Source organism: Cinclus cinclus, chromosome 10, assembly GCF_963662255.1.
Source record: "Cinclus cinclus chromosome 10, bCinCin1.1, whole genome shotgun sequence".
Taxonomy (NCBI): Eukaryota; Metazoa; Chordata; class Aves; order Passeriformes; family Cinclidae; genus Cinclus; species Cinclus cinclus.
Genome location: NC_085055.1, coordinates 11157329 through 11229417, shown reverse-complemented (window position 1 = coordinate 11229417; position 72089 = coordinate 11157329). Strand labels below are relative to the sequence as shown.

The window sequence follows — 72089 nt, the reverse complement described above, 5'->3', positions numbered from 1 at the left end:
CAAAACCAAGGCAAGGCAAACAGAGTGGGCATGGGCACCTGTGGAGGCATGTGCATTAGTTGTGCTGATCATTTACACCAGCAGCCTTTGATTAGCTGCTTCCTTGTTGACACTAGGTCTGGTTGAGTTGTTAAAGAACAGCAGAGAACACTGGAGAGTCTTCATTGTAACTGCTGTATTGAGAACAAACAAGGAAGCTAAAATTAACCGCTTGTACTTAAATTGCCATCATGGTACACAACACACACCACAGATAAGCTCCCTTACCCTACAGGGAGACCCTCAAATGCTGTTCTGTCCCAAAAAAGAGATGCAGAATAGCAGGTCCAGGAGATAGTCAGTTTGTGTAGGTAAAACAGCCTCAGGGGGACTGTGAAATGGTGGGATATGAGCTCCTGTCTCAAGAGATCACCTGAGGGAATCAACATGGATCAGTCAATAAGGCAGGCTGTCAGCCTGGCTCTTTAACTTCTGACCTTGTCCCCTTGGTGGTTTTACTTCTCTTCTATTCTGATCTCTTCAGTATTCTGCTGTCCATTTTCCTCTTGGAAACACATCTCACTTTCTGGGGATCAGCAAAGGAGACTGCAAAGTTTGCAAGCACTTTACTATATTTGTTTCTGTTTGAGGGGGAAGTTTGAAATAACTGATTATTCAGTCAGGCAGAAGAACTGCTCAGTTCTTCCATTACCCAGTAGTAAAACCCATCTGCTTTTGGGTACTCAGTTTTGCAGTCACTCATGAAAATACTAAAGGAGGAGAGACATTTCCTCTTCTACCACTGTGAGTTTGCCTCTGCCATCTCCACTCTGCTACTTCTGATGGGTGTTAGGAGTCAGCGTGATAAAAACTATAGCAAGAGTTTAATGGGAAACATCATCTTTTGAAGGTGCTCACAAAGTTCCTATCTTGTATGAAAAACCAAGGTCTTTCTAGAGGTGAGAGTAAAACCAGAACTGCAGCACAAAGTGCTCTGGGGGATACAACTCATGATGGAGCCAGAGCTGCCACACCAGGAACAGCAGCCTCACATCTCTGAAACAGGTGAGTAATAATTCTCCTGTGCCTCCAGCTCCTGAAGGGCAGGTACACAGCTTCATTTTCACTGGTGCTGAGGAATCTCTGGCAATGAGCCTTGTGTTAAAACTAGATTCCTGCTTTAGAAATCAACACATTCTAAAAAATCTCCTCTACACTGTTAAAAACCTGCCAGCTGAAGCCCTGGGGAAGTAGCTACCCTGTGTTCCAGTGCTCAAGTGAATCTTCAGCCGTCTGGTCTTCCCAAAGTCCTTAAAACACAGCTGCTAAATGTTTTTGGGCTTTACAACCACTGTGAAGTCCATGGAAACCAGATAGGAAAGATCAATTAAGGGACAATTGATTTTAAACTGCCACCTACATTCCCTCCTGCTGGATGTGCTCAGACACAGCCCACTGGCGGCTTCATCTGCATAGAGGTGAAGCTGGGGTTTTTTTAATTATTAAAAAAAACCAACAAAAAAAACCCAAACAAACAAAAAAAACCCAAACAAACAAACAAAAAAACAAAAACACCCAACCAAACAAACTGCCTGGAAGGATTTGACATATAAACTGTGATTGGCTTGAAGCACCTCAGTACAATACTTGATTTAAAAAATAAAGTGTAAAAGATCATTTCTCATTGCCATCTTCTGGCCAGAGCAGTGTAGTGTGTTTTCTTGCTGAAACAAGCTGCAGTGGAGGGCACAGACATGCAAGATGCAATGCACAAGTCACACAAGTACAACCCTGGTTTGGCTGCAGTATGTGCTAAGGTACAGGCAGGGTATGAAAGCAGCTCTCTGGGATTCACCATCCAGCTGGAGCAGCTGCTCGAAAAGTGATAAAAGGGATTCTGTGAAAATTTATACATTTGAAAGTATTTGAAAGCAAAACTCACTGAAACCTTTCTCTTAAATGGCATTTATCCACCAACTTCATTCTCAGACTCTAGTTACATTAAAATGGTTGTCAATCATTTCAACACCCTCGTCATGCTTAAAGGAAAAATACTCTTTAAAAACCACTCTTTAGTTAACCTAACCTCTTCCAAACCTGTATCCTCCAGCAAACCATAATCTTTGGGGCTAGGCTAATACATCTATATTCAATGAACAATACTTGCAAGAACAGACCATTTATTTCTGATCCAGAGGCCAAATTAGGCTTGGCACACATGTGCCACCCATCTTGCAGTGGTCTGATTGTGCACCTGTTGCCTCACTATTCAGAGTTACAGTCCCAGTCAGCCTGGAAGTTTATGTTTAAACACGAAGTAGACACAGATAAGGGATGGTGTGGAAGAGATTGGTCACTATCAAACTGATCTGACAACTGGATGGGAAGTGACTCTCCCTGCCCTTAGCTCTTCCTGCTTTTGGAATCACCTGCACAAGTGAAACAGTCTTAGTCTTAGCTCAGAACAATTTTCTCTGCATCACTGGGGAAGAGCATTGCTCATAATCACCTTTCCCAGTATTTTCCCATCTTGAAAAAATCATCCCAAGCCATTTCATCTAAACACCATTTAAAATACACACAATAATTCCTCCAGATTTCCAGATATAGAGCTCATCCACAGAGCTTTTTTCCAGCTCTCCCTGCAGAGTGGAGGACAAAGGAGAAATCTGGATGCCCTCTGCTTGCCTTCACCCTTGTAGGGGAGCACCTGCCTTGTGGCCACACACAACACACCTCTTGAATCTAAGAATTTTGAAAACTTTTGACCAATCCTTAACCTCTGTTGTCTTTAGCCTTTAGATAAACAAGTTGGAGGGTTTAACTGGGAATTTAAAATAGAATAACAAGAAAAAAGCAAAGTACATAAAAAGTTTAATCAAAGGGAATAAAATATAGCAGGATAAAGGAATAAAACCACAAGCATCACAGCAGTAGGTATTTGCAATAACCAAGTTCCTTACTCCTCTTGCAGAAACACACTCCTGAGTCAAGGAGGAGTACAGGGCCAGAGCTGCTCCAGGTGCACTGGAAGGGTCTGGAATTCTTCCCCAGAGCAGCACAGCACCGGAATTCTGCTCATGCTTTCCCAGACATTTTTCACACTGTCCAACTGCTCTGTGCTCTCTGTAGATGTTTCAGGAGAGCCCGTCCTGTGGAGCATCAGCACATGCTGGTGGTGAGGGGGCTGCTCATGCATATTTTCATAATCCTGTGTTGTTCTTCATGTGCTACTGTGACAGTGCTGGCAGTCTTCAATAGTCTCAGCCTGGCTGCTCTTTTCCCAGTTGTGTTGCTAAAGTGAACTGCCAACAGTTTCTTTTTACCACTTGTTTGTAATGGCTTGGTTAACACTGATTTTTTCCTCATGGTCTTTTACCAGGACATATTTTCAAAGATCCATTTGTTCTCTGAGCCTTGGATTTGAGGACAATATGTTGTATATTCTTGCTTTACAGAAAAGCATCTTCATAAATCCATATTCCCTTTGGGTTCCCTTTAAACTGTTCAGCAGACAAAGATGAGGATTATCTAAATACATAGTCATATTTGTTTATAGAGTCTGTTTTACCCAGTAACTATTTTAGAATACTATTAAGATGTTGAAACACAGTCAGATTAGGCCTGTCTCTTGTACATGTTTATACAGACTTAACTTTTTAATTAAAATTTTACCCACTAGTGCCACTGCTTTTCTGGATAAGTAATTGTATCCAAGATCCATAAAATAAGTTCTTGTTATAAGCAAAACCTGCAGCAGATCCTTCATGAGTACCTCCAGGAAAGGTTGTATCTAGATTTGTTTGAAAGCAACTCCACCTTCCAAGTGGATGATTGATGTCGTTGTTACTTGTTAAAGCATTCAAATCACATCTTGGCCATCATTATAATATGCTTTTTCATATACGAAAAGCTGGGTTGCTTTGATTAAAAAATTTAGACCTTGATCCACTCGCACTAAAGGGAACAGATGATAACACCCTAATGCTCCTTTTTACAAGTTGTACAGCCCATGAGGCCCCAAAGGCAATAAACAGTGATAAAGAACACATCTGAGTGGAACAAGTAGCAGTGAGAGACCCAGCCAGGAATTATGGTTTTTTCTACTTATTCTCTGAGCAAATGTAATACTTTTTTTTTTTCCAACTCTGCCATACTAAGCTAGTTAATGGATCATTCACAGTGAAAACATAATTAGCAACAATTAATAAAGGAGAAATGGCTTGCATAACAGCCTACACGGGGCATCTTGCCAGGAGACCACTTTGAAACACCACTTATTAACACCATAATTATGACTATCTGCTGCTTGCATTGTATTTGCAGGTTTAAGCTCTATTTACTGCATAAATTGTGTACAAAACTGCTGTAAGACCAGACTCCAAGCACCTAATAAATAGATCTAAAATTTTTCGACCTGTCCCACTAAGTAACATTTTGCACCACTGGGTGCTACTACATGTGCTGTGTGAAGAACATATGGAAACAAATTGCTGTGCCCTACAGCTGTGCCTGCAGTGGGCGCTGGAAAAATTGCAGCACAAAGCAGTTGAGGTGGTTGAGGTTAATTCAGTGAACAGCTGCAGCTTTGAGGCAATCCAGGAGGCCTCTCTGAATTTATGCAAATAAACAACATTTACAGGACAGAAAGGAATCACAACAATTTAGAATTTCCACCATGTCTTGGCAGCAACCTGACTCATATCTGCTGTTTGGGGTTGCAGAACCTTTTACACTGAGGTTGTCAAGCAGACAATTCATGGACTGTGTAGAGTCCCTGGATGCACACAGGTGGCCTGCATTAAGTGCCCATATGCTCCACAGTTTCAGCTTTCAGACAGTAAAAGACTTTCAAGCAAAAAATAAAGATTAGGCAGGCTGGCCAGAGGGAAAAATAAGACAGAAATCAGAGAAAGATGAAACAGAAGAAAATGGGGAAAGGAAGAGAGAGATAAAGCAGCAGCTCATGAACAATGAGCTCCCTCACAAAGAATTCTGTCAAACATGACAGACTGAGATATTAGTCTGTTTGATGCTGAATTAAAGACTGGCATCACCTGGGACGGCCGTGCATGCCCTGCCTGAAGGAGCACAATGAGGAGTGCTACAACCCCCACATATTACCAGTCACCAAAGCCAGCAGGACACCCTGAAACCCAGGAGTCACCCCTCTCCCTGGAGGGCTGCAGCCCTCAGCCTTATTCTCAGATCTCAGACCACTTTAAGCAGCTTGTCCTGAACACTCAGACACGACAGTTTGGATTCCAGTCGAGCAGCATAAAGTGCATGGTCTGTTGCAGCTGAGGCAAGGGAGATGCTGGCAATGCAGTCCCTATTGTTTGCACAGCAAGGGTTCTGGTTTTTTTTCAAAATACAATAGGTTGATTTGAAGGAATTTCCCCCCTTGAAATAGCTCATTTAAATCACACGACAGAACAGATTTTGAAACAAAACTAGTTTTTCAAACCCTACAGCTCTTTCAAGAGATAGCAACTTGGACAACTTCCCCCTGTACTCAGCAGTGGTGAAGACACACCTGGAGGTCTGTGTCCAGTTCTGGGCCTTTCAATTTAGGAAGGACACCGAGGTGCTGGAACGAGTCCAGGGAAGGGCAACAGAGCTGGGGAAGGGTCTGGAGCACAAATCCTATGAGGAGTGGCTGAGGGAGCTGGGGGTGTTTAGCCTGGAGAAAAGGAGGCTCAGAGGGCACCTTCTCTCTCTCCAGCTCCCTGAAAGGAAGGTGTAACCAGGTGGGGTTGGGCTCTTCCAACAGGCAGCCAATGACAGGACAAGAGGACATAGTCTCAGTCTGCACCAGGGGAAGTTCAGGTTGGACATTAAGAGGAATTTCTTCACAAAAATGGTGATTAAACATCGGGATGGGCTGCCCAAAGAGGTGGTGGACTCACCGTCTCTGGAGGTGTTTAAGGAAAGACTGGAGTGGCACTCAGTGCCATGGTCCAGTTGACACGATGGTGTTTGATCAAAGGTTGGACTCAATGACCTCAGTGATCATTTCAACCTAATGGGTTATGTAAATTCAAGTATTTTCAACAAGCAGGACAGTTAAACATTTCTCAAGGCATTCACAGAAGCAATTCTAGTTATTTATTCCCAAGAGTTACCATGTCTATCTGCTAACATACCTCACCCACCTTTGCACACTGCCAGTGACAACAGCATCCCCTTTAGAGCAGGTTCCATTGTTGGTAAATCCTGAATTCCAGCCCTCTCTGGTATGTGAGCTTATGTAAAGCAAAACAAAAGCAGCCAAAGCTTGGATATTACTCCAGTAAGTATTTACATTTCAGCAGCACCTGGAATCATGACCAAAACCACACAAAGGTAGGTGCTCCATAGGCACTGAAAAGATAGCCCTCGACAAAAAGAGTTTGCAAACTTGGCATACTATGGGGTCTTGGTCATGTCTATTCATCTAGTATTGACATCTACAAGGGTCACAGGTCTGACCCTCCCTGTGCCAAGGCTGGCTTCAGTGAGTGCAGGGCCCTGTCAAGGACCAAATTCCTGCACTGCACCCAGCTAAGGAGTGTGCAGAGGAGGCAGTGGCTGGAAACAGGCTGCTGCAATATCTCCTTCTCCTTCTCATGCAGACCCAGCAAGGTCTGCATGGGGTGCAGGAACAATATATTTCTTAATCCCCTTTTGTCAGAATAGAGAGGAAACCCTCAAAGTAAAGGCATATCTCTGATGCACTTGCCTACATTGAAAACTACCTGGACAATTCCATAGCTAAATAAATTGATTTAGGAAAGTCAGCAACTGCATTGAAATATTCTGCATTCAAGGTGCCCAGCATATTTGCAAGGATTGACTGGCAGCACTGGGACTCACCAGCCAGGAGCCCATCCACAACACCCAGGCAAGGCAGCCAGGCTCAGATGATAATTCAGATTGCTGGAGAATCCACAGTGATGAGGTAGGTTTGAAGTCAAACCACAGGTCAGATTCAGGTGGATCCACAGCAGCAAGGCACATCCAGAACCAGTCACTCTATGCACTGGAGCCTGGATCAGTGAGATTCATGGCCACAAAAGTGCACGGCCAAACTACAGACCACCCCAGTCCTGCAGCATAGCTCAAAGCAGAGCTCAGTGGCCCAGTCTGAGCCTAAATAGGATCCCTGGGTTGATGAGCAAGGGCTGTGGGTGGAGGTGAGGCTGATCAGGACAGTGAAGAGCCCTTGGTGCAAGCAGGACCCCAGCACATGTGTAGAAGCAGCAGTTTATGGGCTGTGATGGCACGTCTGTCAGCAGTGCCACTGGCCACTGGATGGAATTACTCTGGGATCCTGGGGGTTTTCTGCAGCCTCCTGCTTGCTTGGTGCCCATACATTTTAATCCATCCTGGAAAGAGTTTTCTGCAGCTGTGGCTTGAACCATAAACAGTTGCCTCTGTAAGACAAGTGTAAAGCTCAAAGAAATTAATAAAAAGTGTTTTTCCTGTTATCAGAATGGACTTTGAATCATCATGCAACAGCACATCAGTACCTATTGTGCTGGGAGCCAGAGACACTATGTGCTGAAGAAATCATTCCCATACTCATCTGGCTGCTGAATTAGAGGTTTATTTTTGCCACTGCTCCCTCTTAAGAGTTCCCATTTCATTAGTTACACCCATGTTGTGCCTTAGCCCCATCACCAGCAGGGCCCCAGCTGTGTCTCAGTTGATGACATATGGGAAAACAGCTCTCAGTAATTTTTTTTCCAAATCATTTACCCAAAATGGTATATATTGTTCTGATTGACTGCAGCTGGAATTCATTTGTACTTTTCTATACAAAATGAGATTAGAGGTAAATATTCTGACTTGCTGAGGAAGTGTCAAATGGAGATACGCTGGGTACAAAGGCCTGTCTGTCTGCACACTGGTTAGATATTTTTTGAGCAGTAAAATCTGAGTTCAGGTAAAGGCAAGACAAATTTGGTTTGAAAGAAAATGTGCTCTTGATTTTTGAAATTAAAAGAAATGTTGCAACCTGAGGGAAGAATCTTCATGACAGCACTACCAGGCCAGAATAAAGGCAAACTGAGTCAACAAGACCAGAAGAAATATTCAGCAACACTCTCAGCTTTTGGGGTTCTGCTCCAAAAGTCTGCTTTCAAGTGTTATAGAACCTGTACCAGCTTGATGCATATAGAGACAGCAATGACACATTGCTGCTGTGCAGGCACAGATATCAGTGTGTGTGTGTGTGTGTATGTACACGATTCAGATTTCCATTATATTCTGACTGTACTCCCTTTTCCTCCCTTTCACCTTTCACCTGGGGTGAAACATCCCCAAAGAATTTGAAAGTGGAAAATGGAGAAAGAAATGCCTAATAAAGCAACCAGGCAAAGGCATTTCACCTCAAAGATGGAGGGCAAATTATGGACCTAAATTGCCAAAGATGATTTATATTGTTTAGTTTTTATTTTATTAAAAGAATCACTGAGTATTTTTGTTTTGATATTTCTTGTTTCCTCTTGATAGAAGTTTCTCTGCTCTTTCAGCATATTAGCATCACTAACTTTTTAATGCTATAAAGAGTGGAATGATGAATTTCACTTCACCTCCTTTTTTACCAGCCAAAATGTTCAAGTCAGAACCCTGTTTTATTTGATGCAATATAAGCAGTGAACACAACACAAGAACTGTAAAAGCTATAGGAAATTAAATACATGGAACTACAAGAAATTAATACACGAAGAAATGGCTGGTAGGAGAAGTCAAAGGGATGGTGATGTTCAGTGTATTTCTCCTGGTAGATTTGAGTGTGGTGTCCAGCAGCCTGAGAACTGGCAGCTGAACTGCTGGGAGCATTGGCTCTCAGGAGGATGGATCCTATTCAATTGTATTCCTTTAGCTTGTTGTTTTGTCTGTATTAATCTTCCCAGGGCTTCTTCATTTTGTTTTATTTACAGAGAGTTCTTAGCAGAGTGGGACTGAGTTTCTAAGAGAGGTTCCAGTCTGCTGTAACCACAGCACCCACTCACACCAGTAGTCTCCACTCTTGTGAATTAGCAAGAGAAAATGTGTGTGAGATCTGCCGTGGAGGGCCCAGGTCAGAGGAGGAAAGCAATAACAGAAGCATTTGGAGAATTAGGACATGGAAAATAGCCATGAACAATTTCCAGAAATGTCTCAGAAGATCATTGCCTTATTCAATGTCTCTGATTTCTGCCAGATTATTTTTATCTCAGCCCTGAATGTGTCCATCTCGGTATGTGCAGCTAACTTGGTAATTTTTAACTCATGGCACTAATTGAATTGTTATTGAATGTGATTAATTAGAACTGGAACAAGCCTCTAACAAAGAATTTATCAGATCCCTCCACTGACTCACTGCTTCCCAATGGCTTTGAAACTTGCAAATTGGACATGCTCCTACAATCCTTGGCAAGTCCCAGGTATCCTAACTCCATTGGAACCTGCTGCCTTATGGACATGATGCCTGTGTGGGCAGCCAGACCCTCCTCCATCCAAAAATGAGCCTCTGGGGGGCACAGGTTTTCTGCTTGCACATTTTCATCTCCAAAAGCATTAGGGCTGGTTCAGCAGACCTCTGCTCAGAGCTGCAGCACTCCAGCCACAGTAACTGAGCTGGAATAATGCACACTCCATGGCAGGACAGCAGGAGGGTCCTTCAGCCTGTCTGAGCTCCTAGGCTTCAATAGGAATTTAGATCTTTAGTACAGATTAGGGTTAAATATCTCTGTGGCACAAACAGGGCAGCAGAAGGCTTAATATTATGTGCAAATATCTTAGAATGACTTAGGATACCTCTGGAGATATGTGTGTTTGTGTCCAGGCAGAGACATCTCAAGTCCAAGACTTTTCATGTATCTTGTGGTGTTCTTGACCATAATGATGTCAAATAGCACTGATTTCCCAGCCTGATTGTTCCTGAAATGGAAAATGTATTTTAAATTAGATTTGACCTTGTCCTTTTTTTATTTCCTTGGCCATATCTTCCTCTATTTCCCATGGAAGCAAGGAAGGAATACTTCACTACAGAGGTCCCTGGGCAGGAAGGCTGCTGTTCTTGTGTTAACTGGAAATCCTTTGTAATGTGTGTCAAAGAAAGGAGCACTTGGATTCCAGGAGCTGCATCTTTCAGACCACGGACCCAGGATACAGGCTCTGCCTGGACATATCAAGATGATGTTTTTGATGTTGTTCCTGTGCCTTCTACTGACCATTGTATGGGGAGGAGCATGAAGACAGCCAGACAGCCAGAGGGGACGTTTTAACTGGGCTACTTGTCAACCAAAATATCATTTTCATCTAAATGGAAAAGCAGTGTAGAAAAGCCGAAATAGAAATAAGTTTTTCTAAACTATTGAAGAACTTTAACACTCAGCATTTTAATTTTTTATTTCCAAATTGTGTTTCAAAATAAAATAATAATTGGGTTTTTACTTCTTTCAAGGGAAGCCACATTTGTTTTTAGTCTGGAATTCAAAATATGCTGAAATAATGACTTGTCCTGGAATATTCAGTTCTGCTGTGGGACAGCTTCAGGCCAAAATCAGTCAGAACTGAGTAACTGTTTGATGATGAACGTGAAACAATCTGTGAGAAATTATCATTCCCTGGAAATTATTTCAAGAATCAAGGTACCTCTTCTGCATGCATAAAATTGAGCTTCTTCTAGGTGGTTGCATTATCTTGAGACTTCAAACAAACTTAGGAAAAAGTCTTCTACCTTCACTGAATGTAGATGAAAGAATTTAAGTCCTGGGTCAAGCAAACCCAAATTTATTAAGCTAACTCCAAAATATGCCAAGAGAATTGCTATCTCATGGAGAGTTATGAGAGTTTGGAAATAAAAAAAAAAAAAAAAGGAAAACAAAAGCATGGCAAAGCTTTTCTGTTGCTCTGTACAGTGCCCAAGCAAGACACAAAATCCTGATGTGTTTCACCCCATGAAGTGCTGGGTGGGTGGAGCATGGAAGCTTTGGACACCAAACCCATCCTGTGTGCCCATCCTGTTCTCCTTGGCTGAGTACGTGCTGCTTAGGAATCCTGAGAGAAAAAAAGATGCAGCCTGGCATCAGCTCAGCTCTAGTATTATTTTAAAACATGAGGTATAGCACACTTAGACAACTGGACTGAAAAGCAAACAGAATTATGTTGATAGCTATTTACACTAGATTTAAAGTTCCCTTTTCTATGTCTCAACTTACAAAAAATACACATATTTAATTCTAATTTTCCAAGGCCTTCATATATTCATGGTGGCAACGTGCTTTGGCACCTGAGTCCAAAGGAAAAGAAATGAGGACAGAACAAATATATGCTAAGAAAGTTCAGTCCTACCCACTTATTTGAGCTAATTGTCTCATCTGTACATGCTCAGCAAACAAAAGGTGATCCAAATCAGTTGTCCTCCCTGGTTTGCCTGGGGAATGTAGAGCAGGTAGACCATGTCACCTGGGGGGTGAATTGATCATTGTTTCTCCTGCCAGCTACCCAGAAGTCCCGTTTAGGAACTTTGGGATCATGTGTGCATCCAAGGCTAAAAAAGGAGGAGATTTACTATCAAATTGTCAGCTTTGGAATTAAAATACCCCTCTCATTCTTTCACTTGTGGTAACTTCACTGGGGTGTTATAGAGCAACTTGTAACACAAACTGGTAGCAGTATTTGAGCAGTCTTCCATTTTCCTGCTGGGTCCTGGGTCCCCACCTCTATACATTTTTCTAACATTTTTCTGGCTCAAAGAAGTTTGGAGACAAAAAAGAGGCTTGGCTTACACATCTTAAAGGGCAGGTCTTGGACTGATGATGAAGGCAGGCAGAAAAGTCTTGCTTTGGATTTTTCATCACTTCACCTGCTGCAAGCTGCCACCCCCACTCTATCTCCTTCAAAGGTAACTCATGTAAAATCCCCTTTGGGGGCCAGAGAAGGGACTTCCCCTGTGATATTGGACTTAAGGGAAGATGGAATAATTGTTCCCACTCATTCCCAATATAACTCTCCTGTATGGCCAGTAAAAAGTTGAATGGGAAATGGCATTACAGGAAATTAAATGCCAATACAGCGCCTTTGACAGAAGCAGTGCCTAACATGGCTGAATTGATTGCCATCAATTTTAGCCATCCTCATCCAATTTTAGCCATCATTGATGTTAAAGATGTGTTCTTTATGGCCCTACTTCAAGGAAATGACTGAGAATATTTTGCTTTTATCTGCAAGCAAAACAATTTGGAAGTTATCAGTGTCCCAGACTTCTCCATTATTGCTGCTCTAGTGCCATTATGCCAGACAAGATGAAATATTTTCAGTGCTGCTCCACTGTGGACATAGCACTCTTCAAACCAGCTCATGGCAGCCTTGCCAGCAGCACAGATGTGCCACAGGAGCTCAGGACCCTGCCCTGGACTGGAAACAGATGTTGAGGCAGGCAGTCCTCACTGTCATGTCCACATGGCCATTGCCACCCTAACAAGTGTGAAGCTGCCTCTCTCTGGATGTGTGCTGCACAGGTTTTGGGGGTGTTTAATTTTGCAACTCCCTGTCAAGAGCTCCAATTCTCTTCTAATGTCACAAGATGCCATTTCTGTCCAGCATGGCAGGACATGTCCTTAGGTTTAATGTATTTTGAGCAGGCATTGGGGGTACATTTGCTTACTACCAACTACTTATATTCCTTTTTTCCTTTCCACCCAACAAATATTTCTCCAAGCCAAACACAAAGAGTTATACTGTACACACTTTGAAATGTACACTTCATTTTCAAGGAGCTGGCTTCAAGGAGGGCAGCATACTTATAGGTATTTTGAAGTAGCAAAAGAAAAAAGATAATGCAACAGCAGAGAACTGAAGCATGACTTTTCTGATGTTTGGGGATTTTTTCTTTGCCCTCCTTTGCTTTCTTTCTATTTCACACCCGCCCCCTCAGCTCTAGTAATTCTTTACTCTCATGAGAGTTCATGAAATGCCTCATTTGCAAAATAAAATATGACCAGCACCTGTTAGGTAAAGGAAATCATGGCCAGCAAGGTGCTGTAACCTCTTCACAGGATAAAAATAGACCAGCAAGCTGCTCAGGTGGAAATCACCCAGGCTGCAGAAGCTGGTGGATGTTGCAAGATGTATTTCTCCTTTCAGTCAATTATAAACCACTGTGTTTGCAGAAGTGATACATAAGCTGCAAACATGGAGGCTGTGACTATTCACATTCACTGAATCGCTTATTTTTGCTAAGTTCAAATATGTCCTTAAATCCAAAAGCCCTACATTGAATTTCAAAATCTGTGTTTGTAAGAATTTTCCACATGCAGATCTCATGTCTGTAAGGACAGTTGGCTGATTAATTCTCTCTGTATCAGTTTTCTTTCCATGAAATCTCTGTTCACAAAGGCCTGGTAAAACAGTGGCCAAGAACAGGGGGAGGCTTTTACTGAAATGGTCTGGAAAAAGATAGATCCTCAAATTCAGACATGTACTCAAGGGCAACTGCAGTTACATGCATCGACCTCTGCAGATTACACCAGAGAGGGTGTAACACATAAAACAAAACCCCATAAATGAATGTGTTGTGTGCTGATGATACAGCATTTCAGTGTATGAGGCCTCACAGAGGTAACAATTAAATAGAACAAAGTAAATGCAGTAGGTTATAATTTTGTCAGAGTTGTTAATCCTTTATATTTTAATTGTTCACAATTTCCTTAAAAGTCCTGCAAAAAGAATGTGCAAACTCTTGGATTTTTGAAGAAGTAACACATTTTAATAGAGAGCAAACTTTTGCAGCCAACAGGGGTGTTTGGCAAAAGAGCGGGACCCTTTCCTTTTTTCCCAATTACAAAATATTTTTGAATAAAAAAATGTTTTGCAGATCTAGACATTACATCTGGTCCTGATTTACAGCACCATCATAAACTTCCTCCTAAATATTCATGGTAACCACATTGCTTATGGGTAAGAAAATTGCAAGTAAAGTGATTGTCTCTTATTGCTCCAATGTGGACAGCAGCAGATAGGGGTGTTAGTGGCTGTGAGAGAGAGAAAGATAAAGAAACTTGCTTTCAGTAGTTTTATGGAAAGTCCCATGGAACAAACAAATAAACCTTTCAAAATCTGCCACTGCAAGCTCAGAGACCTTGTCAATTCTTGAACAAAATTATCCAGCAGCTCACTTCTGGGTCATGTTTAATCCTTGGGAATAGCAAGGTGGCAGAGGTAGCCTTTGCTTTTTGCCCTCCACATCCTCTAACTCAGTTTGGAGTAGGACACCTTGCTTGACAATCACTGCCCATGCACCTGCCTACACATCAGCTTTGTGAGGATCAGGTGTGTGTGTGTGACTATCTCACTTGCTTTCCCTTTCCTCTAAAAAGAATCAGACTCAGTTGAGTTGATTTTATTTCTTTGTCACCAGAAAAAAACCAAAGTGTGAAAAGTGTGAGAGAGTGGGATGCACAGACATCCAAATGCAACAGTGAGGAACCCTTAATCCCATTCCCACCAGTGCAGCCTCCCCCATGCTGCACCTTCTGCCCCTGTAACTGCAGTTATTGCACCTTAGGAGGCAGTGATGAATGAGGGATTTAATTAGTTGCCTATTTAATGAGACATAAGTTGTCTGAAGGGGCAGCAGAGAGGAAGGTTGTGGATTTGCACATTAGTGATGATCAGTGGGTTTTTGTCCCCAGGGCTGAGGAACAAACCATTATCAGTGCTGGGATGCTGGTGCTGTGGGTGGGCAAAATGACACCCCAAATAATGGATACCTTGAAGATATATGGGTTTCTAGACATGTGGAAAATGTTCTGGCATGTAATTTTGTACAGTTCAGAGCTGCTCTTGAAGTCCCATAGCACATACAGGTCCATCAGAAGAATCACAGATTTGCGCCCTGTCCAATGAGGGTTTCCCTGCCCCAACAATTTACTATATTGTAGAAATAAAAATTTTATATCTGTGGAAATGAAAAAGAAAAATAGAACACTGATATTTTAAACAATTCCCATCCGTAACAACAGAAAAAGTTGCATTTCACAGAGCTTGCAGGCAGACTGGTAATACAAAACACAGCTGGGCTAATTTAATTGCGTACAATAACTTTATGGTTATGCTGGAAGTGCTTAGCCATGAAGCCTTCAAATTCACTGAGGATCACCTGTGGACTTTCTAAGACTACATTTGCATTAACAAAGAGGATGAACTAAGAGGAGCAGAGCCAAGGACCGGGAAGATTTTTTTTTTCTGAGGACTTGACATCCACAGTAAATGCATTTAATAGTTTTATTGCTTGAGGCTTTGCTCTTTGGTTTTTTGCCTCTTTTTTAATTCCTGCCATCCACAGTCTGGTTCCCAGTGGTGCCTGGAATGGATTAGAGAACTACATATTCCAGACAAGTTTCGTTCACAGGGACAGTAATTCAAGCATCCTTAAGATGGCACCACAACGCAAACCAAACTACTTTTACAGGGAGCTCCTGATCCGAACTGAAACACTAATGCAGACACTTCACAGTGGTCTAAACCAATGGATTTTTAATCTCAACTGATGTTTGGGAAGGAAAACACAGTTTGTAGTCCTCAAGTATTTATATTCTCTGGGATCACACCAGATGAGGCACTGTGGTTACTAAAGTTATTAGTTTTATGTGTTTTATCAACTCTCCAGTGACATATAAAACAAATGCTAAAAACTTCCCATCTTGAAGGGAGTGGGGGGGGAAAAAAGGGGGTGTGCAAGAGGACTGAGAAAATAAATAAATAAATAAACAAGAAATTAAGCATGAGATAAGATCAACACTACCATTCATTTGTCCTAAGTGTGCGAGATAAATTAAAGAATAGAGATCTCTATCTGGGCACAATGCGCATCCAGTAGCCCTCTTCCCCTCCACTGAAGTAGGAAACAAGTAGCTTATGACCAGCTGGGACAATCTCTACTGAATGGCTTTGAGGCAATAAATCACAGAAGCTGGTTTGTCCACATTTCTTTCTTTTCTTCAGACTGTTTGGCTAAATCTCCCACAGAGAAAGTTACGCCATGCAGGGGATTCAGCAAAATGCATGAAAAATGTACTCGTCACTTACAAATTCCTCAGTTCTGGCCAAAGTCCAGTTGTGGCTTTAATACAAGACAATGCCTTGCTGCTCTCCTTCCCTGAATCCTTCAAGGGCAGCTGTTTAAACATTTATCATTAAATGTTTCAAAAAAGAGAGCTCACTGTAGCACAATGATGCTATTTGAGCCTTCACATTTGTTTCCTGGACCTATGGAACACGTGCAGGTTTGGGTGGGGTCATCCCACAGCTCCACAGTTGGCTTATTTTGCTCACATTCGTGATAAATACCTCACTAATGATTTTCTTTTGTATGTTCCTGATTTTTCACAAATTTGGTTTAGCAAATCCAAAGCTGTGGCACAGACTCAGCATGTTAGGAAAAGGCCTCCTTACAGCTGCATCAAGGAGGAATTGAGCCAGAGGAAAGCTGGCTTGCTTTCTCCCTCTGCTTCCAACTGCTCTTCATGTCTATTCTCTCCAATTCAATTCTCAGATTGATTTGTTCCTGTCTAGGGATGGTGTGGATGGTGTGAGAAGGGGGAGGACAGAGAAACTTCCTGAAATAGAAATGTATAGAGCTCCTCAGGACAGAGAAACTCCTTCTGACTCTGACCCTTCCTAAACAGCAAATAATTGCATTTGAGAGATTTGTATGCCCTTGCCAAGCTCTTACAAGTTTTTCCATGGATCCACTAGCGCACTGGAAGAGCTGGATCTTTGAATTGAGGTTGTACAGCCACGCCTGTGCTCACAGGAGACCACTTACATGGGGTACCTCACAGGCGCATTCTCCTGTGGACAAACATATTCCCAAAGGGACAAAAGTCAGCTCATTGCACACCAGGACACCAAGAGCTGCTGTTGGAATGACTTTCCAACCTAAGCTAGTCAGGAATCCATGATCTAAAAGTGCAAAACTCTGATTGCCACTTTCAGGGGTCCTGTGGGACTGTTTCCATGTTCTGGAAACATGGTTTCAGGAAAAGTTTAGTTTCTCTTGAGAGAGGAGTTTATTACATGCCAGTGTGGACTTCATGGCACCTGTTTGAAGGCTCCCAGGTTGCCTCTGCTGTAGTGATGCAGCAGGACACAACAGCATGGCCAGCCAGCCTGCACCCAGTACTAATCCAAGCTTCTGTTTGCCTTGAAACAGCCAAATTTCTTCAGCCTGGGTGGCTGAAATGAGGCAGATAATGCTATACTTAATGACCTATTTAATGGCCTATTTTCCAGAAGTGATGAGAATTTACAATTATCCCTGTGCTCAGTGTGAGATGTGGCTGCTTTGCAAACAAAAAGTCCAGATTAGGTATTTGGCTGCCCCACTTTAAAAGGGTAAAAGTAAAGAAAACCTCTCTTAGATCCTTATCCTTCCTGCAGTAACATCAAACGTCAGCACATCAAAATAAAAGATTTCCTTCCATTGGCTTTCATGGGACTCTCAGCATGAGCTGAGAGAACTGGTCTTTCCCAAAAGCACAACAGCTCCAGCCAGTGGCTCAGCAGCTCCTGCATGATCTGGCCCCACTCTGCATCACCTGTGCTGCTCACCAAAAGTTCACCAGTCTCTGCTGAGAGCACCACTTGGAGCTGGGTACCCACTGGAGCAATTCTGGGATACTATTGACTGGAAAGTTTTGGCTTTTCCAACCTCCTTTGGATTGCCATAAACCTCCCTGACCATTACATCCTCTCTGCTTGTTTCAGGGTAATAGAAGATCTCAGCTAAATGGCTCAGTGTAAGACATCTCAGCAACTCAAAAAGCAATTATCATTTCCCAACAGCCAGGCCTGAGCACAGGCTTTGTTGATTTTGGCTCAGAATTGAGAACACTGACTCGCCTGAAAGTGCTGTTTATGAGCTTGCCATCACATCCATGGATTGAAAAGCCTTTCCTGCACAGCAAAAAACAGGCTGGCACTCTGGAAAGGGAAACCCTGCTGCTCATATGGAATTCCTTGTCAGCTCAGGGTTGGCTTTTTCCACGTGAGACCCAATCCACCTCTGTGGCACCAGGTGCCATCAGCCAAAATCCCTGTCCCTGCTGTGTAGGCTGGCCCACAACAACCTCCGCTCTCCACATGAGAAGGACTTAATAATTGGCAGAGCATAGTGTGAAGGAGACTGCGGCTGCAGACATGGGTTTTAATTTTATTATTCAAAAACTTCCAGCTGAATTGGTTGAAAAATGGGGGTTTAGGTCCATGAGAACTGTGGAAGGTGTTTTTAAGTGTTTCACTCAAATTTGGAACACTTTTGATTGAAGTAAGTTCCAGGCAGTAGGTCTTGAAGCCCAACATTTATTTTTGAAATACCAAAACGCACCTGATTTTAATTCAGAAGGCTCAGTATTCACCAAGATGCTGAGAATCATGAAGTTCAGCAGCACAAGTCTCATGTTTAAAGAGTCAAGGCTTCTTGCTGCATAAACGCTCTCCAAAGGCCTTTTAGTGCACACCAACATGAAAACAACTTACTTTTGGAATAATGTCAACAGATTTTACTCCTACACATGAGATACTTCAGGCTTCATTGTCATCTCTTGTTATCCTGGCTTAGGTGGGTTTTCACATGTTGAGGCTGCAGCCATGCCAAGAAAACTGTTTTGTTGCCCTGGAGTTGTCATCTCTATGTTTTGCAGTCCCAGAGTCTTCCTATGGTTTTTCAAATCAAATTTTCCCCAGTTAACTTCACACTGACTTCCAGGGGTGGTTTCTTATCTGCCATGCAAGATGAATAACTTAATCAATGTCCAAACCACTGCATGCATTAGGAATTTTCACCCCAGAAGAGAAAAATGATAGGTGAGAACATGGCACAGCTACTTTAATTCACAATGGGCTTGCTGAGGATGAAAAGGTGTCTGCAGCTTTCTGCTTTTGATATAATCTTGGGGGGACATGGTGTGAAGCAATAAGGCAGCTCTCTCTCAAGAGAGACCAAAGTAGGTGGTTATTTCACACAATGCCAAGTAAACTTCACAACTTCAGTGCACAAGCACTGTAAATACCTAAGGGCTACTGGGATGTAAAAAGTGATCAGAAGTTAAAGAAAGAACTACATGTTATCTACAAAGGTCTGAACTCTGCGTCCTGAGTTATCTAAGTCACAGCTGGCTGGGAGGACATTCTAGGGAAAACAGCTCGATGTATTTTACCCTTGGCATCTCCTAGTAGCAAGATTCAAGACTGGATGGATGCTGCACCTCAAGGACCTTAACCTTGAAAGATGCTTTCATATAAGTAAAACATTATCATAGAGGCAAACACTGTGTCCAAACCCAGAAACGCATAAGAATTGCAGCCTCTGGGCATACTTGAGTATGTCCCAAACCAGGTAAGTCAGCAGTCAGGCTGGGACTGTCTAGCTCTGTCCCTGCAGACAGAACCACACCAGAGCCTCGTGAGACAAAGGCAAGAGCCAGGGAGCCTGCCCCTGTGGGTTGCAGGTTTGCTTTATGGAGACCTGCTTTGCCCTCTAGTGACTATTAAGGATAAACCAGGAAATCTTGTACCATCTATTCCCATCAATAAAATTAATGTCCAGATACATCTGCTGGCTGGGAGACAAGCAGCAGGGCTGTTCTGACTTTGTTTGGCCCAGCTGAGAATATCTGTCTCCCAAGGCAGCCTGTCCCTGCTGTCCATGCCAGATGGAGCAAGGGAAGGAGATGCTATTCTGAAAAGTTGAGAACAGACACCCTAAATTGGGAAATGAATGTCCAAGGGATTGGTAAAGGAAAATCCCCCAGGGCTGATGCTATTTCTAGTCTGCACATGCCTTGGAACTGAAAAGAGACTATTTGGGGGGAAAAGGAATGGATGAATAATGGAAGCAAAAATAGTTGCTCCAAATTCCTTTCCAAAGCCATATTGCCTACAAACTCTTTGCAAACAATCGACAATTCATCAGAACATTGAGCTCATATTTTTTGATCTATGGGGCCATAGACTTTGTGAGATATGGTCAGTGTGACTATTAAAAGAGATCTTTTTTGGAAAAATAACAACACTGATCTTTGTTTAAAGAGTAGCAAGGGAAGAGAGGGATTAGAATAGATATCTAGATTTTTGCAATTGCTGTGCTATATGGAAAGCAAACTCTTGGAAAAGACTGTAGAGAAAACTTTTCCTTTAAAATTAAGAATAAATTCTTATATTTTCAATTTTGAAGATGCTAATCTGTCTTTGTTAAGTTAAAGAGACTTTTGGTACAAGTCAAGATAATGCAAGAATGCAAATCAAGTTAAATTCCTTAGTATCACAGAAATTGAAAGAAATCAAACTTCCATGTGGAGACACTCATTCAGTCAGTTTTTGTGACCACAGATAGGGTTATTATAATGTCATTGAAAAATACTTTTCCTGTGTATTTATATATAAACTATTTTACAGAAGCTCAAATTTAGTCTAGATGCTTTGATATTAGTGTTTTCTCAAATACTAAGACAAGAGAGACATTTTGTGCTCTAATGCTTACTCAACAAAAAGACCCTGGGGAACATAAATGAATTTTAACAGAAAACTTAAGCCCAAAAACAGCCTTGAGCTTTTATGCAAAAGTTGATTAACAGGAGTATTTCAGGCAGTCTGGAACCATTCTCTCACACCACTGAATAGAGTGAGGAAAAAAACCCAACACACAAAACAAAACAAGGAAAAAAAAGACAAAGCTCATCCCAGCTAATTTGTGAATGAAAGAGGAGAGGCTGCATAGATGACTTGCTCAGTCACAGATTTCTAGACCTATTTCATTAGACTATTAAAATACATACAGTTGTGCCTAAGAATTCAATCCTAAATAGGATTTTTGCAAAGCTGTGTCATCAGCTGGGATACTGTTGGAAGAGGAAAAATTTTAGGCTTGGGTTGTTAAACCACTTGGACATATTGTAAGACTTAGAAGAAACTGGGAAAGACTCACACAAAGTCTGTAACCATGTTTGAAACTGTCTGCCAGCTCCATGTTCTTACTGGATACCCAGAGCTTCACATTAGCATTTGTAGTTTTTTAAGGATGCTCCTTTTCTTTGTTTTTCTACACCAAGATCACTTTCACAAATGGCTTTATGATAGACTTTTCTAGGCTACAGCTGCCCAAACTCTGCTGACCCATGTTTATGCCAGGGTCGGACATGGATTTGGTGGCTTGATACATGCCGGTAGATGGTTAAGAGTGGTCTTGCCTGACTTCTAACTTTATTACTCCAATAATAACCATTTCTTGCAATGCCTGCATCCCAAAAGGTGGGCTGTTGTATGAAGTCAGTGTTCCTGTGTGAGAACTCTTTCCCCAGCAGCCAGCAGATGGCCTGCAGAGAGGTACTGGACCTTCCAGCAGCGCCCTGCCCTTACAGGTTAGTTAGAAACTAGCTTTAAAACCTGTACACCCAAAAGGGATCTGTAACACATGAGCTGCTCTCATGTGGGCAAATTGTTTACCTGCATTCACGACCATCTACAGTACGTGCAGGTGTCTATCCAGGCTTGGCTTTACCATTCCAGAGGATTAAACACTAATACAGACAGTCCTTCCAAAGTCAGATCAGCTGGAAAATGTTGATAGGCTAAAACTGTGGTTTCAAGGTTTTTAAAAACTACTTCCTGGGGTTTGACCCTTTAGAGACATAGGTGTGACTACTCCATAACCAAGTGTTCAAGATCTTTACTTGTGATAATAACCAAGTGCTTCAGAGGAAGGAAAACCACAACAGCAGATGTTTGATAGTCTCTGGCACAGTTTGTTATTGCATGTTAGCTTGCTACTGATCTTAGTAGCTCATAACTGCTTTAGATCTTAAAAACTAGAACACAATCAATTGATTTTCATGGATCAGAGTTCTTAGCTCTTCTTGACATCTCCAAGAGGTAGATAAAGCATCAGAAAAATAATGTGTAGTTCTTTTCAGGACAATGACAGTTGACAGCCATCCTGCAGACCGGCTCAGGAGAGCCAGAAAGAAATAGAATGGGTTAATCAGAAGTATTTCTTCTCTGAGTTCCCTTATTTGTACCTAAGTGAGCCAGTTTCATGCCCATTTCATGTAGAGGTGTGTCCTTTGTGGCAAAAACATGGGTACTGCCAGGCAGTTCCAGCTCTGCAGAGCCACAGGATAGACCTGGACACAGCTGAGGCAGCACTGAGGTTTCTTGGGGGGAGCTGCAAGGGTGCCATTCCCCTCAGCCTGGGGAACCAGGTAAAACACAGAGACAAGTTTAGTCACACTGCTGAAATCTACTCAAGGTAGATCTAACTGCACTGTAATTAGTAAATGAGCAAGGGGACACAAACTCTCTACAGAGTTGTCCATGTGTACCCAAGTCCTGCTGATAAAGTCTTGCAATCCCATGAAGGTTTTCCCAAGAGTAGACAGATGTTAAGCATGTACATCCCACCTGATTCTCTGACTCTGAAGGCTCCTTTGTGTCCGTCTATTTTTTATGAGAGTCCTGAGAAGGCAATGCTTTAGCCTGGTCATCCAAAAGGAGGCAGTTGGAGATGCAAGGGAAAGAGGGATAGGCTGTGACAAAAGACACCATTGACTTACTGCTTTGTGGGGGAAAAGAGAAAACATCTGAAAAAAAGCATATCAAAACTGAAGGACTCAAAATTAATCCTGTTCTATTTTTCACAAACAAGTAAATTCCAGCAGAGTAAATTGTATAATGGAATAGGTTACTGTGAAGGAGCATAGTGAAAGAATGATTTCAAGAAATGTCCAGATTTTAAAAAACTCCATGTATTCAAACTGGCAAGGGCTGCTGAAATCCCCCCTGGAGTGCTTATAGAAAGAATTAGCTTAATTAAACCTCTGAACCATTAGCGATTGCATTTGAGGAGGCAAAGACAGCATCAGAGGTCTCAAAGGAATGGAAAAAGGCAAGCAAAATACTTATCCTAAGAAGAGGGCAAAGGGAAGTTCTGGAATTAGCCTTTCTAAGATCCAGGACGTGAGAGTGGTTACAGAGAATCCCATCATTAGTATTCAGTGGATAATGAAACCATAAGGACCTCGCACCAGGGGTTTGATGAAAACAAGCATGTCAAATCAACCTGAATTCCTTGAGAAGATTAGTGACCTGATAGAGAAGAGGGAACCAATGTGTGTGATCCTAATTTGAGATTCTGGCTTTCAATTATTTTTCCCCTCATAAGTTAACTGAGGAATTGGGCTGTAATCACTTCTAACTCATGGCATTGAGCAGCTGGGCAGGGAAGTGCTGATATTTCTGTCATTATCCTGGTACATTTACATCCTACCAGTTTCATTTTATCAAGATCATCTCCTGCTTTCTTGCTTGCACAAGCTAATGTCTCACCTCCCCACCATAACAGATGAGGCGGAGAATTTTACTAGAGACCTTTAAAGATCAGCTCCCATGAGGCCATTGCAGATCATAAACATAGTCAAAATAAAACTATATGAAGGTGAAGATAGTCCAGGACAAAGGCTGGATCTCCCTTGCACTGAATTTTGAGTAATTTTTAAATTAAGGGTTTTATAAGCTACCTATACCTTTATTACGGTTTTAACCAAAAGCCACTTTGGCTAAACTCTTGCTCTAGCAGTAGAGTGCATTTGTAAACTGGAGTCCGTGCCCAGACTTTTGGATATGTGCCAAATGTCAGCCAAGGGGTAAGTCTCCTTTCTCTTCTATAGGTTATTGAGATGTTTTCTACAGCTATCAGAGAGAGAAATAATTCTAATCTTGAACCAAATTCCATCTAAAGAGATCTGCTTTGCCTACCTCAAGCTTTTTGAGAAAAAGCTGCCATTCCTTGAAATGGTGATCATTTTCTGATCCCCTTCACCAGAGTCCACCTCAAATTGGGAAGCATGAGAAAGAAGCCTGGCAGAGCCTGCTTGACAAGACTTGACATCTGAATTGAACATCCAGGCCCCTCAAGCTCCTGATTTGATTGAAAAGCCACTGAAATTGCTTCTTGGTGACTTGTGGACTGCGAAACTGGCTGTGTGCTCCTCCAGATAAGGGCTGCTTTGTGCCGCGTTGTGTAACGGCTGCCACAGGGTTGATGCGGGCCAGGCCATAAATAACTTCTGCAAAAATATTTTTAGCAAATACTTTCTGCTCTCTTGAAACACACTGGACAGCTTGAAGTGTGTGTATCTGTGTGTGAAGGAGGTGGGGGGAGCTAGCAGAGCTCCCATTGGAAGCACAGAGCAAATATCACAGCGCTCCTGATGCGCACGATAACGCGGCCAGAGCTGACGCCTCCACCCAGGAGTGTCCAGAGCAAGCAAGATGTCTCCAGAGAGCTGCTTTATCAGAGTGGCAATTCATGCTGTGCTGTGGCAGAAATATCAATGAGCCCAGTGCACACAAGAGGTAGATGCCAGCACAATGCTTTGAGCAGGACGATCCCTGAGCTGCCAGCCTATCTGAGGGGCCCCTTCCAAGGCATCTCCTGACCTTTCTGATGTGCTTAGTGCAGAGGGAACTGCTGGTTGTATTCCCTGTGGGCATAACCCACCTTTTGTTCTGCACCTGAAGTGCCCTGTCTGATTCCAGCTGTAGAAAACACCACTAATTTCTATAGATGAGTGCAAACATAGCAAGGGTTAACAGGGAAGCAAGTTGGTAGAAGACTCCAGCTACAAGGGGAAAAAATTGAACTCTTCATTCTCATACATTAATCCTTACACTAGGAGCCCAAATATCCCTGAAAATGCAGAACAGGACAAAGCAACTTACATTTTCCTCCACCCCAAAGGCACTTCAGGGAGAGGTGATACACTGGCAATGTGACAAACAGTCCCTAATGGCTATGGCTAATGGCAGGGTGGGGAAGGTGCTCACAGGTTAGGATTCCACATATTTGGAATTACCGATTTTCTGACTACTTCTGTGCAGAGCAAGTAATGAACACAGTGCCAGGCAGATTCTGTGTACCTGTCTTTAGAACTGAACAGGTCAGGAGAGAAGGAGTAGCAAAAATCTGGAAGGAGGGGAATCAAGAAGTTAAAAAAAATAGTCAGGAGTGAGCCAGACTGGGATTGCCCAGCACAGCCTGTGCATTGCAACTGCCAATGTAGGGGAGCTTCATAAATTAGGGTTAAATTCACAAAAATGTGGAGAGGGAGCAAGAACGCTGAAAGTTGTTCAGCTCTCTAGTTAAAATATACACTTGGCATGCAACAGGACATGAGGATACATGAGTGGGCAAACTTGTCTGGTGAGCACTGCAGCTCCTGGGAATCTGGATACCCAAAACTCAAAGGAACTTGTTCTGAAATTGGCAGGGAAGCACCAGCATATTTTCCTTCAGTTTTTTCACAGAGACAACATAGAAGTCATATTTCAATTGAACAAACTGAGTTTAATGGCCGCAAAAATTTCTCTCTCTGCTATGAAGTCTTCATGTAACCAGAAGCAATTACCTAGACTAAGGTACCTGGAAACACTCAGATATCCACCTTTCAGAATATTTCCTCAAGGGATGTAACAAGTCATGTTTTACCATAATGAGCCATAGAAGTGTTCTCTGGTGACCTTTTGGTAATATACCTCAATCCAGCCCCAGTTCTCAGACATTTCTGTGAGGGTTTGCTTGTCTAGCTCTATTCATCAGACACTGCTGATGTGATTAATAAATGCTGACTGATTATTTAATGGGGTGTCCTGAAGAGAGTGGCTTGAGTCAGTAAAGGAGTTGTTGCAGGTGGGACTTGTTGCAAAGACTTTCCCTGCCACCTGCTAGCAATGTTACTTAATTATTTGGTGCCTTCTGTCTTTCAAAAATGAAGGAAAATATTAATGTAACTAATCTAATATTAATCCAGTCTGCTCTGCTTTTGTAGACAGGAATGAGAGATAGCAAGGGCTTCAAACTTTCCCTGGTTATAACAGAAGGGAGGTTGCAGCACAAGGTATTTTGAAAGAAAGGCCAAATGTCAACCTGAGAGGAAAGCAACAAAAACCATATAATGAAGTAGTAAGTCCAATTCATTAATAAAGGTGACAATGGGGAATGCTGGTAAGGTGTCAGCCAGGCAGCCAGGAATTCTCAACAATAGCCCTAGAGCTTGCTTTTGGGCAATTCTGTCCTTATTCCAGCATTTCTGTAAAAGCATTGACTAAACAGAGAATAATAAAAGTTGTCTTTAGTCTGTGAAATGAGTGGTGACAGTTTCACTTTGTAGAAGTATAATGGAGAGCTGCTATTTGACTGCCAAGTACTTTATTTGCCAAAAAAAAAAAAAAAAAATAACCCTGTCATAAATAAAAGTATAAAAGTACAACTGGAAATGCCAGGATGAATACTTATTTTTAATTGGAATGATGCGATCTAGTTTCTCTGCCACATCTTTCCTTGTCCCAAATCCTTTCTTAAGATCACCTACCAGAGACTAAAAATAAGCCACTCACTCAGCTGAAGCAGGTGGTGACAGGAGGTGACAACCTGCAGGCTGCTCTGATCTGGCTGCTCCAGCATTTTGCTGATAACTGGCAGACAGACACCTGCACACAGACTTGGGCCAGGCTTGCTCATGAAGTCAGTGCTCCAAAGCATCTGTTGTACTGACCTCTGCAATGAAAGCAGGGCCAAACTGAACAAACTTAGTGTACCTTGAGGAAGTTTGCTGTCAGACAGCTGGGATTGCACAGAATAAGAGTAAAGTCCCTTTAGAGAAGGGGTCCCTTGACAGCACTTGGCACACACTTCCTTAGAGCCATGGAGGATGGAGGAAGAATATGCTGGAGAATGAATTATCTGGAGCAGAGGGGTGTAAGGGCAGGAGAGAAGCTGCTGTACTTCAGGGAAGAATAAGTGAGAGAATGCAAGCAAGCAGGTTGGAATGGAGTATAGCCAGATGGTGAGCCCCGGCCACCTGCTAAGTCTGTCTCTCTCTAATAGTCAAGCTGGTGTGCAGAGCAGCTGGAAATATTTGGATGCTGCTTGTCTGCATGGGAATGGTTATCAGGAAGATTCAGATTAAGACAGGCAAGACAGAGGGGTAGCTAAATTAGAAAAGAAGATGGGAAGCTAAATCATCTTGATCTAGTTTTACAAGGTGGTGACCTTGGCTACCCCCTTGGCATAAAATTCATGGAAGAGGAATTGCAAGCAGTTGAGCTGGACTGAGCAAAGCATTAAGCTTGGAGCGAGCTCTGGGCATCTTCCCAATTATGTCTGTGTGTAGGAGCTTGGCAGGAGTGAGAGGCAGCACGTGGGAGAGGTCTGGCTTACTGATAATAACAAAAAGAAACAGAAGTGCAAGGTGTCCCCAGGGAAAAGGGTAACTTAGCCCAGTTACTTAGGTATTCTCATTGAACCTCCCAAAAAAAACCCAATAATAAATGCTTAAAATTAATGATATTAATGGATCCTGATGACGCTGTGGGCATTTATTAAACTGTAGCCTTGAAGACCTCAAGGGAAAACGGAGCACAAAGCCAAGTCAGCAGAAAACCAGGACTCAGCACTAACAGAGCAGCCTAGCAGGGTTCTGATGATTATTTGAGGAGCTGGGTAGTAACTACGTGTTGACATAGCCCAGATACCCTCACTTTTCTTCATTCGGATCCTTGGTGCCAGAAGAGCTGAAACTGTTGTTTGGGTCAGACAGGACTCTGACAGTATTGTGCTGCTGGAGTGGATGAAACCAGCCAAAAGAGATGTGGGTATCAGGGAAATGCCAGATATTTGTTGGCTGGTTTGGCCTAGGTTTTCTTCATGCATGCAGATCTGAAATGGATAGTGAGTGAGTTTGAAATGCTCTTTGATGCTGAATGCAGGTAAATGAACATGTGCTTGGGAGGTTGATGCTGAATGGGAGCCAGCAGCTGCTCTCTTCTGCATCCCCAAATGGAGCAGATGCTTTCGAAGCAGAGATGTGAAACAAAATGATAGATGTTACTCTTGCTTGCCTCTAGATAGGAACATGCAATTAAAATGTAAGCATGAATGGAGCAGAATTTTTTTCACTGGCAACCGTGTGCATGGAAAGAGTGAGAGCAAAGCAGAAGGCATGGATTGCTGTCTGCAGAGACATCCCCATTTGTGCTGGCAGTGTACAGAGGAGAGAGATAGTAAGGTATTATCCACAGCCAAGTTCTTGGACTTGATACACAAACATGAGTGCGATTTGAGGAGCTGATACAATCTGATATGCAAACATGTTGATTTTTTTTCCAGGAAGCTGTAAGAATATAGTTTGAGGCTTTTCAATAGCTAGAGGGCTGGTTAAGGAGCTCATGGCATCACTGACCTAAATATTTAATAAATCTTAGCAGTCTGAGAAACTGCAGATACTGAAAACTGAGAGTGCTGGGCCAATATGTAGAAAAGGAAAATTTTGATAACCAGTGCAGATCTGATGTGTTTATAATGAAATCAGCTTTCCAAAGGAAAATGCTGTTTTCATTTAAGTTGAAATGTTTTAAAAGGCACTAGTCTTAACAAAGCATGCTGTAAGCAAAACAGAAGTGAAATACCAGACTGATTTTGACACTCTCAGCATAGCACATTTTGAGCTTTGTTTAAAAACTTTTCAAAACATGTTTATGTAAAATAAAATATAATTTAAATGGCAATCACACATTTTCCATTTTCATGGAAAATTTTGATGTTGCCTTGTGCTGATTTTGTTCTGCTGGAGGACAGGAGAGGAGGGGAAAAAAATAAAATCAAAGAAATGGAATTTGCTGTGAATGGAAAGCTCAAGTGCTTTGTGAATCTATATAGCTCACTGCAGGCTCATTCCCAGACTGGTCAATATGGCACTGCCCACGTGTGGAATTCCAAGGTGTCACTGTAATCAGCAGTAGTCAGTGAAAATGGCTCAATGGGAGCAGATATTCCCAAATGACCTTTTTCTATCAACAGTACTTCCAGCTTGGCTGGTAACTGTGGGTACATAGATGTGGTAACGCTTTGTAAGCATCACCCTGCACGCAGCAGAGGTTTGGTTCTTCAACCATTAACCTATAGATCTCAGAAGGTAAGAACTTGTTATTGGACAAGTTTCTGATGGGAGTCAGTGTCTCAGTATCTTCGGTGGTGATCTGGTGATAAATAAAACATCATTTGCTAATAACCACAGCAGATGGAACAAGGATTGCCTGTCATCGCTATTTCCCGCTTCACCAAGCATGCAACGTGATCTGCCTTTCCTGATGAACTAGCCCCAAGCAGGCACAGTGCACTGTAACAAAAATTTCATCTAAAATCATGCCAGTGGAATGCTGGGAGACACCTCTGCCATAGCACTTCCTCGGGAAAGGTGTTGGAGGTGACAAGCAGTCAAGTCTGTTTTCCCACTGAGATGCAGTGGGATGCAGAAGAGGGCCAGTGGGAAGCAGTGAATAACTGCAGGTCAGGGATTTCACTTCCTTGTGCAGCCCAGGCAACAGGAGAGACACTCTGCCACCTATGGTCTGAAAATTATTAATAGCAAAGGAAACGACAAAAACCTTTTGGAAAACAATCCTTTTGTGGGCAATGGATTGTCAGATGATTTGGCAATAGCATACAAGTACCCCCACAGACAGAAAAATACCTGAAAAGTCTCTTTGCTGCAGCAGAGGAGTAGAACCAGCACCCCATCTGGAAGAACCCAGGTTACACAACAATCAGGCACAATAATAAGGCTGAAGCTTATTATTCTCTTGAACAAATACTGATGGGTTGGAAAACTCATTGGTGCTTTCAAGCCAAATGACTTTGTGGCAGATACATTTTATTGGAGTACAAATCATTAGCCTGATTACGGCATATCAATGTAAATGCTGTGTCCCCTGATGTCTGGCCATTACTGTGTCTGGTGCTATGAAGAATTTAATATGACTTTATTCTTCTGTAAACCATTCTGCAGCATCTAGATTTGTCATTAATATCCTTGCAAAAGGAGCCCGTGTGGTGCATTTAGGATGTCATGTTAGAGCCACAGCCTTTCCCCAGCATGACCAGTGATGGTATCCAGTGTGAACATCCATGTGGACAACAGTCAGACCCCAGCATCTCTTTCACATGGATTTGGGCAGGCAGAAGCAGGGTTATTTGTGTGTCTCCCTGCTCAGTCCATAGTATTTTAACTTGCATATTTCCAGAACAGCATTGCATTTTTCTGGATGCCAGGTGAGGCCAAATGCCTGGGTAGTGAGCAGGGAGCACCTATATTCCCCTATGCACCCTCTTATGGTCTGCCCTCCCCTGCTTGGCATGACTCCGGGTTACACTCCTAGGCTGAGTGTGTCACACAGGGCAAACACCATCCTAGAGGTGGTGCTGCCCTTCTCAGGTATTGGTGCTAAATCAATTATGGAAGATAAAATACAAATGTGGAGCAAGGATTAAAGGTTTGAAGAATTTTTTTCCCTATTTCTGGCATCTGTTGGTTCCTTCACAATCTTGTCATTGTTTGGGGAAAATGTCTGCTATAAATACACTTAGATCAGATGCTCTGAGGTCAGCATCTGGTGTAACAGATTAGAATAAAAATCTGTTTGATGTTAGAAAGAGAGTTACTTTTAGTTCTTGCAGGTTAGTGATTCATCCAGCATTTCAGATGTGAAGAGCAGGCCATTATTGGTATGTCCAGTGGCACTTGCTAGGGAGACACCTCCTAGATACCAGACCTTTGCAGTCACTAAAGTGAAGACAGGTTAATGTTGAGATGGACCACATGACTGGACTGTGTCCCCTAACTGCTTAGTTACCTGTGTTCAGTGTCTTCCTAGCAGCACTACCCTTCCACAGTTTAAAAACCTCTAGGTAGCAGTGGAAATATTGTACAAATGGCTCTGCACATCTGGTAGCCTTCTACCATTGCATACCGTGGGTGGTATATTCAACCTTGTATTAATGTCTTTATATTAAGATAGAGTAGAAATTCTACATATATGCTAACTCAGCTCCTGCTGAACTGTTATTTTGAAAGAACTATGTGGGGTGAAGAAGGTTGTAATACCGTGCTGCCAGTTAATTTTGGAAATTATTACATTTTTGTATCCAAATGCACATGTACCAGAGAAGAGAGCAGTGTCTACAGTCCATCTGCACCAGTCACTGTCAGATGGGACATGAACAGATTTTAACAGATTTCCAGAGAGCAGAATTCAACTCCACAAAGAGTTTGTTCTGGTCCTAAAGTAGCACATCAAGCTGTGACTTAGCATGAGAGACAAACACAATGGAAATTGGTTCCAGGGTTTGTTCCCATATCCTTGCTTGGACATCCCTCCAACATGATGTGCCTTTGGCCCCTGGGACCTTGGCCTTGGGGGGCAGGGTTTCTGCACACACTGGAACCCACCATGTCTCAGTATTTGTCATGAAAGTAAACAAGACCCTGGATCCATTTGATGGGGTCAGAAAAGGAGTGGTAAAATTGCATTGGCTCTGTTGAAGCATGAGGAAAAGCAATGGTCATTACTAGTTTGCATTTGTTCTTTCATGACGAGATGACAGTTTTCCCCAAAAAGGTGCATTTGGCCATTTTGTGCAGCTGTGAGGAGCTCCAGCTGTTTCCTCTCTCTTTGCATTGTTATAGTCAATACCACATAGTCAATACCACCATGGGACAATACCACACTCAAAAAAGGGCAAAATCCATAAATAAAAGCTGTTTAAATGCCAACAAATAATAAATATGTTGACTCTGGAGGCTGATTGATTACAAATTATTTATATTTTGTAGCTGCACTTTTCAGCACTACCAGACTCACTGACAGTACCATCCCACATTTAATTGTAAGCAACTGGAGTAATTTCACAGCATTTTGATTATATCTTACAACGCATCCTGCAATGTATCAGCTTGCTTTCCAAATACCTCATTCCTGCTTCTCCTCTGATCACTGAAAATAGCCACATATGGACAAAGCTTTTCTGAGCAATTTACAATGTTTCTGATGGAAATTAGAGAGAAATCCACACCTGGAAACTTCTACAGAGTCTGAATTTTTATCTCCTATGAGTTGGTAGGGGTTTGTTACCCTTCATTTATTTAGATTGACTCAGCACCAGGTTTTCTCAGTCTGTTGCAGAAGGCTGTTAGGACTCAGCTCACAGAGGCTTGTAACAGGAAAGCTGTCAGCTGTGCTTGATCTCAGAAGGAAAGGATCAAAAAAGTCAGGGCAGTACTGAGGGAGAGGGTCTGCTGAGGGAAGGAAAGTGATATATTAATTATAACTGGACTTTAGCACTATTAAAATGAGTGAGACATGCCCCCCACCCCCTTCCTCACAGCTCCAGCAAGTCCACCTAAGGCCATCAGATACGGGTCCTGGGGCCACCAGACCCTGTAGCCCAAGGGCTCAGATCATATTTTCAAGGCAGAAGAAAAATAATTACTTGCCAACCTGATAGGCAATTACTAGACTGACTAGAGTGGTGGAAGGATTCCTCTTGTGGTCTCAGGGAAAGAAAACAAATGCAGTGTATTAGCAGGTCTGTCATGCCAGAGCATCAGCTGAAGGCAAGAAACCGACCCCCAGGATTAGACCTTTCCTTGGTGGGGAGAGGAATCCTTACACAATGTGGAATGAGACAAATGAAGTTTTCAGTGCAGGAGAAGAGTGGGAAACAGTGCTGACAACCAGCTCAACAAACTGAAGAAACAGCAGCCCCAGGGAGACTGTTCAAAGGCTCTTTTGGTTATTTAATGAAGTGTGATTGAGTTTTAACCCCTCAGATTCACTGCCACAGGTTTTCTGTGAGCGTTTGAGGTCTTGCTTCTATCCCTGAGCCCTTTGACTAGCCAGAGAATTTTTTAAATCATATTCCCTGTAATGGTTTTCTTTCCTGCTGTGTGGAAGGGCACCCAACTGACAGAACAAATTCCTCATACGGTGAACTGGGGATAGGGACAAGCCCAGGAGTCCACTGCAAGTTCTGGGAACAGAACAGTTCTTGGGCAAACCATATCTCCAGGCCCCACCTGCTGAACAATGCTACAGCATTTACCAGTTCCTATGGAAGTTTCTACGACAGCCGGTTAAAGAAATCAATTTTATTTAGAGAGAAAGGGCTTGCCTTAAAACTGTTGAGCAAGTTCTTTTAGACCACAGTGGACAACTGTAGTGGCAGGGGCTCCCATTACCCTCATTAGCAAAGTTTTGCAAAATGCAGGCTCGCTCCCCTTTCTCCAGAGGTTACTGCCAACAGGATGGCCTCTCCCTGCTCCCTCCCTCCTGCACCCCACCCCAGCAGCAGCCCTGCTGCAAACACAGCCACGGTGTGGGAAAAGTGCCAGAGAAACATTTTCAGCTCCGCTTCGCAATTTAAATTCAGGAGAAGCACCCGGGCAGGAAGGCCTCAGCCCCTGCTCTGTGCATGGCCGCAGGCCCCGGCTCAGGTCAGCAGCAGTGATATTGCTGCAGTCCTCCATGCAGGCACGGCACTGACACTCAGTGGCACCGTGCCAGCCTGTGACATGGTAAAAACAACCTGAGGCCGCAGGGAGTTTCTTGCACTGGCCCATCACCAGCAGTGCTTCAGCCTATGCGCTAGAGCACGTAGAAGTCATTGTTGTTCGACATGTCACTGTAATGGCAGAGGGCGAGAGCGGGGCCCTGCGCCGGCGGAGGCTCGGCTCGGCCCCTGCCCTGAAGGCCCTGTGCCGGGGGCCTGCCCGAGCCCGGGTTGCAGAGGTGACTGTCCCACCTGGGCTCAGCCACGGCCTGCTGCTTGTGTCTGCTGCTGCCATTGCAGTAGGTCCCACAACACCGGCACGTCAGGAAGCGCTTGGCTCGCTGTTTGGCCTTTGACTCGGAGGCCAAGGCCGTCCCTCCGTGAGTGAGAGTCACAGGAGTGGCGCCCCGTGGGTCGGGCTGCCCTTTCAAGCGGCTCCGTCTCCTCTGGATGGGGTCCAGGCTGATGTCCGACTGAGAGGAGCAGCTCTCGTTCCAGCCAGCGCTGGCGCTCAGGCTGCGCAGCGGCAGGGCGAGCCTCAGCGCCTTCCAGAACTGGGAGCCGGAGCGCTTGGACTTCTCCCCCTTCCAGGTGACAAAGGAGACAGATTCCTTCAGCTGGAGGATGCTGGGGTGGGTGCACTGCAGCGGCCTGTACTCCACCACGATGAGCTTGGTGGCTATAGCGTTCTGGCACATGATGCCCAGCTTGAACTCCAGGAGGCTGATGCTCTTCTCTGTCAAGTAATCGGGACTCAGGACCACGATCATCCTGCGGCTCCTCTGGATGAAGTCGAACACGGCTTCAGTGGTATCTAAGAGTATAAGGGCAGAGGAATAGGGGTGCAACAGGAGAAGGGAGTGGGGAGAGAAAAGCTAATGAAGCTGTTTGGTGGCATACCTGCCCAGATCCCTCTTTCCACAGAGTGAAACCTGGCACAAGCGCTGTGACTTTCAACTTGCCCACACTCCTGCTGGCAGCATTTTTGCTGTGAAGTGAGTTTTTGAGAAGGCTGAGGCGGTAAATGAGAAGCCAGGACATGCCATGACTGTACTCTGACTTCTGCCCTGCACAGCATCAGTCATGCCCAGGGAAGTGCAGGTATTTGATAAAGGGTGGGTCTTGTTTGGGAACCACCTGCCCACAGCTTGAGCAACTCTTTGCATCAGGGCATCAAAGCAATCGTGTCATCCTGCCCCAGCTTGAACTGCAGGGGCTGACCCACCTCCCCCCATCATGCGCTCTCATCTTTAAGTAGAAACCTCCAAATTTAGAAAGCAAAAATATCAGCCTTAAACCCTTCCACCCATTCCCCTAGGCATCCTGGGCGGTGGAAATACTGTCCTTCAAAGCATTTCTTGGGATTAATTGCAAGTTGTACAGCTCAGCAAGAAGCTTAGCTGGAATGGTGCCAGGCAAGAGCAACATCTCTTTTATTAGGAATTTTGAAAAGCAGCAAACCCGAAGGATGTCCTTGGACTTCTACCTGTGGCTTGGGATGCAGAAAGCATATTGAAGGTGTAGTGGCTAAAGGGTGAGCAGTGGAAAGGATGGGAACTATATGGCTGTGGCACTCAGCAACTTAACAAAAGCTGAATAATAAAACTAAAAAAAAAAATTCAAAACCCATACACTTACTAAGTGCTGGTGCCTGAGATGAGAGGGGACCCAAGGACAAGTTGGTGTTCAAGCAGGACAAGGATCATTAGAGTAAGAGCTCTTGCACATTTAGAGAGAAAAATCTGCCTCTAGGAATGTCTTTCAAAGAGCTGTTCTGGGAAGAAGAGCTGCCTCCTGCTTCCCTTCCATTTCACACTGCTAAAGCCTTCATTCCTCAGGCTGGAGATCCTCCTGTCTCTCTGATAGTGGAACACTGGTCTTTTATATGAATAAAAGTGCTGTTCCTCCCCCGCAATGGTAGTGCCTCTTAATTCCCCCAGCACTTGGTTGTCTCTTAGCTCACAGCAGAAGGTGTAGTGTGTTGCATCTGGATGCACCTTAATATTGTACAGAACAATACTTTTCAAAGAAGTATGACTGGCTGTAAAACTCGTCACTAGATTATTTGGAGACCAAGACAGGAAAAATGACCATACAGTAATATCCTAATGGAGAAAACAGGGCACTGTTTGGTTAACAAATCAAATAATTTTGAGGTTTTTTTTGGTTTTTTTTGTATAAAAACTTCGGGGGGGGGGGGGTTAACCCCAACAAACACAAGAAAATACTGATTCACTGAAACCAAAAGTAGATGATGGTCAGTTCTGTCAGAATTGTCACTTACCACCATGACACATTTTTACCACTCTGTTTCAAAGGCAAAAAGAATTGGCAGCAATCGCCAATTTATTGAGTCCAGACCTCATTCAAGCTTTTCTACAACTGATTGAAATCTATTTTGAAAACAGCCAGGCTTCAACAGTTTGTGAAAGAAAAATCTCTTTTGCTGGTTTGAAAGGTCTTTCTTTTTCAAACTGGAATCACAGGATCACAGCAAAATATAAGCAGGAGCAGCCCCTGTGAGGCCACCTATTCTATCTGCCTGCTCAAAAAGCCCAGGTTCAATTAACATGAACGACTCCGATGCTGCTGAAATGAAATGTTTTGATTGAAGTGACAGTGCTGGTTTTCTTTTATCGATTTTGAATTTGCAACACGTTTTGAGACTCATTTTTTGTGACTCTTTCTGAGACTTTTTTTTTTTCAAGGAAGTTGTTCAAATTTCCAAAGATATATTTGAGAATGGGATGTGTTCAGACTTGGCTGACCAGGATAGCTTGGGATGTTCAGTTTGCAGTGTTTACGCAGCTCAGGAAAAAATCCTGAGAGACACTTCACAGTGTGTAGGAAGGATCTTCCCTCCCAGTGAAACAGCACTGGGTCAGGCAGCAATAACACTGCAGGGGCTTGGGGATCCAGTACTCCTTTTTTACTTTTTACTTATGAACCTTTTTATTATAAACCTTCTGTATTTAACCCTAAATGTTTGCAAAAGACACTGTGTAATTTTTATTGGTTTACTTGTGTCTCCCCAGTACCCCCAAAGATGTAACAGATTGTAAGGATTACAGTCACAGATCCTATAGCCATAGACCTCAAATCCATAGATTGTCACAGGTACTCATTTTGCCAGTGGTCTGGAAGTGCTGGGCTGTCTTTCAACTTACCTGTGGGCAGGCAAACATGGGAAATGGGCAAGAAAGTGACTTGGATGAGAAAACATGAAGCTGACTGAACCCAGAAGCTGATGGGCAAAGTAGCCTCAGAATGAGTTTGATCTCTGTGCTTTGGGTAGACTTCTAAAATTCTGATTTGATCTTTAAAGCAAAGAGGTTATGTTGTCTTCCCATCTTTCTGTCTTGTAATTGCCAAGCGAGCACTCTTCAGATCAGAGACTTTCTGTGTGTGTGTGTCCACTGCTGTGAGACATTTGAATGCTGTGTGTCACTGTGCTTCAACTTGGATGACCCTGGGAGCTCAGGTGTCTCTGCAGGCACAGCATGAAACAGCCAGGAAAATGTCCTGTTCCAAGGAGGAGCCCCAAATGATTTTGATACTTAATCAACTTCAACAGCATTTTGCAGACATAATGGGAAGATGGTACTTATGAGAAATGCACAAGGACTGAAATGCAAAAATGAAAATGTTTTATTGAAAAGCAAAATAAAATAATACTGACACTTCACAGACCAAATCACACAAAGGCAAAAACATACAGAAAAGGGAAAACTCTGGAACAGCTGTACAACATCAAACAGCACAGGAAAGGAAGATATTTTTTCCAATTTGTGCCATGCTGTTTCCCAATGAAAAAACAAAGAGGAACTTTGCATGAGATGCATATTGATAAATGTTAGGTTAGAGCACAGAAATTCAAATGAATCAACTGATTCAGACAGATGCTGTGACAGAATCCCACAATGGAAACTGCATGTGGTATAGAATGGAAATGACAAGTGTATCTGAGGCACCTGAAGATCTGCTTTACACTTGGGACTGGGCTTTACCCCTGGCCTGAAAGACCCCAGCAAAGGCAGTGTTTATGCTCTTAGGTGAGTGGAACCTGCTCTAGAACTTTTCCTTCCACACTGCTCCCTCTGTCCTCTCAGGCCCCTTCCAAACCATTGCACCTTTTGTCTTGTGGGTTCCCTGCTGATGTCTCTCAGTAACCCTACTCTGGGGTTGCAATAACACCAAAGGTCACTGCAGTGTATGCCTGAGAAAGTCTAGGTCTATTAATTATCTGGAAAACTCTTTCAATAAAATCAGTAAAATACATGATGTGGATTTAACTTCCTAAAATAATCAGACTTACTAAAACATAAGCATAAGTTCTCTTGGTAACTCAGCCAAAAGTGAGATGCGATGTAGTGAGGTGTGGGATGTCAATTCAATTTACGAGTAATTGGGAGTAAATCTTTTAAAAATCATATGGGAATCTAGCACAGGTCTACTTTGGCCTCAGGGCCTTCCCTCTGTCTGCAGATCTGGCAGCTGATTACAGAGATGCTTAAAACACAAACAAGAAAGTGAAGCTGGGCAGAATGACAGGGTTGCAATGGTTTCAGAAAGCTAAGCACAGGTATGGATGCTATCTCTTACAAATGAAGTTTTCTGGAGTGTGGGAAGCAGCTCTGTCCCTCCACAGACAACCACAATAGAAAAGCTCTTAACAAAACTTTTAAGCACCTCTGAGCAGATGAGGAGCTCCACTGCCTCCAGTGAAGCCAACTGCAATTTTACCTGCTTAAATCAAAGCTTACTTGGGGTAGGGAAGATGAAGAGGATGGTTAGAAAGAAGCCCTATGTGCTACACATTGTATAGTGTCCTGGTTCCAGCCAGGACAGGGTTAGTTTTTTCAGTAGTCAGGAGGGAGCATGTCCAGGACACTAAAGTTATTCTATACCATTTGCAAGGGGTGGGGGGAAGGGAGGGTCTCTTTTGGAGAGAAATGGTTGCAGCACAGCGCAGCTGGGCCAGTGCAGCAGAAGGAACGATTGGATATGGTCAATTGTCACGGTTTTTTTCCACAGGAATCATTCATTGCTCGTACCCTCTGTCACCAGTATTGTTGCTAATGTTCATTTTCTTATCTCATTGCTGTTTCCAGTAATTTTTTCTTATCTCATGGCAGGATCTCTACCTTTTGTGGCTCCAATTCTCCTCTCCCACCCTCTGCAGGGAGAGGGAGAGGGGGAAAATGAGGGGTTCATGGTTTCAGGGGGTGCACGGAATTGTGGGGTACCATTCCTAAACACGACATACAGCACCTAAGGGCGTGGGGAGCTGCTGACTAACGGCTCCCTGGAGCCCTGGAATAACATTATTAATCATAAAATGCTAAGGGCAAAAGGTTTCCCTGACACCAGGATTCAGTCCCACACCTTTAAGGCTGGGCATTTTACTGGGATGCCCTCAAAGCTCCCAGCTCAGCTGGGTGGATAGTACAGAGACTCCTAATTGTAGTGCTTTTATATTGCTATTATGAATGCTTATGCTTCACCCACTGGAAACCAACAGAATGAATGCATGAGTCAAAGGTCACTCTGAAGCAACCATCCCCAATAAAAATAAACATGCACTTGGAGAGTATAATACTGAACTCCACGATCAAGTGGGCAGTTTCTTGCACTTGGACCTGTAGGAGTATGGAGACACCCCCAGAGCCTGAAGTTTTATTTAAAAACATTGTGAACAATAGCACCAGTCAATGCCAGGGCCCCACTGTGCTTTGGTCTGTCCAACAAGAGAGAGAGGAAAGTTCCCTCCTCAGCATGACCTGTGTGATGGGGGTTAACTCACCACACCCTCTCCTGCTGAAGCAAGGACACCTACACAGCGGATTTTTGTGCTTCTGTTTTGTGCAAATGTTGCAGAATCTGAGATACATCCTCTGTTCTGCAGCTCTGCTCTGGAATCAAGATGAGGAGAGACTTGCTGTGTAAAGCCAAACCTAGTTTAAACCTAAGCCCTGAATTAGAAATAACAACAGGCACTGAAGGCAGTCTTTATAAAATCAGAATAATTTGGGTTGGGAAGAACCATCAAAGGCCAACCCCCCTGCAATGATCACGGACATATTCAGCTGGATCAGATTGCTCACAGACCTGTCCAACCTGGCCTTGAATGGTTCCAGTGATGGGCATCCACCACCTCTCTGGGCAACTTGTGCCAGTGTTCTACCACCCTCATTGTAAAAGACGTCCTCCTTAAATACAGTCTGAATCTACCCTCTTTTAGTTTAAAACCATTACCCTTTGTCCCTAAAGGGGTAATTGCAAAAGGCCCTAGAAAAAACACTTTTGTGTACACGCTTTTGTTATAAGCCCCCTTTAAGAATGTAAAGGCCACAAAAAGGTCTTCCAGGAGCCTTCTCCAGGGAGAATATTCCCAGCTGTCTCAGCCTGTCCTCACAGTCTTAACCTACATGGACAGAACTAGTAGTCTTTAGGAAGTTCAAGTAAGTTTGTGGGGTGTCCGAGTTGGACTTCTATCCATGTCATCCCAAAGACCTTGGAAGCAGCTTGTACGATGCTTTCCCCCAGCCAGTGGCACAGAGAGTAGGCTGGTAAATAGTGCACTGGGGTTCCTTGTAGTGCTTGTGAAGTCCCTGAGTTTACTCTACAAAGAAACATCTCTCACATGCTCCATGGCCTGTACTCATGAGAAATTTCCCTGGATTGCAAGCAGCTCTGAAGTATCTGGGGTCCTTGTGAGACAGCAGAGTCCCAGAGACTGAGCACTTGTAACCAGATGTGCCACAATACAAATAGCATCCAGTAAAGTTGTGGGGTTTTTCTTAATGCTTCTGTAACAGCCATTTCTCATTGCCAAAGTACCTGGGTGCATCTGCTTCAAAGGAAATTTGGGGAGCAAAGATGAGGAGCTTCAAGAGTCTACACTCCCCACAGTGCAGCAGGAGTCTGTGATCCTACAAGCGATTGGAACGACAGACCCAGGACATGCAGGAAAGGCTCTACAGTGATGCAAATTGTTCCTCAGCCTCCACAACAGGGACTGAGGACCAGAAAGGAGTGAAGTCATTTAGGATTGGAAAGAAGCTCTGTCTTGGATGCTAATGAAGGTCCCATAGGAACTGGATCTAGGTGTGCTGGCCATGCTATCACAAGGTGCTGAAAGCATCTCACTTGGATAGCAAATTTAGACCTTAAGCCTAGGGCTTGTGTGGTTGATAACAAGGGCATACATTTGCAGAGAGTAGGTGTTTGCATTTTTGGTCTCTCTACTGACAGAGCAATATCAAAGCTGCAGGGAAAACATAACTAGTATCTGAAATGCTCAGGACATGGTCCTTCATGGAAAAAATCCTGAGTTCCTCCCCGCTCCCTGGCCTAAATTGTGGATTTTTACAGTGTGTTTTAGTTTGTTTTCTGATTGTGTCAAACGTTTTTCAGGGATATGCGTCAACCCATCAAGGCTTAAACTCCTGCTAATTTTTTTCACTGGCATTTCCACCTGCAGCTGCTTCCAGAACCTGCCCTTTGGGAACTTGGATTTCTCGCCTTTCCATTTAATGACATTCAAGGCCGCCTTGGCCTGCTTCAGCTCCTTCACTTTGCTCTTCTTGATGGCTTTGTACTGCACTAGAATGACTTTGATGTTGCCCTTGGAGGCCATATTCTCTAGGCCAGCCTTGAGCTCCAGCAGGGCCTGCGTCCCCTGCAAGACGTAGTTGGGGCTTAGGACAACAAGTAGACGTCGGCTTTTCTGGATGAAGCTCAGGGTTTCGTCTGTGACAACTGGGAGAAAGAAACATTGAGGTGGTTAGTGATGCCCAGAACATGCTGCTGAGCTGCTGCTGTGACACCAGGTGCCTCTTGAAGGGGACAATAAATCCCTTGGACACCTTCCCTAGATGACACTGGTGCTTCCCAACCCTGTAAGTGGACTCCAGGTGGGACCTCCTACACCAGGGCTGGTTCCCACTACCCATACAGTGACATCTTCTCTATCAGCTCCAGACTACCTATAGATGCATTTCCTCCTCCCCATGCTACACAGAGATAACCAAGAGAGCTACATCTAAAACTCACTGTACTACACATCAGTGACACCACCCAGTGCTGTCAGGATGCCTTGCAGCCAAGAGGGCTGCTGATCTCAGGCTGAGATTTAGCTTCCTTCTAGTGAGAGGGGAAAAAGGGGCTCTGGGGCAAAGCAGGGAAACTGCAAGCTGTGTAACACATGAACTCAAGGGAAAGATGCACCCTGAAGAGGCTTCAGGAAGCATGAATGTCTATGCTTAAGTCCTCATCTGGCAGATGTTCAGAATGACTCTAGATACTCCCTTCACTCCTCTTGCCTCCGTTCCCCCACATAAAGTAAGCATTTACACCCTCCCCAAGTGTCCTCATAGGATAATTTGCTTTGCAATGCTACCATCCTAACTCCTGTTACTCATCCATCTGTTCCTGCTGCTGTTCTCTATGAAAGCAGATAGAGCATTTTTAGAACTGACTCAGGACTTTTAGTGAGGTGTCCCAAAAATGACACCCCTTGAGCTGGAGAAATGTCATGGTAACTGTGGATCTTCTTTCATTTTATAACATCTGCAGGTAGACTGTCCTTGGCCACCTTCCTGTAATTAATATGAAAATCCCTTGTAAATGCAAATCCAGGACCTTGTAATCTCTGCTGCAGGATCTCCCACACTTCCTTCATATGGGAACACTCTTGACTGGTCAGAAATTACAATGGAGAGTAAAATAATGCTGACAGACAACTTTATTTAGCTGTCAAACACGTCTGATTAGTTCATGCCAGCTAACTCACAGGATAATCCATCTCCCACTGTTTCTTCATCAAGGACAACATAACTCTACCCATGACACAGATGAGCACTCTGGAAGCATGACATCAGCTGCCAAAAGCTATTTCCTGCCATGCCATGCTTTCCTGAGAAGGAGATTAGTGAAATCCTGGCTAAGAAGCTCCGGGGAAGCCCCAGCAGCATCATGATGGCAGTGCAGTGACAAACCACTCTGGCAGTGCTCTGCAGGGCTGGCACTGGCTTAAGGATGGCAGGGACTGTGGGGGGCAGAGATGGAAATGTTTGGGGGTAAGGTAAAGGACAGAGAGTCCAGGAGAGCTGTGCTGGGAGGAAAATTACACCCTCCCAAATGAACAGGGCAAGAAACAGCAGAGGGAGGGAGATGGACATCTGGTGAAAATGGCTCAGAGCAAACCCGTTCTGAGCCTGACATTGGCATCAAGCAATTTGAGCCTGGAGGGTGCCCTGCCACGTCATTTGGGCTCTCTTCAAGAAGGAACAACACCAAGATTGCAGCTGTCTCACTGAGACAGACATATTTATTTACCCTCAAAATTCAAGGTGCTTCTGGCAACAATCTAGGAGAGAAAGATAACAGAACCCAGCCTGATTCTGCTCCATTTGTCAGGCAGGTGGGCTGAGAATCCAGCAGGCACTCCTGTTCCTACTCAAAAGGGACCCCCCAATGGACTTTCTCAGCACAGGCTTTGTCACCAGTAGGTCCTGAACCAAAGTCCATGAATTCAAAGTGGGGTGGTATGCACTGGCAGAAATTCAGACTTTGAACTTTTAATAGGCATCAGGATCAGACAATCAACTGAGCCTCCAAAAAACTGAAAATCAAGAGCGTTGTCTAGATTTGTGCCCTTGCTCTGAAACTTGTGTGAAAGTATGTGTATCTGGATAGCTTCACAAACTTCCATTCTTGGTGATTCCCTGCCTCCCTGCAGCAGACACTATGTCCAGAACCTCCTATGATTTATCTTAAAACAGTAACAAGGACTACATCTTACTGAAGAGCTGAGTCTCACTACCTGCAACAAAGTACTTTTAATGACAGTAGCTTAACTGTGTGCCATATTAGACACAAACTCCCTAATGAATGAGGATGAATGGGATGCACATTATCTTCTCACTGATTCTGGCACCTTCCACTCCTTCCTGACGTAGACACTCCTAGTTTTTACAAGGATTCACCATTACCCTCTGTGAGCTGACCCAGTATAACACTTTCCCTGCCTCTTCTAGCCTTGACTTTAACCCACTTTTTAAGGCAGCTCAGAGGGCTTGCATGAAGGTCAGTCTTCTGGTTCCCCATGCTGACACTCCTGCACATCGCTCCTGGAAAGAGCAACTGAAAAAACCAACCACCATCCCCACAGCAGCCATTTTGGTAGCCTGAAGCATCTGCAACACTGTCATGTGAAGCAAAAACATTAGAAGACACCATAATGAGTTCATTAACAAAAAACCAAAAGATAATCTGGATAGGTTTGTTGCAATCAATGATCAATACCCCAAAGAACAATAGAGAGGGTGTGCATGGAACACAGCCCCATGTGAGATACTCACTTCCCCCAGGGAGGCTGTCTCTGTCGAAGATACACAGCTTGTACCCAAACTCGTTCTCCAGGACTCCCCGCAGCGTCAGCAGCACAAATTCCTCCTCCTCGGCGTTGCGTGCGTAGGACACGTACACATCGTACTCCTTCCCATCTGGCAGTGGGAGCACAGGGAGACACAAACGGCACAAGGGACACTGTCATACTGCCCATGCTGGGCCTTTGACTTGCAAGAGAAGCAGGTGGGAAGGCTCACCTGGAGCTCAGGCACTGCAGGTTAGGGCACGTACATTTCCACAGACCAACCCATTCTGTCCAGGCTTCTTTTGCCTTTTGACGTCTTTGACTCTGCTCCCTCTCGCTGCTGTCTATCCACATGAGCAGTCCCACCAGACACAGACTTGCACCCTGCCTACACCCTCCGAGAGCTGCCGCACCCCCGTGGCAGGTTCACACCACAAGCTGCAAGGGCTCAAACACCCTCCTCCCTCTCCAGAGGAGGAAATCTCACCTCAGAGTCCCTAGCAATGAACTCCCAGTAACACAGGGAAGCTGTGGAAGAACTGAGGACAGAACGGTGATTTCCACATCCGTACTTTTGGATGTCTTCCCACATTTTAAAGCAGATCACTCTGGATCAGATCATGAATCCTTTACAGAGAGTCACCAGGGAAACCAGGGACTTACTGAAACCTGATGACGTATCTTGACAATCTAGATTGGATGACACAGCTAGATCAGCAGAGCATGGCCCCAGGGAGCCTGGCATGTCCATGCTCCACTTCTGCAGAGAATACAGAAGACTTCTTTCTCCTTCTCCCTGAGCCAAAAGCCTGACTCCTCTTGCTCTAATGAGCAATGACCCACACAACTGCATATAGATAGAGAAATGGAAGGTCAAAATGTGATTATGCTGTGATGAGGGCTAAGAATAGCTTATAGAAAAATTCCTGTACAAAAACAACAGGCCTGGCCTACAGCAGGATAAATAAATGAAAGCTTTTTAACTCCTTACCTAGAATGGTTTCATCCGTTCCAAAATGAGCCCGATAGAAGAGGACCATTTCAAGCCAATACACGTGATAGATGACTATGAGCACCACAACGAGGAGGATGGTGGCCCCCAGGCCACAGGCCAGCTCCACAGTGTACTTGGGTGCTACAACTGAGTACAGAAATAAACAGAGGGTCAGGGTTAAAGAACAGGTTGGACCTTCAGCTGGGCAGGAACAAGCTTGTGTCATGTGCAACCAAACACCACAAAGGAACAGCCAGGAGCACACTGACCCTTCAGAGTAAGGTGGCCAAGCCAAGGCTTTTCTGACAGGACATGTGATGGCTGGCCACCCTGGAGCCCCATTCTGGGTTACTAGGTCTGGTTATGCTGGCAGAACGACCTGTTGGTGGATGAAACCTGCACAGTCCAAAGCTAGACCATGAACATGTCCTTCTCAGCTGTATCAGCAAACTCCTGGGCAACATAATTGCTCTGACTTCTAAGAGATCCAGATAAAGCATCTGCAGCAAAATAAAAGCAATGGTTACCATTCTGCCTCCCTATCAGACGCAGGTCTCACAGCTTGTCCCAGACTGACACCTAGGATATAACTAGCCATGGCCTGTTGCTTTTCTATCACAAAAAAGAATCAGAGTTCCTTACAGAAAAGCTGAAATGCTTGCAAACAAACAGGGCAACCTGTGGGCATCAAGCCAGAACATCACAGGTCCCCTCCAATTTATACACTGTCTGTCACGCCACTGCTGCTTCGTACTAAGGACAGAAAATTTCTAACTGTATCCCTGGGCAACTCTTGTTGGTGGCAGTTGATGTGCAGACTGGAAAACTGCGCAATAAAAGAACAACAGATACTGGAAACACCACCAAATTCCAATATTTAATAAGTTTCTAATAAAACTGAATTACAAAATCAAAAATGGAAGGAATTTATCGATGTTCATTAGATGATGAGCAGCAGAAGTACGTGAGAAAGAGAGGGAAACCATCCAGAAAAAAGCAAGAAATGTGTATGACCTAATATAATGAAAGACATGGTGCCAACATATAAAGCCACTTGCTAAAACCCAGGTGCTGAGGGGTTAGGTTCCGGCATGCCTAATGCTCCTATGGGATGTGCAGTGGATGGGCTGCAGTGAGCTTAGCACAAGGTTGCTCTGCCAGCAGCAGCTAGGGATGGTTCTTGGACTTTGCTGTGGAACAGAGCAGGAAGAAGGAGTAGTGGGGAACCATGTCTGCTTAGAGCAAACCCAGTCAACTAACCAAGAACAGATGTGGGGAGGAAAGTACAGATCAGTCCACGAGAAAACAGTATTTAGGCACTTATATAGAGAGAAAGAATCTGAGGATTTCACATTCACTTCTGCTACATGTACAAATATTATCACTGCAGAAGAATTATATATGGAGTATGAACACACTGACAGATGGTTTCAGCCTTTCTCAGTTATATATGTGTTCTATTGTTTCTCCCTAGCAATCCAGAAAAGGTTTGTTTCAATGGAATGAGATTAAAAAGCAAGGAGGACAAGTACCAAGAAGATAAAGATCTTCCAGTAAAGACCTTCATGAGCCTTCCCAGGCTTATAATGCAGAGTAGAGGGAAGACGGCATCTGGTGTGAGCTATAGAAGGCATGGCAGTATTCCCTGTGGGAGAGGGGAGGTCTGGCTTACAGTAAAAGCAGGTGTTGAAGCTCTAGATGAAACTGATAAGGAGGCAGAAAAATCCACCTTAATCAGGAAGTCTCACATAGCTTTTATTACTGATAGGTGGGTCTGGGAAGCAAGAACCAAATCTTTGATGAAAAAAAGATGTAGGAAAAACCCACAGAGAACAGAGCTGACTCAGTCTATACCATCCATGCTGAGGTGGTTGTAGCTAGACTGCAGCATCATGACAGCAAGGAGCAAAACCAGAGAGCGTTTTGGTGTGACTGTCTCACTCCCTGAGCAATGCCAGCGAGTGCAGACTGTCTTCTGGAGGATGCCAACTAGTAGCTGTTGTGTCATGCAAAACTCTCACACAACCAAATAACCTGAAATAATTTTAAGCAGCTTGTCCCCTCAGCTCTGCTTCAGTTGTGGCACATGGATGGCATAAGGACAACAGATCTGTCTTTTCTCTTCCCAGGAAGACGCCCATGGAAGGGCCTTTTGTTCTCTGCCTCCACAAAGTGCTGCAGTACGACAGCAGTGCCTACAGAACAGTGTTAGGCAGAAAGGCCTAATGAAATTCTTTGCTCCCTTACTGTTCTCAGGGCAAGGCTCAAGGCAGCAGCAAGAGCCCCTGTAATTTTTTCTTGTCTCCCCTGCCCCTTCTGTTCTCAGGCAGGGGAAAGTCACAAGGTATGTAAGCACTGACCCTTCAGGCAGTCAGCTTTTCTATGATTTCATCTTTGCTTACATGATCCTTTTTTCCAGCTGGCAGAAAAGACCGGGAGAGCAGCTCAGACTTTTTCCACAAGCTTTATTTCTCTATGAAGGGGGTCAGGCAGCAAACTCCAAACATGGGGAGTGGGGTGGAGGGGGGGCAATACATGTAATTTTATAGGGTTCAGGGTGATCAAAAGTAAACCAATAGTATTCAAAGGTAACACATTTTGACCAACTACCTTAGGTCTCTTTGTTTGGAACAACCAATTATAAAGAATCAAATCTAACCAATAGTATTCTATAAAGATATCAAGGGTCTAACAATTTTCTAGCATTAGTCATTCTAAGTAAGTAGTTTTTCTTATCTCAAAGAGAATACCAAGGGGGCCTCACAGGGGTATCTGTCTCCTCTACAAGCCCCCTAAGCACCCCTCCCTGCACAGCCCTGCCCTGCAGGCAAGGTACCTTTCACACGCACTATGGCCTGCCTGCGCTCCTCGCCTTTGGTGTTCCTGGCAAAGCAAGTGTAATTCCTCTTCAGCTCCTCTGCTGTGGCTTTTGCAACTGTTAGAGTCCTTATTAAGGTTTTGTCTTCAAAATCTCTTGTAATTTCACTGTAAGAGAAAAACTAGAGCATTACACATGTGAAAGTGCAGCAAGTTTTTAGTGACAGATATTCCTTTCCCTGATATAAACTCCTACTTTTAAAAGGACAGAACACATAACTTGGTATTTATAAATCGATACATACTTCAGATTGTAATACAGCTCCAGCTATGCCTTTATCTGATTTTCCTTAATATTTATTTTACCACTCACAATTCTCTCATTGCAGCTGTGCCACATTGCATTTTAGAGGAAATGGAAGTTCTTGCCTATAAACAAGGTCTCATGAACTCAAGATTCAGAGCTCACGTCACATTCCCTATGCAGTCCTGGATGAGTCACTTTGTCTCTCTCTGCCTGAATTGACCGTCTGCAAAATGAGGATACAGTATTTCCTTTTGCTTTTCTTTTTCTGCATTGGTTTGCAAATCAGCTGGGGCAGTGACTGCCTTCCACTTGTAATTCAGTATTCAGCAAATGTGACTTTGATCCTCATTTGGGTTCTTTATGTGACTGACTTTATATTCTTGCTAATCAATACTATGTATAATATTACATTTTTGTTTCAGCCTCTGTTTTTTTGAAACACCATTATCCCTTATGCTGTTTGGGAACACTCCCCTAAATAGGATTGTCTGCCCCTGTTTCATAAGTCCCACAACAGCAGCAGCTGTTGTCATCACTACCAGGACCTGAACAAATGATGATATGAACTGGTTAACAAAGCTCCCTCAAATCCATCTGTGGAATATGACACTGTCAGATCTGGAGGCCTCCTCCCTTGGAGGTCCTGGTGCTCATCACAGCTTGGTGCAGACACAAGGGCTTCTGATTAACAGGGAGAGCACGTACCCCATTAGCACTGTCACATGCCTGTACCCACACAGGACCCAGGGGATTAGATACAAATGAAGGTTCATGTCACATGTTACCTTTGTGTGACTTTTATCTTGGGGTCAGTGATGTCATCTGTGTTTTTCCCATCTATGGTCCACCACACCTCAGTCCAGGAGTCCTTCAGGAATGTGAAGAAAACTTCACAGTGCAGGATAAGGTCATCACCTGCAAAGAAAAGACCATAATCTCCTCGGAGAAAAGGTACTGCAGTGCAGGAACAGTACTGCCCTTACTTCAGTGCTTTCCAAAATCCTCCCAGCCTGAGCTCCATTCAGAAAGGAATGAGGCCAACATCCACTTTCTGACAAAAGCTTAACATCCCTGGACATGTTGATATGTGACAGACAGATAAATAGAAAAAAAAATGTCCTGCCTTCTCAAATGTGTTACAAATTCCTTGACTGAGCCAAGTGACCCACCCAGAGGGACATGCTTCATGCCCAACCACTTCCCTGGAAAGCCAGGCAATGCTAATCAATCCCACTGCACAGGGGACAGATGCTATAAAGTGAAGGATCAAGCTCCACGAAAGCATTTTGGTTTGGAAACACTTCTTCAGGAATTTGACTTCTGCTCAAGATCAGACTTGGGAGTGTGAATATCTTGGTGATCAGCCTGTAAGTGGTTTTATCTTATAGAGAGGACTGTGGATGAAATCTGACCTTCTGAGCCAAAAGAGCTGTTCTTTAAAGTGAACATTCTGGTGCTAACCATCATCATTGCCTCCACATTTATTACAGCAATGTAACGGGACACAATCCATTTGATATAGGGAATTGCTCCAAAAAGCTATTAGGCAAAACTGAGGGTGTGGGGGAAGGGGCGAGGGAAGGGGTGCAGTAACCCCCTTACCCAGTGCTGCGAGGTCAGCAGAAGGAGAGCTGTCATTAATAAGGAAGTCATTAACCAAAAAAAAACGGGAGATGAGCAAGAATTGGCTCTAAGGCTGAAGCCATTCTAGAGGTGAATGAAGGAGGATGGGAGCAGCAAACCACAGCCAGGGCCGGGGCTGAGACAAGGTCCTACAGGAATTCTCCTAAGCAGCTGAGTGTCCCCATTTCATCTGCAGCTGCAGCCTGAATATCTGTCTCTAGTTGTGCTTGCAAAAAATCAACTTTTAAAGCCGTCCTCTCCTATTCTGGCATCAAGAACTGGCATCCCACATTGTCTACCAGGCAACCCGCGGCAGCTCGTGTGCTCTGCGAGGGAAAGCACCAGGGATGCAGTGCAAGGGGAGAACCTGGCTGGGTCTCCCTGTCCCACTGGCAGGCTGTGAGTGTTGGACTTTACCTGCTTCCAGTTCATACACAACTTTCTCATTTGGAGAGGTGAACTGTGGTGGCAAGGCCTTGTTTGGAGATCCTGCAGGAGACAACAGAGAGCCCCCATGGGGACCCACACTTCATGAAAACCTGGAATCCTTACAGCCTCACTCCCAGTGCCCTCGCGCCGCACCGCATGCTCCCCAATCTAACTCGTGATGCATTCCTGCTGCAGAGTTCTATGCACACACAAATCTAACCCTAGTCCCCAAAGTCAGGGCCAGATCCAGATTTTGAGGCTCCCTCAAAGTTCAGGCAAGCTAGTTTGGGCCTCTCACATCAGAAGAGCTCCCTAACCTTCTCATCTCCCACAAGGCATAACCTGCACCAGTTTCTTTTTACTGCTGCTTCTAAAAAACAAAATACAAACATCATTTCATGTCGCAAATATTTATTTCAACCCATAAAACAGCTGTTTCCATGAAACTTGGAATTTATCCTACAGCTCACTAGGGTTTTTAACTCTACAATTCCCTGGCAGGTAGGCTGAGCCTCTGTGCCTGGGACGGATGTGTCCAAGCGGTGGGTACCTGGAGTTCTGCCTGGCTGATTAGCAGTCTCAATCCCAGCACAAATGGCTTTAAGATTCCAAGAAGATCAAGACACCTTGGCTATGAAGTGACAATCCCACAAATAGTGAGTGACAAGCAAAGGGCACAGGAGACAAGCAGGAGTGCCAAGGTTATGCATTCAAATGCCAGCAGAGGGTACCCCTGGCCATGTCATGGGCTGAACCTCACCAACACGAGTCTGGCCACTCTCTGTGTTCAGGGCATTTGACACGGTGGTGGGAGAGACCTCTACTGCAGTTATGTTCTGGACAGTCATACAAGTCTGACCCCAGCAGGAAAAAATACACCAGGTATTTAAAACTGTGTAACACAGATTGAATACAACCACAAATGAATCCTGCAACAACTCTTCCAGCTGTTTTTACCACTTCTGCAGCTACCCACATGCATTTTACACATTTTGAAGTCCTTCTTACCCACCACCTTCATCTTTATGGTTCTGGTGAGATTATAGGTTCTTCCGTGGTCCTTGAAGGTCACAATGCAGGTGTAATTCCCTTTATACGCACTGCGGACAATGCCAATGACAAGCCTGGGCCCTTGGGGGTATCGCTCATAGAAGCCATCCACTGAGATGCAGTTCTGGAGTCAGGCAGAAAAAAAACTCAAGTTGTGGATTCAAAAGTACAGCTATTGGTTTAAATGCTACTACAAAGTTCTGATTTTAAACTATTACTATGACACTTGGGATCATGATGTAGGTCAGACCTAAATACTATGAACCTTGAGCATGTTGGAGTATAGACTGTTAAGTTCACCTTGAAAATGAAGTGATGAAGCAGATCACCCTAATAGCTTTATCCCACTTTAAACACAGACAATTTTATAAAGGAGAGATCTGAGATCCAGAAGCACCTTGGCAATCAAAGTGACCACCTCAGCAGTCAAGAATAAGAGTAAAAAGTGATACGAAGAAAATGATGATGTATTCACAAATGGATACTCAGACTAAAGGACATGTACCCCATTGATATCCATCTTTTGGGACTAATCAACCTCTCCTGGCTGACTTCAGCTGAGGATGAGGCCCCAGAATCTGCAAATAGCAAATGAGAATCTGTAGTACGTAAACCTTAATAATTCCTCTCTTTCTGTCAGGCAAGGCAGGAAAACTGCCAAAATACCAAGCTGGAGATCCCCTTTCAGAAAGAGGTTATGCAGAAAACATCTTGGTTGTCATAAAACCCAAAGATGTGCACATTTTCTAAGAGATTACTTTTGAATGGTACATTTCCAAATCAGATACATCCTAATAGGGTAGTTTAAGACAAGGGTCATATACCATTTTTAATGATTTTTATTAGGCATGGGATGACTTGCTGCCTGAAAAATTACTTCCAAGGGGCTTTTTGTTTCATTCTGCTAATTGATTGCCAAGATGTGAATTTCAATGAACGATACAAGTAAAGCATTTAAACTACTGGAGTGAAATGACTCCTCTTGATACAAGAGGAAGATTTTCCTGAAGGGTTTTAGAGGTGGGGTTTTTTTCAGGGTCTTTTAATTTTATTTTTTTTTTAATCAGCAGATTCATTTGTTGACAAGTTCCCTTATTATTAAATTCACTTACACAAGATCTTCTATCTAGAAATACAAGATAACTTTATAGGCAGTTATGAAATAATTTATTCCCATAACTCTCAGACTTTACATCCCCTGAGACTTCTTATACTCTACTGACTAAAGGCATCCACATAGAGGGAAAAAGTGAAATCAAATTTAATCAAATTGAGCAGTAATTCTGTAGGCAAGAGCCTGAGGATGGCTGGAGACAGTCTAATAATCAGAAAAGTATGAAGGGTGGGGTGGAGATGCCTCAGTCTTCAGAAAATAAGTTTGCTGAATTGTGTGAAACGTCAAACAGGACACCCACTGTCCTTGCAGAGCCTGATGTACAACTTCACTTCCTGACCTCAGAGGACTTTGGAAAGGATGCAATTTTCATTAACAGGTGGGGTTTTTTAAAGAAGAGGGAATATGAATGACAGTTTCCTTTACAGGGAAGTGAGAGGCTCACACACAGGTCAGGCACACTGCCCATAACTGAACTGAGCCACCTAAATCTCTCCTAGGAGGATTTTTCACTTGTGCATGCTGGTCAAAAAAGCTTCACTGTTAGCTCTCAATTCCTTTCCAAGAGCAGTTTTACCCTTGAACTCAATGGAAGCAGAGCTCTTAAAATTAGTAGAGCTTCATTAACAACATTGTCACTAGGGAGACTCTGAAATGCAGTTCCATGACTGTCATGCCAACCACTGCTTTTTCACACACACCACTGCATCTCCCTGTTGCCCAAGCAAGTCCTTCTTACCAGGTACCACTTGACAGTTGGTGTCACGCTGGCAGGGTAAAACCCATCAATATCTGGACATGTGATCTTCTGATTGGCATGCTCCAAGTAGAACATCTCCTCAGTGGGTTTTATGGAATGGCTCACACAAGAGTGCTGGTCTTTTGGAACAACCTCCAAGGGAAAAGCAACTTTGCTGCAGTAGGTTGTGTTCCTAAGGGTGGACAAGAACAGGGCTGATTAGATGAAACTTGTTTATTCCTACAGCAGTGGAGTGGAATGAAATAAAAATTACATCTGCAATAAGGAGCATCACAGTACTGATGAGGTACGTACAGACTTAGTTGACTCATTTATAAATGGGAAAGAAAACCCCACCAGAGGTGGCCACACAAGCTCACAAAGCCTATAAAGATGACTAACAAGCAACATCCACTCCCCTGCTGCTAAAGCAGATCATAAGGTCAAAGTCATGGACAAAAGACAATGTGAAGAAGATCAAAGAGACTTCTTGTGCATAGCAGATGCTATGTTCATTTTACACCACAGTTAGAGACACTTTTAATTTCCTAGAAGTCTGAATCTCATGAATCTTTGCCAAATTAGTGTGCAGTCAAAACATTACCCCTGCATCTGAAGCTATTTTTATTCTGGAGATGCAGATCACTTCTTAATGGTGAGCGCCTGTGGATTTTGCCATGGGCTCAGCAATAATATTTTCATGGACACTTGCAGCAAGGAGAGGCACGCTCATTAGTGTCTGCAAGGCTCCAAGCATTATTGCCATGTAAATTGGGCTCAGCACTGAGCAGTCTTATAATTGTAACATTCTTTTCCCATTAATGCTTATGTAAATGGTCATCTTCCCACAAAAAGATCCAGTGCTAACAGCATCATTTCCCCACTGCCACAGAAGTCCTTTGATTGCACTGAAACCTACAGAAACTGCACCACACAACCTACCTGAGCATGCAGGTGTAATTCCCAGTGTCATTGAGAAGAGCAGGCCAGAACCAAAGGGTGTCTTTGTCCTTACTGATGTGATTGTCTGGGAGACGATAATTGATGGGCTCCTCCAGATCCCGGTCCTGTGCGATCCTGTACCAGATCAGGGTTAAGCCAGCAGAATGGGCTGTGCTATAGTTGTACTTCAAGAAGGTCTCAAAAAGTGGGCATTTGATCTTGGCAGGCTCCCCATCATAAATCTGGATCTGCTTCATGGTGTCCACACCCCAGTCATCGCAGCGTTCTGCAGCCAGAAGAACAAGGTGCCTTAGGCTTGCAAATCTGCAGGAGGATAACACTTCTGCCCATGTTCCCCACAGCCCTTGGTCCTGCCCCATTAAAATCAGAGGCAAAACCATAATGTTTTCTAGGAAAGCAAACTGGGCTTTTACAAAACAGAGCAAGAACATTGTGTTCATTTCTAGAGAACCTGGAAACTTCTGTTTTCATTTGTACACCTCCTATGTTTCTGCCAAGCTATTTCTCTCTCATCAGGACAATAAAATAGGATATTCCTGCATAAAACTAGGCTTCCTAGAGAGCTACATGAAAATTTACCACAAAATTCTTATGTGAGAAGACAAAATTTGATGACAATAATGCCAGAGGTGTGTGGGCATCCATACACAATGACAGGGAAGATGGAAACAGATGTGCTAAAGGAGGAGGGGGAAAAAAAAAAGAACTCAAACATCAACCCTCCCTTAGAGCCATGGGTCACTTTCCCTGCCAGAAGAAGATGGACTGTGGGTTCCAGAAGTGAGGACTGTCTCTCCTGTGATGGATTTGTGGGACACCTGTGCACACCAGGATAACACAACAAGTACAAGCAGTAATAAGTGACACAGAAAAACTGTTGATAGTGAAGTTCAGAACTGGAGGTTGAGGGGCAGAAGGGGCAGTATGGAGGAGGTAGCAGCAGGTTCTCTTGTATTCCCAGGCAGTGCCCAGGTGCAAACCCTAAGCACAGTTCAACAATAGGCAGTGGCTCAGTGTGACTCACAGCAGACTTGGACTGACACAGAAACCAGCCAGCACGAGAAAAAGCTGTACAGAGCTTTTTTTCTTTAATTACTTTTTTTTAAAAAAAAAATTCTTGTCATTAGTAAACAGTTTCATGACAAAAAGCACAGTCCAAACCCATTTCTCTTCCAAGGACTCTTCTCCACTCCATTCCTCCTATCCATCAGGATGTCCAGGCAGGCAGGGACTTGGTGCAAGCATAGTACCAGGGTGTCAGCAAACCTGAGAGCAACCTGCACTGTCAGAGCCAAGTGAGACACATGGAGAAGCTGCAAGCTGCTGTCACTGCACCTCCTGTCTCCCCACACTGATGAGGCAGAGCACAGCGTGGCACACTTCCCAGTGCCTCTCTTGGAGCTGCTGGGAGGCATTTGCTAGGGCAGCCTGACGTCTGAGAAACCAAAGTGAGTCAAACAGGAGAGGGGTGTGCTGCCTGCAGCAGTCCTTGTGAGCAGTGTCTCAGCACATCACACACAGGCTCACCAGAGACACTGCAAGGCCTCTCCCATTTGCAGATATTAGAAGAGCTCAGACTGAGAGGAGAAACAGAATACAATATGCTCTTTCAGCCAAATTCTTCTGAATTCTTCTGAACAGACTTCACAGGCCCAAAGCAGGATTTCTGGCATTTATTCTTCCCTAAAGAGACAGTGGGATGTAGTTTGCCCCCAAATTCACACTTAATTAAAAAAAGCAGAGATAAACCTTTGAGAAGACAGGCCTGCAGCACTTAAAGGCAGTGATGCTAACTCCTATGGCTCAGCAATGGTTAGTCATGGGCAGGAGGAATCTGGGCCAGTAAGAATAGAAATGTTTTCTGGCGGGTTTACACATAAATGTAAATGCAAGCTGCACTGCTCCTCCTGCAGTATGCCAAACACCCATATGACAGAGTGCTACTTCTGGAGGAAGAGAATTAATTGGGCTAGGAAAAGGCAGTGAAGTTACCCAGAACACAACCATTTGTTCATAGGAACCCTAAACCCAAATGTCTCAAGAGTGCTCATCATCTAAAAACACAGATCTTTCAAAAGTGCACAGCATCACACACTACGGCTGCTACCACAGGCAGTGCCAAGGCTCATTGTCAAAGACCAAACCATTGTTGGAAGCCTCACACCATGCAAAGGGGCATAACCACCCATCAGCACCATGATTAGGGCAAAATGGAACCAAAGCACTGCTTTATGCTGGTGGGGCCATGAACTAGGCATAGTCAAGTGTCCTTAGAGTGGTAATGAGACAAATGAGCCTGCAGAGACTGCCTGCTAACTGCATGATAAAGCATGGCCTGTTACTCATGCAGACAAGGCTTCTCCTCTGAAAGGAGCAGACCTGGATCTGTAAATCAGAGTGCCCGGGTTCCCTTCCCAGCACCTGACTTGCATCTCCTCTTGGGCTGCATAAAGGCAAATCATCCTTATTACTTCAAATGGCAGGACTGGGGAGAGAGGAAACTATATAAAACATTACTGTACTGAAATTCTTTGAGTCAAGATCAATGAAATTTGCAATCGTGAGCAGCTCTTGCATTTTGCAACAGCCCATAAATCAGCACTGTAAAACTACTTACCCGTTCAACCTGAAGGAGTTATTGAAAATAAATACAACTATTTTCTTTGTTTTCTTCCTACATTTTTCTAAAACAAAGCCCAGGCCTTGCCTTCTTGGCTTGGGAAGAGGGGACTGTTACTGTTTTACTGTAAGAGCTGTATCTGGAGGTTTTGTCTCAGGGTTGGCCTGGCTTCAGGGACACTGTCACACCAAACAGGTGGTGCTAAGGCTCCCCACGTGTGCCCTGTCCCGGGTGCTGCAAGCTCTGAGCTGAACCCAGACACAGCACAGAGCTGCTGCTAGTGAACAGCTACACACAGAGCACAGGAGCAGCTGTGCAGTGTGAGATCCCAGGCTGTGCCTCCCTCCCAAGTAACAACAACACAGGAAAAAGGCAATAAATGATCCTGTTTGCACAGTCCTGTTTAGGAACAGGGCTGAGGATCACACAGGCTACAGGGAGGCTGCATGGTAGAAGGAAACATCCATCTCCAGAACTGGGAGACAAAGTGCAGGCAGGGCAGAAGGGTGAGGATACGGGTGCCCACCTTGATTTCATGTGCCTTGAGGGGGCCTGCCTTGCATGCAGACTGGGGCTGTGCAGTGACAGCAGGACACAAAGACATCATCATGGTGTTCCTCACACTGCTTCAGCTGCAGCATCAGATGGGGCTGTAGTATCACAGAATGATTTGGGTTGGAAGGAACCTTAAAAACCACTCAGTTCCAACACTCTGGCTGCACAGCAGGTACCAGCTGTGGCCAGCACCACGCGTGGGTACATCTCCCATTTATGCCAGTGCCAGGAGCACCCACTCTCCCCACTGTGTCTGCATTCTCCCTTTTCCACCCTGCACGGGACCACCCCCTGCTCCCTGGCCGTGCTCTCTGCTCAGTAGTATCCCATCTAACCACACAACAGGGCAGAGGGAAAGGAGCATGGAACAAAACAAATGAGAAGCCCTGCCCTTAACTGGGGGAAGAGGCACAACCCAAACATGCTGAGATGGGTGGGAATGATGGAGAAGTTGGGTTAGAACCAGCCAAGATCAGCTGGCTCTCACTGTTTGCTCTCACTACTTCTCAGCAGTGATGGTGGCCACAGAACACCTAAAAACTGGTTGTAGCTGAATGTCGCCTTGGAGATTCAGCCTAGAAGCTGTGCCAACTCCACAGAAATTTATTATCTCACTTCCAGTGGAAATGTATCCAAAGAGGCCTCTCATAACCTCACTGCCTTCCTCCCACAGCCTCTACAGTAGAGCAAGGAGGTGGAAATGGTCCTGGCACAAACTTCCCACACAGCCCAACCCCCTCCACGTAGTTCTGCTGTGATGGCATTGCTGACATGGTTTTACACTTCTCCTAAGTTTCATCATATTCATCCTGTGTTGCCACTGAGCTGTGCTGCCCCTACAGAAGCCTCTCATCTGGATGCTGCACACTAGGATGGAGTCTCTCTCTCTCCCCCCAGGTGCTTGTATCATTTGAATAAGTAGGATAGCTGAGAAAAGAAGGAAAAGGACTTTCTGTTGCAGAATGGCTTAGTTTTCAAAACCACTTGTACATTGTGGTTGATTAACTTTAGACCCTGAATGTCTAATTTAAACAGGTGTGAAAACCTGCCTCTGCCAAAGTCATGAAAAACAAGCTGACTGCATAAACTTCTGTTGACTTCAGGGGAAGCAGCCAAAGCAAGACATCAAAAAAATGATGATTCTATAATGGAGCCCAGAGTTTCTGATACTGAATCGCTTTATCTCATCAAGCACAGCCTGTAACATGGGTAGTCTTTATTTGTGTCTCTTAAAACTCCTCCACAGTGAGCTCTGTGACTTCACTCTCTATCTGTTCATAAAGCTGTTTACTGCATGTGGCAGAGTACTTTGGTTACCTCCAGCAACTAGGCCAAAAAAAAAAAAAAACCAAAAAATTTATATTCAGATTTCTCCAGCAAGCTTGACATATTTTTCTGGAGGCTTTCTTTAAATTTGAGATTAAAACAATAAAGGTAGGGGCATGAACTGCTTCCCTGAAGGACAAGAAGAGCAAACAGCTACTTTCCATCTGACTTCATTGAGAAAATTTTTGCATGAAGCAAAGCAGAGCAGCATAGGAAGAGGAGAGGTACAGGAAATGGAACACCCCACTGCAAAGTCATCTGTAGGACAGGCAGCATAAAAAGGGGGTTTATCTGATCAGCATCACTGCTGAACTGTTCTTAAGCTGACAGGGGCTCTTGTGTGCCTGGGACACCACACTGGGACTTGACAAGGTCCAGACTAAACTCCTGGCTCTGTCAACAGGCTTGCTTAGCTAAACCCATGCAGGCCAGTTACTGCACTTAGCCAGGTGCTCTGTTGCCTGCCTTAAAATACAGTTAGCAATTTTTTCTTCCCTGTCCATCCCACAGGGATGTCTGCATTACAAAGATGTTGCAGCAGTTGTCCTCCAGCAAGAATGGGAACTCAACAAACGCAGCAGGCATTAAAATGCACTACAAGGGTCCAAGAGTCCAGCAGAGTCACCCGGATGCCACCAAATGTTGGACAGTGAAAACACATCTCTGCGGCTGTGGGAGGGGACATGACAGCTCCTGCTGCCCTACTGGATACACACAGAGGAGCAGAAGTGACTGTTCAATACCATATCAGCACCACACCCAAAGAGGGCTGCTTTCCTCCACACGTTCCTGCACTTCAATGCAGATAGGTCACACCATGGTGACGCCTGCACAGAGCTCACCCTTCACAACCCATTTCCTCAGCTGACAAGAAGCAGATGTGAGGTTTTATCTCCTCAGTGGGCACAGCTCTGGCTGGTGTAGAGGGAGGCTGGCAGCTGCAGGGACATGTCTGCACCCAGGTCAGCTCTGCTCCATGGGTTTTATCTCCATCCACTCCAGGGCTGTGCACCTTTCAACACCCTCAGTGCCAAATAACTTCATGCCCCCAAGTGCTATAAACTTCTACAACCACAGTAGCTCACAGATGGGTATGGATGGTTATAAAATCACATCCTAAATTAGGACAGCAAGAAGCTGAGATTGGAAGAGTAGGAGGAAGTCAGGAAATCCCAGGAGATGATGGTGGGGGAGGGATTTAGTCTCCTTAGAAAACAATAATGCAGTTTAATCTATTTTTCTTTTGACTTTACACACTAAAATAAGCTTCTCAGCTTCTGGGGCTGTCACAAATCATAAGGAAAATAAGGCCACTGGAACCCCATAAGTAGAATAAGAGCCATATAGTAATAATCCTGAGGAGCTGCACAGGGCTTCCCATCTTCAAAGTGTTTTACAGACAGTAATTTATTAATCTGCAAATTTCCCCTGGCCAAAAGTAACTGTTCTGCCTCTCTGCTAAGTGTGAGAGAGACACAAAGTGCAGTTCAGCACTTGGGAGAGACAGTGCTGGCAGTGGCTCTGACCTCTGGAGCCAGACCTCTGTTTCTTTCTCGCTGCAGCCAGAACTCCACTGCGCCAGCTATCACCTGAACCCAGAAGTACTGGTGACATCTGGCACTTTGGAGCCAACTTCAGAGCAGAACGAAACCAAAGTAGCTGAAAGCCTCTGATATGGGGGAGTGTAAATAGACATGTTCACAATCCAGCAAATAACAGCAAAGCCTGAAATTAAGCTCCCAGGACAGAAGCTCCTGGCTGCCTTCCAGCCACTACCTGCCATGTGGGGCATCATTCTGGCCCAGTCCTGGGCTCATCCTACTACGCAGCCTGTTCTATAGCCTCCAAGGGAGCTACAGAAGCATTTCCTCTGCAAACATGATGATTCTCCCCACCAAAGGTCTATTTATGCCCAGCAGGTACCTGCTCACACTATGTGAGTCCGTTAGATAATCAGCATGAGGCTGCTCCTCCTCTCCTGGCAGCAATATTCTTCTGCTTTTGCAATTCCCTAAGACAATACTGCCAAGCACGGTCATCTCCCCAGCCCTCATCCTGCAAAATCTCAGAACTCTTGAAGGGTGAGAGAGCAGCCTGGTTAGAAGTGAGAAAAAAAATGGAACAAGAAGCGAAATTGCAGCTACATCTTATAAATAAGTCAGTATCTAACATTGGCCAGCTTAGTTCAGAAACAAGAAGTTAACATTATGCTGTATTCATACTGGCTGCTATGTTCTTTGTTTGACCGGTTTTTCATCTCTTTTAAGCCAGTGTATATTTATATGACTTCAGTAGTGCCAAAGAAACTATTGTACAACCAGACCCAGGTCCATCAGTTTTTGTTACCCTTCACTGGCTATCAGAACAGCGGGGCTCAGTAAGCAGCCTACAACATGAGTTCCATCTTAAGGATGGCTTAGCTAGGCAAGGAAAGCAGAAGACCTTGAACACCACTGCAAGCACTGACCCAAAGGTCATGAGTGAGGAATTCAAACCCATGCACTGCAGATCACGTATATTCTCAAGATTAGGAAAAGATCTGCCCACGCATTCAGCGTGAGCGAATAGGAGACTTGGGCACCAGTTCAGTCTCATCTTTTACTCTACACTACTCAGATCACATTTATTCCCTCATACAGCTTGCACCTCCCTTTCAGCAACTCATTTTGTTTCAGCACCAGCCTCCATATGCAGCAGAAACAGCAGAGCCCAGAGAACAGATGTTTAGAGCCACAGTGCTGTAGGCAAAATCTGGAGGGGAAATAAAGTTTGTGAGTTTGTCTCTCCAGTAGGAAGCAGGGTGAAGCATAATGCTAAAGATTTCTGACACTGCCAGAGACTGACAGCCATAGTGGCTTAACTGGATGGAAAGTCCACTTGCAGCCAGAGTAGTGCTGGTATTTTAAGGCTGAAATTTATCAAGTGTTGGCTCCTCACCTCCTCTGTAAGCTCACAGAGCCTGGGACTCAGCAGATCTCATACACCTGCCTTGGGCAGTTCCTGGTCAGTATTGCTGACCAGATTGCTCCACTGGGAAGGATGGCAGAGGCAGGAAAAGTGACAGCAAACCACAACAAGACTCCTGTCCCCGCCTCCAGCCTTCCTCAGTCCAGCCTGGGCTGGAGAGAGAGCTGGTCCCAGCAATACATCACTACATGACTTAATAGTCAAAGCACAGAACAGGACTCACCTGAAATGATAAATCCCTACCAAGTCACACATGTTAAATATCCCAGAAGCCAGGTTTCCCAGGGAGAACTACCTGTCTCCATGGCCCTGCTTGATGTCAGGTGACAACCAGGGCAGCTGTAGATTGTGCACAGCCCTTCTGCATTCACTCCAGGTAAGCACAGCTCTGCTCCCCCCACCTACATGCCCTGTTTCAAGAAGGAAAAGCAAGCCCAGACGCTGTAACATTTCCAGAACAAGGCCAGTCTCCCATACTGCTCTGTATTTATGACTTTGCAAGAGTGAAATGAGCTCCAGTCTCCTTTTGGTGCCAGTCCCAGGAAACCCTGCAGAGAAACAGAGGGCTGCACAGACTGCTGCCCCTCCATCCAAGTACAAACAGCCATCCAAGTCATCATGAAAAACAAAGGACATTCTGACAGCCCAAACCGGTTTATAAAGTCTATGGCACAAAAATGAAGCTTTGAACTGAAGAGTGTGTCTGACACCCACAGACCTGCAGGAAATTAAATGTGTACACTGCAGTGGATTTGTATAAGAGTATTTTAACTGATCGTGTGCCTCATGTATCACCCAGGGTTCTGCCCACCCTGTCCAGCAAATCTGTGTTAAAGGAGAAATATTTTAGAAGTACTAAATGCCCTACAGAAATGCATGGAGGGTTCTGGTTCTGCCAGATCAATTGGCACAAGCCTGTGTGACCCAAACGCCAGGGTGCTCATTTCACCTGACTGAAATCATCTTCTTCCAAGCCAACTGCATAAGCTTTTAGAGCTGCTCTAACATTTCCCGGGCAATCCTGATTCAATAGCACCCACCTCCCATTTCTGCAAAAGCCCAAGCTGACTGCACGTGGGGTGTTGTAATGCTGCCTCAGCAGGAGGAGGATGTTGCGTTGGTGGAGAGCAGAACAGCTCGTCCAAAAGCACAAGCAAAGCAGGGATTTTCCCAGTGAGCAGCTGAACTTCATGTCGCTGGGTCCCTCCTTCCCCATGCACTCCTACTACCTAGGGCTTAGTGAAGGAGACCTAGACCGTGTATTCTTTCTCCTTTGCAGCTTCCCCTTTGCTCACCATTTCCACCCAGCCCCTGTTAGCCAGGATGGGACATCCCTCACTAAAGACCACAGCCTACTGTGAGTGCCTGCAACCCCTGAACAGCCCAAGGAGAAAAACCTCCCAGGCTTCAGCCTCTGCAGTGAACACCGCACTGATGAACCTTGCTGAAGTGCACGTTTTGAATCTGGCCCACAATAATTCAGTGTGGTCCAAGAGAGAATGACAGAAGAGCTGTTCATCTGCTCAGGGTACATCGTAACTGCTTGTTTGCCAGCATTGCAGAGGGACAAGGATTCATGGGGGGATTTGTCAAACCCCTGCACAGCCCTTATTTCTGAACATCTACCCCCCTAAAAACAGCTCCTGTTCTTTCCTCCCTCCCTCTTTCCATTTGCCTCCTGCAAATCATGCTGTCTCCTTCCACCCCCAAATAGGAAGTCCGGAGCCGAGACGTGCACAATCTGCCTCTTCACAAGAGCTGGGCTGAATGAGTGCCAGAGGAGCTGCGAGCATGACAACATATTTCCTGTCAGGAAAGTGACTCAGTGAGACGGGTATCAGAGCTTCTCTTACTCTAGAAGTTCCCCTCTCCCCTTGCATTGCTGAGGCATGAGTCAGAATTGGAGAGCTGAATCTCATTCCCGTCTGGATCCAACCAGGGATAGCAGAGTTCAGGTTCAAGCCCAGGTCCCTCCTGAAACTCAGTGACAAGGCAGCTCCGTGGGGTGAGCCCTGGATTCACCCCTCACAGAAGGGCAATAATGATACTGAGTAAGGGGGCAGCTTGAGTTTGCAAAGCACTTTCTGGTCAAGGTTATGTTGCTATTTGCTAATGCACCTGTTCACACCACACCGGTTGTCTCTACACAGAGTATTGTGTAACATCCCCCACCCCCCCAGAAATAATACTGTGTTCCTGCATTTTGCTGAAGTATTTTACACACAACTATTTAATCCAGAAATACTATAAAGGCTCAAAACTTGCTGCAGTTTTCTTCTCTGCACAGCAAGTGGGCAGGTTCATCACATGCCACATCCTTACCTGAGCCTCTGCTGAGGGTGACCATGGACAGCCAGAGTGAAACCAGCAGGACACTGACCATCTTCATCCTGGGAAACAAAGCACACGGACCTGATTATTTGACACTGTTTTATCACTGCAGGCCATCTTTTAACTTGGAGTATATGTGTTTATCCCTCCATCCACCCAGTGATCCTGTAATGCTGGCACACTCCTGTTTTATTTCATTAAGATTCCTTAAGAACAGCACCCACATGGCAGCGTCGCTCCACCTGCAGGCAGCTTGCCAAGCCTGGGAGGTGATGGCTCTGAAGAGCACAGCCCAGCTCACTGCCTTAAGTCACCAGAATAGTCTGTATCAGGGAGCACAAGGAGTCAAATGGACGTTTGCAGGCTACAAGTCCCAAACTTTGACTCCCAAAAAAAGGTCCTTTGCCAAGACCCCCTTCTGCTCATGTCTGAGAACAAGCGCAGAGAGCACTCATGGTGGTGAGCGGTGGCTGTGGCACATCTGCACTGAAGGTATGTTTGACACTTTGACAGGACAGCCACACCAGAGCAGTCTGAATTAGCAAGGTCTGCTGCCAGTGACCTGCCAAGGGGCCAGCTGCCAGAGCCTGCTCCAGCCTGCTCCTGCAGACAGTGGAGACAAGACAGGGCCTCACCAGCTCTTCCCAGTCAAACCCTCCTTGGAACTCGCAGGACTAAACAAGCGCCAGGTTTGTACACTTTTCAGAAAGGATCTAAACAAAGGCTTATACTTTCTGAGCAGCACTGATAAGCAAAAAACAATCCCAAACTTTTCCATTCCCGCAACAGAACACAATTTCCTGTAATTTGAGATAAATGTACACTGCCAGAGTTTCACTGGCTGCCCGTTGCAGTATCTGGCATTCGGCTCTCAGAGCTGCTCACTCACTGGAATTAAATTTCCCTGTTTCTAGGTTTTTCAGGATGCAATTTATAAGCCGGTAGTCATGAAAACTGACATCTACTAGATGCTCTCATTAAAGGGGTTAAGGTCATATTTGATATTCCTGGGTGCTGTCAGATCACAAAGGGAGAAGAGATGGTTAAAAGGCTGAACTTCATCAAAGCATCTCAGCTCCGCCAGGCAGATGCAGTAATGAGCATGGTGATACTGTCAGGAATGTGCTCATGAGATGACAGAGAAACCTGCTCCATCAGGGCGTGTTGAAAAAGTGTGGGGGGAGAAGCCACAGAGCTCCTTTAAACACGTCCCTCAAAAACCTGTCCAGAATATATACAGTACACGGAAGGGCTTTGAGCATAAGCAGAGAACACCTAAGATTGCACAGATTGCAGAGATTAACAAGAATGCGACACGTGAACTGCACTACTCAAAACCCAGCAGCGGATATTGAATCCTTCCTTTTCAGTGCTTACGTCTGAAAAGCCTTTGTGCAATGCCTTCCCTCTGCTGGGCTCATCTCAAAGAGACAAAGGAAATCTGAAGCATGCCTGTTCTTCCTTGCACAGTCCATGGAAAGGGCTGAACACTGCCTCTGAAGCCATCAGGCTTTCAAAAATGGTCAAGAAGCAAGGAAGAAAGTGAGGGGTTTTTTTCCCCTTGGATCCAGCTGAGAGGGCTGATCATCCCCTATCACCTTCCTCCAAATTGAAATGCCAGCTGCTTATCAAACCTCTCTCTATTGCCACCTACAACCAGCTCCCAATGTTACTTAAGACTCTATAGGGAAGAAACAACAGTAAGTACTCCCACCCCTTGAAAATGCTGAAGAAAGATAAAACATCTTTATGCCATCAGATTGGACAGGAAGATCCAACACGCTGAACCTCTGGCATGAATTCAGAAACTTTTGGTAATTGAGATGCTTGAAGACAGGGGGTATAAACAGTGGTAGGGAATCATTCCCATAATAAAGATCTCTCGTGGTTTCCCCTCCATTTGTCATTAGCTAAATGCACAGCGTGTCCTAACTCACCCTTATTTTCCAGTGACTCTCTCCTGCATTTCGCACAAATCAGACTAAATTCAGCCCTGAAGCAAGCAGGAACAACTACAGACTTTGGATGAGTTTCCTTTGTATTGAGCAAGGCCATTTACGTGGCCTGAGGCCAAAATAAACTACTACATTTCACTCGGTGATACATGAACTCTGCAGTGAGCTAATATTTACATCCATTAGCTATGCTCACAGGAACATGCTCCTTTCAACTGTCTCACAGAGCCACCAGGTCTCTGTTCCCATGAGCAAGGTATCCAAGATTTCCATGCTCTGACTACTAGCAGGAAAATCCTTTTTTTCTTGAGCTACCCAGCTATAAAATCAGAAGCCTTACACACAGAGTGATTTACTTCTGGTTCATTCCAGGCTTTCCACAGATCTTATCAGTGGAGACAGATGGACACAGAGCCTGTCAGATTACAGCAATTTCTCCATTACAGAAAAGGGACACAGTTGACCACAGTCCTGGCTGCTCCCACTCTACACAAAATGCAAGGGACCACGGAAGGGACATGCACAGAGTCATGGGCTGGTCAAGGGGAGGTATCACAACTTGCTGGATGCCCTGACTATGCCAGCATTTGCCAGCTCAGCTGCATTCCCGTAACACACGATTACTCAAAAAAAACCCAAACCAAATACCCCCGAACCTGTGCCATTCCCCAAATAAAAAGGCCTTCCCACAGCAGTCCTGTGGTGACAGAAGAACACTGCATCCTGTTGCAGAGAGGGGTGGGTTTTGCAATGCCCTTAAGAACCTGACACCACAGGATTACAACCCACCCTGGTCTTGCCAGAAACAGAAGAGTTTTCTCAACCTTTCCCAGCAGCCTGCTTCTGTGTTTCATGACAGGAGAGACCATGTTGCCATTTTTCCTGCCTATGATGCAATTCCAGAGGTGTCTGATGGACTTCTTGCACAATTCTGTAGACCTGCACCCAAACACCAGTTCGTGCGGCTGCAACCAAATGAGCCAGAGGCCAGGGAGTGCAAACCCAGGCTGCAGCAGAAGGCTGCACCCAACTGCATCCACTCAGTGCAAATAAAAATAAAAGGAAATGCTAAAGGGAGCCAGGAATAAAATCAGCGAGCGGGAGACCTTACCAGTTCAGAAATCACAGCGCAGCTAGAAAGCAGGCAATCAGAGCAGCCAGAAGGCAGCTGGAGAGCTCGGATACATCCTCAGCTCTTCAGGAACTTCTCACGAGACCAATATACTCGGAGGGGTTCTTAATGTCTCCATAAATTAACATTTTAATAATAATTCATAGAGCGGTTAGGGAAAATGATCCATCACAGCCCTTGCTATAATTTTTTTTTAAGAAACTTAACTTGAAATGTTCACTTTGTTTCAAATCAGAAATTGTTCCCTTTGCCTTCCCAAGCACTTTTTTCTCCAAACTTTCACCTTCTGTCTACTGAGGAGCAAAGAAAAGTGGGGTGGGGGGAAGCACAGTCATGGAAGTGTCTCATGCTCTTAACATCAAAGGGGGTGGAAAGGTTTGATTTGTTCATTTGATACTGGTCACAAGCGGCCTTTATGTCAGACAAAAACATTAATATTTTTATATTAAACACCTTTTAATAATAAACAGCCTTATCAAAGAGACCTCAGCAAGGCATCATTCCTTCCTGCTTTTAGCAGCATGGACCCTGCAAAGCCCACACACTTTCCAAACAATTATAAAACCAAAGAGAGATGTCAAGTAATTAACAAAGAGAACTGCACTCAAAGTAACTACTGCACACCTATTCTCTAAGACACTGTACCAGTTCTACAGAACAATACTGCATTTTCCAAGAAAAATGCCTTTGTCCCTTCTAACCACAGGTCTCCAGGGAGAGCTGATGCATTTTTTGCTTTTCACTGAGAAGTCACACTACAGCCTGCAGAACAAAAACACCCTTCAGAACCTTGCCACTAAGTGCTCTGACTGAAAGGGAATATAAAATAAAGCAGTTTCTGAAAGAGGAAATAAATAATTTCAGCCAAAGCAGGTTTTACATACTATTTTCTTTCTGTAATTCCATCCCAACTCAAAAGGTTTTGAGAGCCCCAAAAAATGGGATACAGTGACAGGAAGGCTGGCAAACTCCAGAGTGGGCTATCTCAGGAAATGCTTTGGTTCTATGCCACGTGGACTCAAACATGAAGGCTGATTGATGGGCTGCAGAGCAGAGCTGGTGCCCAGGAAAGGGGCACAGGTCTCTGCTCCCCATCACAGGGTGCCCAAAAAGCCCTGGGTCCCTGCATCACCACACAGCAGCACTGGAGAAGGCTGCTCAATGAGTTTGCTGGGTTTTCTTATGGGGAAAAAAATAGATGCACAGCTCAAATAAATTCAAAGATTTCAAAAGGCAGACAAAGGGCAGCCTGAAAAAGCAGCTGCAGAAAAGTAACAACAAAAACACTAATGGAAAATAGGAGAAGGCCCCTCAGCCCTCGAGGAAACACTTTTGCTTTTCAGTATGTGCAGGAGTAAGTCAGACAAAAGAAGGAATTACTGTAGCATAAACCATCTTGGTTTAGGTTTTTAACTTAGCAAGGGTTTGTGCAGTGTCTCCTGACCCCGTGTCTCCTCCAGAGTCCACATGGGCACTGCCTGGCAATTCCCCTTGCTGTGGGGTCCACAGTCCCTCTCTGCCCTCCCCAAAGGGGAGCAGAGAACTGGTCAGTCCCAGGGACAGCCCTCCAGAGGGACAGAATGTGACACTTGGGCAGAAAGACAGGCCGTGGGTTTTGGAAATCCAGCCTTGACTCCCCAGGAAAAATAACCACATTCATTACAATTTTCATGCCCAGACGTCTCCCAGGAACAGAGCGGGGAGGAATCCAGCAGCAGTTTGATGATGAGCACCAAAAGCAGCTCGCAGCACTTTCCCTGCTCTCGAGCATGCTACGCCACACTCATCACTTCAAACACAGGCACAGTGACCAGAGGGTCCTCGGAAAAAAACATTCACATCCTCCTGAGGGCAGGGACCACGATTCGTCTCAGCAGCAGCTCCCAAACAGCCAGGCACATTTCAGCAGGAATCAAGCAGAGCTGGAGCCTGCCCTACAATCAGGGATATCACAGGAGCCATAGCTGTGACCCAATCACTGCATCTGCCAGTGACACACCTAAGGCAAAAATCAGTGCTGGAGTCCCACCTGTGCCAGGGTAGCTGCACTCACCAGGCCATCACATGCCTGACAGCAGAGTGGGCTGAAAGGAATTTGTTCTGAAATGTTTCTATTACAAAAGTAATTTATGTCATCAGAATCAAAGGAAATGCTGAAATTTGAGCAGCCTGGAAGCTTTTCATCAGCTAGAATCACAGCAGATATTACACACCTACTTTTGCAGAGGGGAAAAAAAAAAATTAAACTAGTGGGAGTCAGATGGAAAGTTGCCCTAGTGAGAGGTGTCCTGTCACCAGCACAAAGGATTTTCTGCCTTGCTTGGCTAGACCTGGCCATCGGCACATAGCTTTACATCCAGGGCTACTGAGCACCCTGAAGGGAAAAAAATACCAAACCAAACACACAAGCAAATCTGGAAATAGTCTTCTTAGCCAGTACCTCATCTTAGAGGTAAAAAGTGAATTTATTGCTAGCACACTGCCAGCCAAGGACATGACACCAGGCATCCAAGGTGGCTCCATTTGCCTGTCACTCATCACAGCCCCTTCCCTGGCTTCCTGCCTGCATATCCAGGCCAAGGGCTGCAGCCTGATAGCTTTTTAATAATGACATTTTACAAAATCCCTAACATGGGGATAAACAAGCTTAGCAGTGTGGTGCTCCAGAGTCACCATGGGTGGTGATACCAAGCTATTTTTCCTTCAATGGAGCAGCACAAATTGCAGAACCAAGGCTGCCCTTCCAAGAGCACCAAGAGCTCCCGAGGGCAGAGCTCGCAGCAGCCTCCCCTCAAGCTCAAAGCCTCGGGAAAGTGTGGAAACTTTCATTCACAGTGAGTCATTCCTGGGAGCTTCCTTGGTAGTGCAAGATTTGCCTGTGCCAGTGCCAATGTTTGGGACATGGAGGCGAGTTTTCCAGGCAGGGAATTTGTGATTTGCTATTGGCATTTAGATACCAACTCCTGGCACCCTTTTGGCTTGGCAGATTTAACACTAACAATGAGAATTCAGAGGAAGAAGCTTTTTTTTTCTCCCTCCCAAAAGAAAAAAAAGTGCAATCTAGGCATGTGGAGAGAAGTGGAAGTGGGACTTTAAAATGTACCTGAAGAAATCTGGAATACCTTGCTTCCCTCTACAGTTTTCCTGGGGTCCTCTCAAGACTTGGAAAAACAGAAACGCTACAGAATTTGCACACTGCTTTGCTGGAGTCCAGGGTGCCACTGATTATACTCTGCCATCAATTTAGCAGGCAGAGCACAAAGCACTTCACACATGGAAAATAAACAAGCTCTCTGTCACCTCTACAAAATACGCACACCTGGACAAGTCAAATGAGCAGCTGGGACTCTTGCCTAGAGATCCGTGTAGTGTGCTGGAGAGGGGCAGCTATAAAATCAAACAGCATGGATAACAAATGGATCCAGGCTGGCCACTGAGCAGTTCAAACACTAAGCTACAAGAGCACTTCTGTGCTCAGGCAAAAGGTACCCAGCTAAGATAGTCTATTTTTTATGTGTGAATAGCCAGGAATTAAAAGTTTCCAACCGTGCTTCAAAAAGATCTTCCATGAAGCCAGACACAATGCTTCTATTTTGGACAGCTATGTTACAGGGAAGGCAGAGTTCTGAGAAACACGCACATATTGTGCTACCACAAAATAAACTGAGAAACTAACCTTTGCACAGGAAAAAAGAAATCTGCAATCAGCAAGGCTCAAAGACCTGAGAAGACTTAAGGAATCCAAAGTGACATCCCTCCCTCACTGGAAAAGTTCCAATTAACTGTCATGGAACACTTGCATGTTTATACATTCTGCCTCCTGACCTTTTTAATGGTTTTACAGCGCAAGCAGCTCCACTAACCCTCCCTAGGAGGTTGTTCCACTGCCCCAGTGGACACAGCAGCACATTCACACTGTGCAACAGATTGCAGAGAAGCAGACCCAAGCTAGCTCAGCGCAAGTATCTAAATCCAGAAAATACAATGCAGATTTGGGCAGGCTTTCAGATGGGCTTAATGCCTTTTTCAGGACAAGCCCAGGATTCTCGAATCCCAGAGCAGCTTTCCCAGGAGGTGTCTCCTTGCAAGCCTAGCCTGGTCAACCACTGTCCTGCAGCCCCACTCCACATCTCCCCTGTACACCCAGCCCTGCAATAGGCACTCAGTGTAAAAAACACTCCAGGAGTTCCTTTCCTTAAGTTCAAGCCCTTGCTGGCAGTGACATACCTGCTCCTTCACTTCATCTCCTCCCCTCACAACACTAAGTGCTTGAGGACCAAATTGTCAGGATGGCTGCACTATATTCAGACAACATCCTTCCCTTCTTGTTCCTCCAGAGAGGGACACAACAGGCAAAAAAATCCTCCAAGCACCACCACATTTCAGAACATATCATTGTCTTTCACTTCCCTTCCCAAGAATCTGCTTTCTTGTGGTGCCACAACTTCCTCAGGCAGCTGCAAGGTCTCCAGCACCACTATCAGGTTTACCCATGCTGCTGCCAGTGGGGAAGCACCAGCTCTTCCTGAGGCACAAGTGAATGATTTCCTCAAGTAACTCTGGGTATCCTGGGATGAGCAACATATTCAAGGGTAAAAGCAAGTCAGATAAGTTTTTTTCTTTTTCAAGTTTGAGCCACACAGCATTTCCACACCTGGCACTTATATTAATCATGTTAATTTAATCCCATTTAACCTTATAAGTAAAAGCAAACAAGAATAAGACATCAAGATGCTTCAATCCCTATCCTGCAGCTCAGACAGGCTGCTCTAAGTGTGCTTTACACATCAATCAACTTAAAGCAATATAAAAATAGAAAGCCCAGGAGCTACCAGCCTCCCCCAAAACAGCACCTCACTTAAAAGCAGTTCCATGGAAGTCCTTCCAGCCCTCCACATTCCCAATTCACCCACTTGATCTTCCTGGTGACTATCAGAGCAGCTTTCTTTTGCATACCTGTTCCTTTCTGGTCAGCATAGTATAGTTGCATTCTGCAAAGGGGACTAGAAAAAGCTGTGTACACACAGACAAAAGGAGGAAAAGAGAAACAAGAGTGAGACAATCCATAGCCCCCTGGGATGTTGTATTCCTTTTGTTCCCTGTGTCTCTAACACTTCCCTCTGCAAATATTTGGTTGCACCATCACAGGGAACCTGCTCAGGCTCTGCCTGCACTGGCCCATGAGTTCAGCTTGAAATTCAGCCTTCAAAGAACAGCACCCTGAAATTTGAAGTCCAGGCGCCTCCTTCGAGAAAGTCTGCTCTGTGACCCACAGCACCTACACAGTGGGAAGGCTGAGATGGAGCTGCAGGCAGCAGTATGATGTGACTGTCATCAATATTAATTATTTGGGGAGAATATGATTGATCTCACAAGGGCAATGAATTCACTCCTCCAG

At 44.5% G+C, this 72089-nt stretch overlaps 1 protein-coding gene across 1 annotated transcript; it reads right to left on the bottom strand.

The window, feature by feature from the left end:
- Nucleotides 1-33486: 33486 nt before the first annotated feature.
- On the bottom strand, nucleotides 33487-63662 carry IL1RAP (interleukin 1 receptor accessory protein). Its single transcript, XM_062499277.1, has 10 exons — nucleotides 63596-63662; nucleotides 53785-54070; nucleotides 52843-53035; nucleotides 50948-51113; nucleotides 49928-49999; nucleotides 48673-48802; nucleotides 47600-47748; nucleotides 44761-44910; nucleotides 43756-43899; nucleotides 33487-34205 (listed from the first exon to the last, which is right to left on the bottom strand). Exons 1-10 carry the CDS (start codon nucleotides 63660-63662, stop codon nucleotides 33487-33489), a joined length of 2076 nt encoding a protein of 691 aa, XP_062355261.1.
- Between the last annotated feature and the right edge of the window lie 8427 nt (nucleotides 63663-72089).

What these genes read in the sequence shown, in the direction of transcription:
- IL1RAP (XM_062499277.1), bottom strand. Translation starts at nt 63,662, where the DNA reads ATGAAGATGGTCAGTGTCCTGCTGGTTTCACTCTGGCTGTCCATGGTC. An exon ending in TGTGTATGAACTGGAAGCAG is followed by an intron (nt 48,803 to 49,927) that starts GTAAAGTCCAAC and finishes TTTTCTTTGCAG; the next exon opens with GTGATGACCTTATCCTGCAC. An exon ending in GGCCATAGTGCGTGTGAAAG is followed by an intron (nt 44,911 to 47,599) that starts GTACCTTGCCTG and finishes TTCTGTACTCAG; the next exon opens with TTGTAGCACCCAAGTACACT.